The sequence below is a fragment of the Tasmannia lanceolata genome, unplaced genomic scaffold (genome assembly GCF_043159265.1).
Source record: "Tasmannia lanceolata isolate RefF3 unplaced genomic scaffold, GAP_Taslan_0.1 ptg000004l, whole genome shotgun sequence".
In the NCBI taxonomy this organism is placed as follows: Eukaryota; Viridiplantae; Streptophyta; class Magnoliopsida; order Canellales; family Winteraceae; genus Tasmannia; species Tasmannia lanceolata.
In genome coordinates, this window is record NW_027518681.1 from 9,628,521 (window position 1) to 9,700,609 (window position 72,089).

Consider the following 72,089-nt stretch of genomic DNA (forward strand, 5'->3'; position numbering starts at 1 on the left):
TGCTCGACTAGGTCCTTGGAAGGATACATACAATACCCTAAATGTAGTCACGCATTAACCCAAAGAAGACACCCAAGGCCTTCTAAAGAGAATACACCCTAAAAGGATAGATACACTACCTTCTGTTAGACTGAAAATCGGTAACAGGTACGATAATGACGTAAAAGCTGAACTGGATGACCAGAGGAGCTGAGTCCTGAGGGACCGGAGTGAAGGGGAGCGAAGTGGCAGAGTCCTGCTATGAGGGCTGAATCCTTCACAAGGCAAGCGAGGTCAGAAGACCAACCCGGGTTTTACTCCGGACAGGCCCTTCGACACTCAAGTCAGTATGAGCAGGAGTGCAGAGCTAGTCTAAGAGTTTGGGTGGAGAGGGTTTTTCGTATTACCCATTGGTTTGGGCTTTGAACCCCTATTTATATGGGAAAACATGGTGAGGTGTCCAGGACAGGTGTCCTGGACAGGTGGCGGCCTGTGAGAGGCTGGAGTTCACCTACTCCAGGACAAGTGGCGGCCTGTGAGAGGCTGGAGCTCACCTACTCCAGGACAAGTGGCGGCCTGTGAGAGGCTGGAGCTCATCTACTCTGGGACAGGTGGCGGCCTGTGAGAGGCTGAAGTTCACCTACTCCTGGACATATGGCGGCCTGTGAGAGGCTGGAGTTTTTACACCCCATCACCTTCCAAGAGTTGTCAATGTTTTCTTCTAGGGTTGTGGGTGACCAACAAAAAAATAGATACAAACATGGAAAGAGTGAACAGTCATACATTTTGCATGTTCAAAGAAAAAGTTGTCCTCATGTGCTACTAGGCCCTGTGCCACTTGGTTACGGTGTTTTTTCCCCCTTTAATAAAGAAAAAAGAAAATGCTGTCCTCCTCTTCCCCAAAGCTGTTGTCAATTCCTTGTAGCAAGTCCTTGTAGTAGACGACATTATTAGAGAGAGAGAGAGAGAGAGAGTTTTTTTTTTAAAATGGTATTTTATTCTTCTTACCCTTGAATTGGGTCTGTAGGGAGTTTCTTCAAAATCTTGGCAACTAGGGAGTTTTGCAAGAGTTGCTTAGATCCATTTGTTTTTTTTATTTTGAGAACCAATTTTGAGTACAAAAATATTTCTCAGCAAAACGAGGTGTTTGGTTCGGTGGGTAGAATCGATTTTGGATCAAATTGATTCTACATCCAAGTAATATATGTATTTTTTATGAGGAAAATTAGGAAGAATCAATAGAGATTTGAGCCAAAATTAGGTGTTTGGCTCCAACTAATATACATTATTTATGACTGTTGAAGTATAAGTGATCAGATAACACCAACTCTAACAGCTTAAGCTTCTGTAGTAACCGGTTATTTCAAATGGTATCAGAGCAAGGTTCAAAACTCACAACTACTTGATATTAAAAGTACACGTGTAAGGCCAAACCAATTATTGGACTTTAAACTACGTTTAATTTTTAGTTCAATAATTAATTTTGGGTGAATCATAGTCGGTTGTCATAATCTTAAATAAATAGGGCCTTAAAAGTACAAGTTTATTTACATTGTATTTTGGCATAATTCTTTTCAAAAATTTTAAAATTTTCTTTGAACCTCCGCTGAAAATTTCTCAATTTTTTTGAACATTTGCCATCCAATCTCAATTTTGTAACTAAGATTATAACAAAGCATCATTTTTCTTCTTATTTATTTCCAAAATAGTGACCTATATTTCCTGTACGATAACACTAATTGCATGTGCAGAACATTAACAACACATGTTTGATCCTTACGCCTCGCTTCTGCTATTATTGATTTTCATTTCAGAGGTTAGGTTTTTTATGCAAGCCAGATTTGAATCTGACCAGATTGATTCAGGGTACTACGTACGAGTTTTCATTGTTTGTTGCACAAATATTGAGGATAAGATCAAATCCCAAACAGCTTCTTAAAACGTAACAAATGTTAAATAGAGCCAAGGAGGCAATTCTCGTATTATTTTATGCTCTGTTTGTTCTTGGGATTTCTGTGGAACAAAAAACTTCATGGGAGTTTGGTGGGAAAAAAGACTCCCCGGAAGTATCCCAGTAAAATAAAAATTCCATGTTTGGTTGACCGAACTATGGTGGGAAATTTGCTTTGTTTGGTTGCTTGAATTGTTGGCAAGAATCTTCTGCAAGTTTATTTTTGGTTCCTGGGATTATTTTGGTTACCGTGAGTACTTTTTTTTTCCTTCCTGGGATTTCGTGCGGGGTTATTTTGGTTCCTGGGATTATTTTGGGCCCATCAACCAAACATGGGTTTCCTGCGGAAACTCCACAAAAGTCCCAAGAATCAAAAAAATTCCGGCAACCAAACAGATTTCGGAACTTCACTCTTTGCTTGTGCTTCTCCATGCAACTTTTAAAGCAATTAAAATTTTGAGGATACTCTCAAACAACAATCTTAATATTAGGTGTGTATAAAGTATGGAGTGTCATTATCATTCAAAAAAAAGTATAGTGTCATTATCGAAATAATGGAGTGCCGGTACCATTTCCCTTAGTTTATTATACATGTGATATTTTATTTAGGGGAGTGATATTCAACACACACCCCCCCCCCCTTCTGACGGAAAAAATCCCCCTTTAACGTTCCGTTAAGTTTTAAAGGCAAATAAAAACGTTGAAGGGGTGAATTTATCCTCAAGCTCAGAACCATTCTCACAGAAACCGTTAAAGGGGGGGGGGGGGGGGGGGATTTAAACCATTTTAACGCGGGGGGGGGGGGGGGGTTGAGAATATCATTTTTATTTATGATTGTTAGAGGCCGTCAACACTCAACTTGTGACTAGTGACTTGTGAGTTGGAAATGGCCGCCCTAGCTATGGCAATGTTCTTGTGGACATTTTGCTTATAGATATATAGAATACTGATATTTGCTCTACCATGTTTTAATAATTGCTCAAAGTCTCAAACACATCTTAAGCTTTTGATATTTAAACACCTGTAAAAACTTATTGCAGTTCCCAAAAACTATAAGCTAATTGAAAAAAGAAAAAGACAAGCTCTAGTGCAATTATCAAAATATGATAGTTCCAATATCGTTAGCCAAATACATAGGGGGATCATAAAGAAGGGCTGAAAATGATGGATAATTTGTTCATTTTCATGTCGTTTGTTGCATTTTGTGGGGATCTGTGCTCTATTTTTTGTTTTCTTGCACACTTGTCATAAGAGAGGGTAACGTGCTTTTTTACAAGGGTTTTGTTAACTTGTCACACCTTTCACTCCTTAGGCATGATAAATTGGTGTCTCCAAGTGGTGAGAGAGGCATAGGGCAATGAGAGAAAGAGGTTTGAGAAGGCAAAATTGAGATGGGTTGGGAAGTGGCAAAAAATCAGGACAAAGTGGACCTATTTTGAGTGGAGTTTTTTGTTTCCTGATTTTAGCCTCTCTCATTACTTGGAGACACTAATTTTCTGATTTTTATTCTCTATTTTTAGCCACCTCACCCGCCCTACCTCTCTCCAGACCTGGCAAAAAGTGACCCGGACCCGCGGGTCCACCTGGCCCACCCGTAAATTAGGGGTCCGGGTTACCAATTAGTGACCCATTTGAAATTGACCCGCGGGTCCACCCGGCCCGTAAAAACTGGGCCGGGCCAGGTTGACCTTCGGGTGCCCGTAGATAAGTGCAAAAGTTTTATTTGGGCCTTTTTATTCGTAATTGTCATAATTTTTGAATTTTCTTTGTAGTTTTTTCAGTAATTGTCATATTTTAGTACATTCTTTTGGTATTTTTTTCGTAATTTTTCTACTTTGCTTCCTTTTTTCCGTAATTTTTCATTTAAAACTTAGTACCCGGATGATTATTATTTATTGCTAGCCACCTTTGCACAAATCATCCTTCTGCCGATCTTTGCAGCAAAGGATGGGCGACAAGCCGACAAATAGCCTCCGCGAAGGTAGCTAGCAAATCCCTATACAAAAAAAAAATCTTAAAACATACGTCAAAAATCCGGGTGACCAGCAGGTCGATGCGGCCCATACGGGCCGGGTGCAGGTCCAAGTTCAATGACCCGTAAAATTTTCCGGTTCATTTTGACAAGTGTGGGTCCAAGTTCAATGACCCATCAAAAATCCGGGTGACCAGGATGTGTTTGACCCGGCCCGTACTGGACCGGGTCGGGTCAAACCCAGCCCGGCCCGCCCGTTTGCCAGATCTACCTCTCTCTCACCACTTCGAGATGCAGATTCATCAACAAAAAAAATTCATTGTAGCCAAACGTGCCCTTTAAGGTGCATTTGAAACATAATTTTACACATTTTTTCAATGGAAAAGTCTTAAATGTTTGTAAAAATCTCAAAAGATTCTTAAAATGGCGTAAATTTATGTTTCAAATGCACCTTTAGCAAAACCCTTTTTACAAAACGAATTTCCGTTGTGCTAGCATCGCGTTAAGGTATTTTTCGAGTATTATATATTAGACGAATGCTAAACTAAAAAGACATTCCCTAAAAACCCCACTCCAAATTGCCCATTGGATACCCAATTAAATTTAGAACTGCAATAAGTGAAAATTTCAAGGAGATAAATATGTGATTGGAGGATGTAGACCTAACGGGCTTCCCTAGCAAGTGGATTCTTACAGGTTAGCTCTTCAATCTAGCTATATAAATAAAGGGATTTGCTAGGGACCATCGTATAAGGCATTTCGCGGGTAGGTTGTTGCATGAGAGAGCAGCCACCTCAGATATAAGACAAAATCTGTTGAAAAATGAGCCCATATGGCTGGTCTCTCATTCAACAGGTGGCCTGCGAAAGGCCTTCTGCGATGGTCACTAGCAAATCCCATAAATTGATGAGATCGTGTGATGCTTCGAAATGCGAGTATAAGTACACAATTAAGTATTTAGTGGTGCGGATATCGGGTTGGGTATGGAACCCACCTTGATAGCGTAGGTGAGATGATGACATTGGGTAGTCCACTTGCATGATTCGCAATTTACCTCCAAAGTAATGAGAAATGAAGGTGTTGGGTTTCCACGAAAAAGCAAATAGTCCTACATCCGTAAAAAATGGTTGATGTAGATGGGTTATAAGGGAATGTGCACCCTCCCTCCAATGGCTAGCTTTTAGGGGTGAGTTCTACCCGATTAAATTCCCTACTGATGGTATCAGAGCTCAGGGGCATGGTAACTCTGGTTTGCCTTCAAGGGCGGAAATGCCCCTTGGGAAGATCTCAGAAACTCCGATGTAGAATCTAGGGGTGCAACATGGGCGGGCTCAACCTGAACCCCGTGGGTTCAATCCGGAAAAAAGTCTGGTTGGATTGAGTTCGGGTTCGGGTTGAGGGCTTGGGCAACCTGACCCGAGTCAACCCGACATTTTAAATAATTTTTTTATTTTTTAAGCTTAAAATCTCGGGTTGGGTCGGGTTGAACTCGGGTCGACTCAGGTCGGGTTGGCAAAAAGGGTTCCTCGGGTCGGGTTGAGCAAATGGTTGGTCAGGTCGGGTTCGGGATGGCCTCAACCCGACCCAATCCAACCCGAGTTGCACCCCTAGTAGAATCTTGTGGTTCCTATGTTACCGTCGCGTGGAGCAGCGAGATTGTCCACGTTACTTCTACGTGGAGGGGGAGATTCTTGGGGTTCCATGCAAAAGCAAATAGTCCTATATCGGTAAAAACTGGTGGATATGGATGGGTTATAAGGGAATGGACACCCTTCCTCTAACGGCTAGCTTTTAGGCGTGAGTTCTACCCGGTTAAATTCCCTACAGAAGGAAATATGTGATGGGCCGTAAATACGGCGCGACTCCCAAATTTCACCACATGTCGTCCATGCACCAATGGAGCTTAACCATCATGAAGAAATGTGCTGATAAATGGCAAGACTATACGGTTATGACATGTGTCACATTCTCGCCGTCCAAGCCTCATCATCACAAATTATGGAAGGGATTACCTAGCGAAACCACGCGCGCCATCAAAACAGGAGAACGGCCCAATCCTGCGAAGGAAGGTTTTCTTTCCGTGATGATGAAAAGGCCCGCACGCCACCCCTTAAAAGGAGGAGAAGGGAAGAAGAAGAGGGAGGGAATCTACCTCAAAGACAACCTAAAAAGAAAGAAAGAGGGAAGGCAACGACAGAGGAGGCCAGGAGCTTAGTCCCACTCTCCCTGTTAGTCCCCTCCGACCCATCCACCCACATACCAAGAAAAGAACCTATGCCTTGGCCTTGGTAAACCTGACCAAACCTCCGCCTTTTCTTGCTGTTATATTGTTGGTCAAAGAATCTGACTTGGGTGTCGAAGTGGTCGTCCGGGACCCACCCCGGACCCCCTGACCCCTTTGTTTGTGATTGCAGACCCCGCGGAGGCTCTCTACCCACCGCGCGATCGCAGACCCGGATTCTGACGCCATCATATTGGCGCCATTCGTGGGACTCGTTGAGTATTGAACGCCTTATAACGATGAGAAACCACACCCAACAGCAAGAAACAGGGGTAATGACCAGGAGCCAGGCCCAGCGCGCACAAACCCACGCCTCAAATTCTCGGGAGCCAAACTCGCCGCTCTCAGGCCAACACGAGCCTGCCTCCAACGCACCGTAAATGGTCCCCACCATGGAAATGTTTAACGAACTCCGCCAGGAGCTACTCCAACGTTTGCCTCCGCCGGAACCTCCGGCTCCAGGGAGGCCCTTGACAACACATGACCAGACGGAAGCCTGTGACGAAGGTGACGAGGAACCGCCGGGGGAGTGTCATCCCCGGCGAAGGCGAGTACCGGCCCGCGGACGCCCTCCCTTTCGACAAATAGCCCTTTGCCTCCCACAGCTAGGGGGCACCAGCGAAACGACGGAAAGCAAGCTACGCTAAGCCGCGCTCCCCCTGCCCGGACGGCTCGCTTCCAGGAACTACCCCCAGCTCGGACAGAGGAGGTAGCGACCTCAGCGCAACACCCCGGACTGAACCCGCTAGCCGACCTGCAAAGGCAAATTCGAGAAGTAAAACGGAAAATCAAAAAACCTTACGCCCAAGACATCCTCAACGAGTGGGAGAGGGAAACGGCATCCCCGTTCACCTCGGAGATCTTAAAAACCCTAGTGGAAGCAGGAGTAGACCTCTCCCATTTCGGTTTTTACGATGGGAGCACAGACCCTCTTGAGTTCCTCCAAACTTTCAAAAGGGTAATGGCGGTCCGGGGCGCTTCAGACGGATTTATGTGCAGAGCCTTTGCCTCCCTGCTAAGAAAGACCGCCAACGACTGGTACATGAGGCTGGAGCCCGACTCCATCGCATCCTTCCACGAATTCGGGAGGAAGTTCAGCGCAAGATTCGCCAACAACCGCCTCCGCAACGATTCGACGGACGCCCTCTTAGCCTTCCGGCAAGGAAGAAACGAGACCCTAAGAGACTTCATGTTAAAATTCAACGCCGAGCTAGCCCAACTTTCCAGCATCGACGTCCAAATAGCAGTCGCAACACTTAAGCATGCCACCACCGACCCTAATCTCAAACTGCACCTCACCCTCAAGCCACCACGGGACCTGCAGGAACTTGAATCCAAGGCTAACAAGTTCGTGCGAGCGGAAGAAGCATGTGCACGAGAGTAGAGCCGACCGGCCCCGAGGAAAGAAAAAGGGAAGATGGCCAAAGGGTCATGAGGCAACGGGCCGAGGAAAGACAGGCAAGCCGGAACCCTGTCCCCATCTTCGAGAGGCTGGGAGGCGCCCCCCTGAAGGTTCCTCTCTCCCATGTCCTACTCGCTATCAGAGATCAGGGTCTCCTGACCCCCTCCAAGAGAATGACCACGGACCCGAAGAATAGCTCCACCGGAAAGTTCTGGGATTTCCACGGGGACCACGGCTACGAAACCGACCATTGTTTCCACCTCAGGCTCCAGTTAGAAAAACTGGCCGAGGAGGGTCATCTAAATCAGTACCTCAGGAGCCCTGTTGAAAACTCGCACGAAGCCCATCACCCCGCCGACGGACCAAAAAGCTGGCACCGGTCACGTAACAGGCGCCAGTCCAGTAGCCGATGCCGATCCCCCAGCAGGTATCGCTCCCGGAGCAGACACTGATCCCGCAGCAGGCATGGCACACACCGCCACCAGCGCCCCAAGAAAGGAGAGCCCCTTGAACGGCCGCCGGCCCAGGAACAGCCGCCTACCATTTTCGGAAAAATCAACATCATCGCAGGTGGACCCGCGGCGAGAGGACCAACAACAGCTGGTCGACGAGCATATGCGGAGCAGGTGTTCTCCCTGGAAGTACCTTCCAAAAAGGCCCAGACGAATCCTCCCCATGAGGATCAGATCATCGCTTTCTCATCTGAAGACCTCAACGGGCTACAAGTTCCGCACGACGACGCACTGGTCGTCAGGCTAATCGTCGCCAACTTCGACATAGGAAACATTTTGGTTGACACGGGGAGATCCGTCAATGTGCTGCATCTCGGAACCCTTGAAGAGATGAAACTGGGTGAGGGGAGACTAGGACCCGTAGAGTACTCCATCTACAGGTTCTCCAAGGCATCAGTGCGGGTCAGTGGCAAAATCGACTTACCCGTAACCTTCGGAACGTAGCCCCTCCAAAAGACCATTTTGACCACCTTCATGGTCGTAGACGTACCTTTCACCTATAGCGCCATCAACATGAGACTTTCACTTTACCTCCACTACACTAACCCACGACAACACTTCACTTTCAGTTCACCTCCACTTCATTAGGATGTAACGTCACATCCACTTCCATGTTGGAGAGACAAGTGGATGAAGCCTTTACAAGGCATAATAAATGAGCCGTTGGTGGCTCATTTATGATGATAAATTACATGATAGGGAAAATATACAAGACAAGCATTTTTCACGGAGTTAGCTTTGAAGATCGTGAAATAATAATCTTTTTATCAATGTGTAGATGAAGGGTTAGGATCATCCATGATAGTCGTACCCAAGGCAAGTAGTATTAGCCTAGCAAAGCAATACATCCAACCAACAAAATAGAAAAATCTTGTTTTGTCAAGGTTATTCTACTAGATAAAATAAAAAACCTACTGGAGAATTGATAGCTACACTCCCATTTTTAGGAATGCAGAATGCTGTCTTACCCCTCTTTTCTTTATGTACACTTTTCAAATTTGTTATTAAAGGCTGTTATAATTCCCAAAAATGCTAAATACAACCAATTGAAAAGTGTTTATGCCATTTTCAGAATAATGGAGTGCGAATATCATTCCTGCAGCTACAAGTGATGGGACCCACACTTTTATATGTGACTCAGTGATCTCTAGAGTCTGGACCACTTAATCGGTCCTAACCCTCTAGTTTTTGTCATCAGACTCACCGAGTTACCTACTGAGTCACGAATTGAAGTCATTAAATGCCAACCCAACTGCCCATCCTTTACTTATTTCAGCAAATATACAACCAATCCAACCCTCCATTAAAATCCCACCCGTTTACACCAATCAAACATTTCTTATTAATTCTCTCTCTCCCTCTAAAGTACACACGCCAACCCATTTTCCCTTATAAATGGAGCAACTCATCTGAACAAAGCCCCTTGCAATTCTCTCACTTTCCTTCCCAATTCTCTCCTTTTTCCTCCAAATCTCCGATCAACCATCATGGGTTCGGCCGAAGCCGGAATTCCTATCCACAGCATAAAAATCTCCTCGGTCGTGCCCGCGACGGTCACGGGTGAGACCGCGGTCCACGAACTCACCAATATGGACTTAGCCATGAAGCTCCATTACCTCCGAACCGTTTATTTTTTCAAGAGTGAGGCCATAGAAGGCCTAAACATCACAGCCTTCAAAAAGCCCATGTTTAATTGGCTTGATACTTATTGCTCGGTCGCGGGTCGGATTCGGAGGTCCCAGTCCGGTAGGCCCTTTGTCAAGTGCAATGACAGTGGGGTCCGGATCTTTGAAGCCCAATGTACGAAGACCCTTGATGAATGGCTTGAGATGAAGGATGATTCATCTATCCACAAACACCTTGTTTCAAACAAAATCTTGGGCCCTGAATTGCATTTCTCCCCTTTGGCTCTCCTCCAGGTATGCTTATAATTACTATCTCTTTAGTTTCACGTGGTCTTCTTATCATAATTAACACTCATACTTACTCTCTCTTAAGTTTCACGTGGTCTTCTTATCATAATTAATACAACTTCACAAGTAACCAGGGGCACCCAGCGTCAGTGTATCAATGGCAAAAGTGGGGCTAATGTACTTGATGTCAAAAAATTCAGTAGGTTTGATTGCAACGTACACTAGCACTGGGTGTCCCTAGTGACCAAAAGGGGCCTAAATATCATTTCCCCAATCTTTTCGTATTCACCCCCTTTCTAATCTTTCTTGTTATAGTGCCTCAAGCAAACATAAGAAAATGTCACGCGCTATGCATGAACATTAGGGGTGCAAGTGCAACTCGGGTCGTGTTGAAGCAACCCTAACCCAACCCGAGTTAACATTACCTCATCCCGAACTCGTCCCAACCAAAGCCTCGAGTAGAGGATGTTCTAACTTAACCCAAGCTACCTCTAAATCTCTCAACCCTAATCCTAGCCATCTAACCCGATTTTTCAAATCAGGCTGGGTTGGTGCGAGAAAAAAATACAAAAAATAAATAAAAATAAAATAGAGGGCGTATGTCTGGTTCAGGACGCCTAAGGCCTCAATTTCCTAACCCAACTAAACCAACCAAATTTGAGGAAATGCCAACCAACACGAGGCAAAATCAGGTTGAACCTGTCCAGTTTGGGTTGAGCCCAGCCCAAGTTGCATCCCGAGTGAACTTGGGTGAACCTTTTAAGTTTGGGTTGAGCCCGGCCCAAATTTTATGCCCCTGACAGCTCTATTTATTTGCCATCTTTTTAGCAGGGATTTAGTGACCACCGCAAAATGTGAGGGCGGCCACCTCAAATGAATTAAATGAATAAGACAAAATCTGAGCCTATGTGGCTGCTGTCTCATACAACAGACCATCCGCAAAATGTTTTATGGTCCCTAGCTAATCCTTTCTTAGGATATTGCAGAAAAGAGATTGGATTTTGAAATCTTTGATTGCAATTGGGATTTTGATTTCTTAATGAAATCTTTCGAATTTGCAATTTGTTTCCTGATTTTGTTATGAAAAGGCGGTCAATCCCCAAGTGAACAAGCCCATCAGGCTCTGTTCCTTTCAACGTGGAATGGGCGTAAAACAAATTTTATGCCCATTTCTAAGGGAAAAAATGGGCATACAACTTGTTTCGCGCCCATTTTACTATCTTAGAAAGAAAAGGAGCATTTGCAACAATGAATAGTGAAAATTTATGGCCACCACAATAGGTCTTTATTTGCATATAAGATTCTTTTAATCTAACCTAATTTGCAAATAGGAAATTAAGGCCCTGTTTGGCAACCATGGATTTTTTTTTCATGATAAATTAGTTTCTCCAAGTGGTGAGAGAGGATAAGGCGAGTGAGAGAAGGGGAGACTTAAAGAGGGAGTGAATGAGTAAAGGGTGAGAAGTGGCTAAAAAACAAGGAAAAAATCAACCATAAATCTCGAATTGTGTGTCATCCTTGGCTAGGGGCCATGCTAATCTTCTCTGCATCTTTCCAATTTTATCGGATGTAACAAAGTCTAATCATATTTTGGGTGGGGTTTTTTGTTTCTTTGTTTTTCAAACATTTCTTACCGGTCACTCTGGTATCTATCCCTCTCTCCCACATTCCATCACCGTAGGGTAAACTAATATTCCAAGAAAAAACATTCATGGTAACCAAATGTGCCCTGAGGAACCCTTGGAAGTCATAAACTATATCATTTATAAAATATAATAGCCACTATTTGCAAATAATCATATTTAACTTATCTATATTCATTACTACCAACAACTTCAACAAATCTTCAACGCCTACCTGAGTACCTGCTATGAATATCATCTCCCTATTTATTATTATCAACAACTTTATTAAATCTCAAAGCAAACACACTTTTAAGAAAGAAAAAGGTCTTATGCACGAAAATGATTCGTGTTTAACACATTCGAAATATATCTACAGTATGAGGAATTATAAACTGAAGGGCGCCCTTGCAAATACCAGCTACAAGGGGTGCCCCCATTGATCCACCTCCACAAATTGGGCATAGAAAATTATGAAATGGGACATACAGATATAAAGTTAAAGGAGCAATAAATGAACCCAACTTTATGGCAAGTGTTACCTGCTTAGGCGTTGAACTAGGTGGGACTCAGCCTTATATGAGACCGGTTTGTAGGGCCTAGCCTAACGTGTTCCATCGGCTCAGCTTTTGGCATATTGGTTAGGTACCTAATAAAATGCTCAACCCGAATTCCCAAAAATGGACCCGAGTTGCACCTTACTGGAAAATGTATTTGATATTCACTACTCTCAATATAAAGACAAAGTGCGTGCCAATAGCAACCCTCTCTTACAAATTAACATTCTCATTTGATTTCTCTTATGTTCAGCTTACTTGGTTCAAATGTGGAGGAATGTCACTTGGGTTCAGCTGGTCTCATGTCATTGGAGATGCATTCACAGCTGTAAAGTTCATCAACATGTGGGGACAATTAATGGCTGGAAATCCACTACCCCAATCCATCCAACTCCCAAGAACCAAAGTCGAAAAACCCACAAATGTGCCTTCTGCTACTTCAAATCCACTCTCAGTGAAACAAGTCGAACCAGTGGGAGACACTTGGCTAACTGCAAATAACAGTAAAATGGAATCGTTCTCTTTCCATATCAGCAACACCCAATTGAAGCATTTACAATCAAAGATCAACAGTCAGATCGCCCCGTTTGAAGCTATTTCAGCTCTAATTTGGCAATGTCTAGCTCAATTTGGAGGAGAAAGAGAACCCAAGTTAGTAACTGTTTGTAGAAAAGGTCCTCATGCCAAATCAAATGAGATACTGAGCAATAAGCAAGTTATAATCACAATTAAAGCAGATTTCTCCATTGCCAAAGCAAAGCTATCGGAATTAGCAGCGTTGATTGCAAAAGGAGCGACCGATGAGAGCAAGGAGATTGAAGAGATGATGGAGAGAGAGGATGGGTTGTCGGATTTAATCATTTATGGAGCGAATCTGACATTTGTGAATCTGGAAGAAGTAGAATTTTATGGGTTGGAGTTGAAGGGGCAAAAGCCCATTTTTGTGAATTTTAGCATGGAAGGGGTTGGTGATGAGGGGGTGGTTTTGGTGCTTCCTGCTCCAGAAAGTGGCAAAGGGGATAATGGTGGAAGAATAGTGACTGTGATTCTACCAGAAAATCAGGTTCTGCAGCTGAAAAATGAGCTCAAAAGAGAATTGCTTAGCAGTTGAATTGGTACTAGAGATTTCTTAGAGTTACAATAAATGTCTAAAATATCAATATTGGAGACTGTAATGTGGCAATCAGAGATAGATCTTAAGAATACAATTGCATTGGTATTTTAAGCAAAGCTAGAAAAATTTGTTGTTGAATGAAGTTACTGTATGAAGAACATGTAACTGCGCATATCCTGCTTGGTCACATGTGTAGGTTTTGTCGTGGGGTAGTTAATTAATGTATGAACTTTTGCAATAGTTGATGAGCATGGTTGAATATGTAGGGCAGGTTATGATCAATAATATTGAAATTTCGAAGTTTTATTTTGTGGTAAATAAATTTCAAAGCTATTCTAACAAACTTCTGAAACATCCATGAAGGAAAGAAAAAGGTTGAAGGCTTCTGATGCCTTTTGTTGTAAGATATCTAATGAAACCGTACTAAAATTGAGATCTCATTCAAATAGTAAGATATAAAATATCTAGAGTTTCTTTTTGTATCCCGTATGGATGATCAGGGGTGGAACTAATGCAGAGTTTTGGGAATTTGTGTTGAGATTTTACCATTAAATTGGGTTGGGTTCGGGTGATTCCACTTCATTTTTTAGCAAATGCTCAACCCGTCTCAACCCAAGTTGCACCCCTATGGATGATATTCTTTAAACATCCTTCTCCGATGATGAAGCAAAACATAATCAACATGATTGGTTGGTATTCAAAATTTTAGTGTAACACTTGATTTGTTATCTCATGTCTTCTTTTTGTGAAAACAAAATATCAATTGAAGTGGAGGGTTTCTTCAAACGAGGAGCCGAGGCAACTCTTCAATCAAATATTATCGTTTCAACTGCCCTAGAATGGCCGCATTTGGCTGTAAGTTTTCTTCTTAGTAGATAATATAGTTTCACTCTCCTTCCATGGTTTGGCATTACCAAACAAAGAAATCCCTCTGAGCATTATGATAAACTTGATTTGATGTGGATTTTGAAATTTATACGCATCTTGATCTAGTTTGAATCAAGTAAAATACAAATAGTATGTCACTTAATATGTTCGCCATCAATATGTATAATGGGTTTTTTGCAAAAGAAGTCCTCTACTTTGCTTTATTTGCCAAAAGAGTCTTCTAGTTTCACAATTTGCTAGTAGAGTAACAAGGTTTGGGTGAATTTTGCAAATCAGGCCATTCCATCAATTTGTCACCAAAATACCTACGGCAGATTTTTTTTGATTTTTTTCTCACAAAAGACCAAAATGCCCTCATATGTGAAAATGTGAAAATTACGTCAGTGATATGTTTTGATAGGATGGGTCCCACCAGCTCAATTCAAACCCATCCATCGGGTGGGGCCTGCCATTTTGCCTCGCATTTTGACGGGTTTCTCACACGAAAATTACCTTGTGAAGGACCAAAATACTCGTGATGGCCAGTGATAAGTTTTGATAGGATGGGTCCCACCAGCTCAATTCAAACCCGTGCATCGGGGGGTGGGGCTTGCCATTTTGCCTCATATTTTGATGCGTAGGTCTCACAATTTCCAACCAAGCCCATGTACATGGTGGGTCCACAATTTTACATGTCACGTTTTGATGGAGTGGGCCCATCTTTTTACACCCATGCATAAGAAAGCTAGTATATATAGAAATGATATTCCCACACCCTTGATTGAAAACTTATTATTGATTGCCATGGAGAGATTTTATATGATGGGTGGCTCTATAAACCCGTATTTTTCAAAAAGTACTGTATTGCCCACTCCATAGGATGATCCAATCCGTCCAATTGTTGGGCCACAACGTAATGAAGTTGTGGCCAAAAATTCATTTTAATATGATGACCCTAAACCTCTGACCTATACAGGGACCACACATTATGGAAGCTTTTATAGGATCATCCTATGAAAATGATTTTTTGCTCACAACCTAATTACCTGGTGGCCCAATAGTTGGGCCAATTGGATCATCCTATGGAATGGGCCGTACCGTACATTTAGAAAAACACGGGTTTATATGGCCACCAATCATATAAGATCTGTGTCATGGATATTTCCATCTTTTTACATAGTTAATTTTTGCCTTTCCACATATCAAGACATTTTGGTCTTTCTTCAGGGAGTTTAAAAAATTCTGCCGTGGGTATTTTGGTCACAAACCGATGGCTTGACCTGATTTGCAGAAGTCACTCAAACCTAGTGTCTCTATTTGCAAAATGTGAAACTAGAAGACTCTTTTGGCAAATAAAGCATAGTTGAAATTTTTTTTTGCAAAAACCCCAATGTATAATTAGTCAACTAAGCTAATGTCATTTAGGAGGAGTTAATATCTGTGATCTTAAATAAATCAGTGTGAACAAAGATATGGATCAAACCACAAAAACAGTAAATAAAATAAACCAGAAACACATAAGACAATAAGATTTACATGATTCGTCTGTGTGCCTGCATTCGAGGACAAGATTAGAAGATCTCTACTTTCTCTTGAGAAGAGGGTTACAAACTTTTATACCCCTCACCTGTCTCAGAGTCGGTACTGGAAACTAATGGGCCGTTCGGATACGCGGATTTTAGAACCTGTGATTTCTTCAAAATTGTAGGTAAGAGACAAGAGAACCAGCCGTCATTTTTGACTTGTTTTTAACTTCTCGCCCTTCTTTCCATCAGCAAGAGAGTAGCATATCCTCCCATATTTTCAGGTTTTAGAAATCTCAAGATGCGGGAGAGATTTTTAGAACTTGAATTTCTCACTTAAAATCCAAAAAATGCTGTCAGGACAGCATACTTGCTTGATCATGAACCCTCTTTTACACTGTTTTCAAACTAAAAGCCTGGATTCTAAAATCTGTGTATCCAAACGGCCCCTAAATCTATTTCCAAGATTTCTACTACCTTTGAGATTAGGGTTAAGAGCTTTAATCACTCTCAGACCAGAAATTAAATCTATTTCGCGTTACCCTAAAAAAAGTCCCTTAAATTGAATCTATTTCTCTACTGGAATGTGTCTTTCCCCATAAGCCCCACCATCCGAAATAAGCGCCCTCTTGCTACATACAATGCAACTCGGGTTGGGTTCAACCCCCAAAAAAAAAAAAAAGAAGCCGGGTTGGGTCAGGACCAGGTTAAGTTTTCCCAACTTGGGTTGAGTTTGGGTAGGGTTCGGGTTGAGTTTCTAAGCAACCTGACCCAAGTTCCACATGACATTTTTTTATGAAAGTATTATTTTGTAAGCTTAAAAAGGTTGGGTCGGGTTGAACTCGGGTTTGGGTTGGAAAAATGGGTTCCTCATGTCGGGTTAGGTTGAACCTCGTTGGGTTGGAAATCGGGTCAAGTCACGTTAGGGTTGAAAAAAAGGGTTCCTCGGGTCGGAATTGCCTCAACCCGACACGAGTTGCACCCCTTGTCACATATGCGAGGTGCCTTTTCAGCCTGGATAGCTCCAACACACGTATCCCGATTGGGATCTGCCTCCAAAGTCCATTATAATTCCTTAGGAAAGTGATGCAACCAAACTTATTTAATGTCAAACTTCATAAGTATAATATATCTCCTCTGATCCTACCTTCCTTGTATGACCATAGATGAGAGATCCTCAATCAAGGGTGACGAATTGATGTCCGTTCCCTGCAAAACCTAAACCCATTGGTTCGCCCGTGCTGACCCATCAGATCAACGGCTCAGATCACTGAAAAGCACGTGTCTAGGCCTTTTTTTTTTTTCTGTTAATTAAGATGAGATAATCAATCTTTATATATAGATGGGTAGGAAGTGGATGACCAACCAACTCTAGAAGTAGAGAAACCATTTAACCTCTTTCATTCCACTTCCTTCACCCAACTAACATTTAAAAAAAAAAAAAAAAAAGAGCATGCTTTTCACCTTTCCAGTTTCATAGTTTTGATTTCTTAAGAAATAACAATATTTTCTTTGGGGGCCCACAATGCATAGGGAATGTGGGTCTGGAACCGTTGATCTTGTAGGACATTAGATCATTCGGATTATCATATTCTTCCAGTTAAGAGGGGTTTTGTAAGAAAGAACTCAATCGTGGGTACTTACTAACAGTAGATAAGCAATTAGAACCATTAATCTGGGATTGTCTAAGGGTGGCTACATGATGAACGGTCATAATCACAAGGTTTAAAAATCGGTTATTTCGGTGTCGACTGAGTCCAGTGTCTCGAACTCTGGTTTTCTTTTCGAAATTACGATATTAGCCCTTCATTTTCTACTTATAAAAGTTATAACTTATTAGACAAGAATGCCTTGAATAATTTTATTAATTTCCAAGAATAAAATGCAACAAGTCAACTAAGAAGGAGAATTTAATATCCTTGGCCAGCCGTGCATGCGCACGTGCAAGCCCAAAAAATGAAGAGAAAAGTACGGAATGTGGTAGTAGTTTCCAGAAATTACGGATTGAAGGGACATGTTAAAACAAGCATCAAACATAGGTGATTCTTCAAAAATGGGTGGTAAAAATACCCTAATACCCTTATGACATCAACAAAAACATCCTTCAACTTTCTTTTTCATTATTACCCATTAAATTGGAGTATTTCACAGGGCTTCTTTTGGTTCATCTGAATGCGTATTTGAACCGACATAACATTGGGTTCGTTTCTATCTTAGCCGTCGGAAATAACCAGAGACGGATGGATACTTTACACGTGTTAATTTTTTTTTTTTTTGAACGTTGGCACCTCTGTACACAGCTGGTTTGGTTTGGATTTGAAATTTTCCTTTGAACCCAGAGTCCCTTGGGTTCGTTTAAATCTTGGCCGTCGCCAATATGCATAGACGGTCGGATCCACGACATGTGAACATCAATATGGAACGGTGGCGTCTTCTAACAATACCGTCGCCTCTCTGTATGAGATTCCGCCGGTGTACCCATTATTTCTGTCAGCGTACCCCTGAATTCTGCCGGCGTATTCTAAAATCTGGCGGTGTACTCGATATGTTTGGAACACATGTTAAACCCAGAAAATCCGGCGGCGTACTCGATATTCCGGCAGCATCTCTAGAATCCGGCGTCGTACTTAAATATCTTTGAATGATGGGTGTTCCTTGAATCCGGCTGCGTACTTGATATCTTTGAACGGTGGGTGTTTCTTGAAACCAGCGGCTTACTTGATATTCTGGCAGCGTACAGTAGAATCTGACAACGTTCTTAGCCAAAAGAGACGTGAGAAATAATAAAATATTAATAACGTCTCCATTCTAAGGCAAAAGAGACGTGAGAAATAATAAAATATTTAATAACATCGCCGTTCTCAACTAAAAGAGATGTGTAAAACAGAATCTTGGAGGATGTGGGTGCGCCACGTGGCACTCCTCCTCAAAAAACGTAAAATTCTTTATAAGGTGATATATTTGGATTGTAGAAAAAATCTCACCATATCCCATGTTTTGTAGCAAAATTGTTTCTATTTATTGGAGAAAAAATCTCCACTATGTCCCATGATTTTAGCAAAATTGTTTATATCTCTCAATATCCTACGTATATTAGCAAAATTTTAGCGAATTAGTTATATTTTGCCCTATCTCACGAGTTGTCCACTAGTATTCAATAACGTAGCCGTTTTCATCCAAAAGATAAGTGAAAAATAATAAAATATTACTTTAAAGATAATGATAGACGTTGGGTTGTGAATTTGTCAGGAATGGCAACATACGAAAACTCTATTGACGTCAGAAGGGCACTGGGGTCTTTTTCCTACCCTATTTTGAAGAATCTCTGGTGTTTGCTGGTTGCTTTAAAAGTACACGAAATATGTGATTTCTCAAAACTTTTACACACATTTCGTACTTTTCTAAAAAATAAAACAGTGGGGCCACATTCATTTATTGGGCCTTGTCGTAGATAGGGAGTGCCCGAGAAATCTTCTCCATAGGGTGATCCTAACCTTCCGATCTGTAACTATCTTAGATAGGGTGTGCCCTAGAACTCCTCTCCATAGGATGATCCTAACCGTCGGATATGTCGAGGTTTAAAGGTTTCTATCTATACCGTCAATTTTAAACTCCAAAGATCGGAAGGTTAGGATCATCCTTTGGAGAAGATTTTTTGGGCACACCCTATCTTGGTCAGGGCCCAATAAATGAATGGTTTGGATCACCCAAGAAAAGTGTGCCCCACTGTTTTTTTGTGCTACACGTGCATGCACGGCCGGCCACCATATGGTCCACACATATAGTAAGGGTATATCCGTTCATCAAGGATCTAGGGCAAAATAGTCATTTCAACACCACCGTCTTCCCCGTATATTTCTGGTAACAGTGGAAAAATCTCTCTCTCTCTCTCTCTCTCTCTCTCAGGGTTTTGGAAGCTCAGAGAAGAAGCCCGAATCTCAGACAATCTCCATCATATCTAGGGCTTCAATCTCTGCAGCTTTTCGGATCTCAAATTTCTCGTACCATGTCTTCGATTTCGAGCTCTCTCGAATCCTTCTTTGGGATTTCTCTCGGATCAGATCCGATTATCCTGATGTTAACGACCTCCGTTGCAATTTTTATCGCGTTCTTTCTATGGGTGAGATTTTCTGTTGGTGATAAGCCTTCGAAGCTCGTCGATTCTCCTAAACCCTTGAAGATAACGGAAGATTTGGAGCTTGAAGAAGATCCTGGCAAAACCAAGGTCACGATTTTTTACGGTACTCAGACAGGAACTGCTGAGGGATTTGCCAAGGTATGTTTTTAGGTTTTCGTTTGATTGAAGATGCGATTTATTTTGCCTTGATAACCCTAGAAATTGAATTGAATGCACTGATTAATTACTAGCAAAAGAAAATTTAAGGAAATTTAGTGGAATTTTTGGTTTAGGTCTTAATGTCCCATTCGTAAATAGGATTAACATATTTCTCTGTCTTGAGAAGCTTAGAAATTGTATTGAATCCACTGATCAATCAACAGTGAAAGAAAATTTAGCGGAATTTTTTGTTGATCTTATCTTTAGAAAGGCTTGAAACAGATATGAAAGATCCAGATAGGTCTTCGAGTTCCATTAGTAAATAGGGTTAACATAAATTCATCCTATTTTCAATATGGGACGATTTTGTTGTCATCTGAAGATACTTTTAGTTTTGGGTTCTTTGGCTTGAAATGAATAGAGGAATTTTGGAGGTAGGATCGTCAGTGAGGTTAGAATCATCTATTGGTCCATCAGAAGAAAGGAATTCATGGGGTACGACATTAATGATCTTCACCACAAGTGGAGAGAAATCATTGGAGATAGAATACAACTCAACTCAACTAAGCCTTTGTCCCAAACTAATTGGGGTCGGCTAATGAATCCTTTAGAAAATTTGTGTGGTGGAGAGCCCCTTCACCAAATATCACCAAGATGAACTTGGAGGGGTCTTTTTTTAGGGGCAGGTAAGTTGGGATCATAGTTGTAAATTCCGTTTCGGTCGCCATTTCGTTTTGGCCACCGAAACGGAATTTCGATGGGATTTCGGTCATTTCGGTGCATTTCGGTCGAAACTTTTCGTTCACACAAAAATTATATTAAAAAATATGAGAAAAATCCAAAAAAAAAAAATCAATAGAAAAAGATGAAAAACTAATAAATAGTCCAAAATATGTGTCCCAAAAGACATATTCATTACTTAAACACATAAAGTCTTGCACAAGTCCAACTGATAGTATGATACATAGAAAAACATAAAAAAAAAGATACATGAAAGTGAAACATAGACAATAGCTAGTAGCAACAACTCTCAGTCATCATAACCCGGATGATTATACTCAATGTCTTCTTCGTCGTCGTCGTGATCACCACCTGGACCACCAGTAGGGACATCTTCTTCAAGAGGCATGAGAAAGTCGTCGTCGTCGTCCCTGGACCCAACCACAGCAGTAGGTGCTTCAAGATTTTCCCACCCAATGTCTTCCGGCGTGAATATGACATCTTCTTCTTCTGCAACCCAATCCATCATGACATCCAGATGGTCTATGCCCAAAGGGTCACTAGTGGTAGATGATTTCCTCAACAAGTCTCTGAAAAGGAAAACATTAAGTTTAATGTCAAAGGTTAAACTTAAAGCTTAAAGTGATGAGGTGAGAGTTGAAAACATTATATTACGTTGTATACCTTTCTCGAAACTTAAGATTGTAATTGACATACACCAAGTCATCTAATCTCTAGTGCTCCAACCTATTTCTCTTTGCAGAGTGAATGTGTTCGAAGGTGCTCCAATTCCTTTTACACCCAGTCGCACTGCAGGTCTGACTGAGGATTCTGATCGCAAAGGTCTGTAATTCTTCCACGTCACCTCCGAATTGATTCCACCATGCAACTGTAAAGTAACAAATAGTAAAGCATTATTTGTTGAGAAACTGAAAGTTAAAATGAATTATACTTAATTAAACAAAAAAATTCAAATATACCTGGTCCCAACTTCGTTCGGTTGCGGATTGCAAACTTCATTCCAAACATACCCTTAGCCTCTCGATAATTCTCAATCTGATTGGTGATGAGGTCTTCTGTACCTTCATCAGGTACCAGTCGAGTGATGCATGCCAACAAGCCTCTGGTTACTTCACTGTGCCTAGAGAAGGTAGGAGTGAAAAAGAGAGCAGGGTTAAGAAAATATCCTGCTGCATGGAGGGGACTGTGGAGTTGCCTATCCCATCTTTGGTCGATGATCCTCCTGATGGGATTGTAATCTGATTTTCTCTTCAACCTCTCCTTGATGTTCTCTTTGGCCTTATCCATGGCCTCATATAGGTAACCCATCGCCGGTTTGTCCTGCCGATCTACCAAGCGCAGCACTCTCACTAAAGGCTCGCTGATGTTTAGAATGTACTTGCATTGGTCCCAAAAAGATTTATCCAACACAGTACTAACTACCCCTTCACTCAGTGGGTGTTGGACAAACCTACTAGTACTATACTCATCAGACACAAACATCTGCTGAAGTGCTTTCCGATTCAACACCAGACTTTGTATGCTAATGAAATTTGTAGCAAATCTGGTTGCAGCAGGGCGGCACAGCTCCTTCCCACATGTGAACTTCTTCCTCATCAAATTCAAGAGGCTTCCATGGTTGTAGATGAACTTTATAATCGTTCGAGCCCTCTCAATTGTGGTTGCTATGTGAGGGAATACAGTCGGTTTGCACATATGCTCCAAGATGAGATCTAAGCAATGAGCTGCGCACGGAGTCCAGAAGAATGTACCAAACGCGGCTTCTAGTCTTTTCCCAGCAGCTTTGTAACTTGGCTCACTGTCAGTTACAAATTGCACCACATATTCCGGATTCACCTCTCCGACAATCTTTGCAAAGATATTGTATAATTCATCGGCATTCTTCACTATGCCAGATGCATCAGCGGATTTGAGGAATATGACTCCTTTAGGGCAGTACACCAAAAAGTTGATTAGGGAACGTTGTTCGGTGTCTGTCCATTCATCTGCCATAATGCTACAGCTAGTGTATCTCCATGACATCTTAATCTCTTCAAAGTAGTTGTTTACTCATCCACTGTATTCTTCAAAATGGGACCCCTTAAAGCATGATAAGTAGGTGTCTTATAACCCGAACCCACGGCATTCACAGCATCAAACATAGGTTGCCAGAAAGGTGAATTGGCAACGTTGAAAGGGAGATTAGCATCGTAGCAAAGCATGCCAACCGCCATGTCTGCTCTATCCATTGTTTCTTTAGTAGCCAAAGCACTTTTAATGCTTGGCTGGGCTCCAGGGGTTGTTCGTGGTGCAAAGAAATTCCTGAACCCTCCTGTGATTCTCTTCTTCTTCCTTTTTGTACCACTCGGTTCTACAAGAACTTCCTTACCTATTCGTTGAGGGACTTGAGGCAATTGTGTCCCAATGTCTTCTTCATCCTGCTCTTCTTCTTCGTCTGGTGTGCCATAAAAACCTCCAACCTTTGCTCTGGATACGCTCATCCTAGCCATTTCTTTTCTCTTTACATCTAAAAGTTGCTTCATTCGATATTTTACATCTTCAGTCACTTTTTTACATGATGCTACTTCACCAGGAACAACCGCTAAATGTTCTTTCAAGCGGGTTATACCTCCACCCGATATGACTTTGCCACAGAATATGCAAGTTATTTTATTTCTTTGACCCGAAACCAATGTACCGTAAAGCCCGACCCACTCATTCTGAAATGAAGTAGAAGAAGGGGAAAAATGAATTAGAAGAAAGAAAATTGAAACAAATTACAAAAAAATGAAGTAGAAGGGGACAACAAACAAATGAAGTAAGAAATAAAAGAAAGGAAATGGAAAGAAATAAAGAGAACCTTGAGGTTGAACTTGAGTTGAAGAGAAGAAGAAAAAATTAGCCTTCACTCACTTGAAATAAGCCTTTGGAAATAGTTCTTGACTTCTTGACCTTGTAGTGGTAAGTTGAATGTATGCCTTCCCTTTGCTCCAAAATAGACTTGGATTGAGTTGAAGAAGAGGGTAAACTTGTAGGAAATTTAGTAGAATAGATAATGTAAGTGAAAGTAGAGAAAGAATGAGAATCACTTATGTGAAGGTGGAGGATAAGAAGGTAGAGAAAAGGCTATTTATAGAGTTTTTAATTGATTGTGCATTTAAAAATCCAGTCACATAAGTGATCTTCTTCAGCCGCATTTTGACCTACATCTGCATTTTGAAACACTGCTCTAATTTACTATAATTAGGAAAAAGTGGAATTCTAAAATTGGGTCGTCTGCTGTGAGGCTTTGCCAATAATTGGACTACACGATATAATATTATACGCGTATAATATACCAAAAATCAAAACACTGTGATTGACGATACAACTATTTTGCATCAGTGTGGATACTAATGTTAGAGTCCGACATGGGTAAAGTTTGTTGGATTCGGCAAACCTCAAAAAGAATGATTCATGGATTTGCCAAAATATTTTAATTAATTGTAATTTTAAGTATAATAAGTAATATATATATATATATATATATATATATATATATATACTTAAGTAATATATAATATATATATATTAATTAATTATCATTTTAAATATATATATATATATATATATATATATATATATATATATATATATATGAGGAAACTGTTGGTGAGCTTAACCAAACTTATGGTGAGCTAGCTTGCCCAATCACATGGGGGCCCACTTTGTTAGGATGATCCAAAGCATTCATTTGAAAGTCCCTTACATAGATGGGGGGGTGTACCAAAAATCAGCTCCATAGGATCATCCTAACCCCTCCATTTGTGGAGGACAAAAATGGACAGACACAACCCCTATCTATGATAAGGCCTTGCAAATGAATGGTTTGGATCACTCCCCAAAATGTGGGACCCATGTGATTGGGCAAGCTAGCTCACCATAAGTTTGGTGAGCTTAAGCTCACCAACAGTTTCCTCATATATATATATTTGAATGGTATAATAAGTAATATATTAATTTGTTAAGTAAATATAATGTTTTATTTTCATTTACAAAACTTACTATTAGGATGAATAAAACTCAAAACATGCAATGATTGTAAAGTTGTGGAACTTGTGGTAGTATTTAGGTTAAACAAATAAAAGAGACTTAGAAGTGTCGCCGCAAATGCTGAAATATTGGAATCGGAGACGTGTCTAACACGGGTACTTCGCCCATTCAGAAGAGTATATGTTAACTAACTATTGAATTTATAATTTCTTTGAGTTTCCAGAAAAGAAATTAAACATAAACATGTTTAGTAATACTAAATGAAAATAAAAGCACCTCTTTGAGCATATAACTAGGCAGAGGAATGCTTCGGTTGGGTGCAACCCTATCATAAATCGACGAGGCATGCCCACCAAGGATTGAAACTTTGGTTTTGGTTGTGGCCTAATTTTTCAGTTGAAATTCGGTAAAAGAAATCAAATTTAGGTTGTGGCCGAATTTTTTTCCGAAATTGCCAAAATTTTGGAATTTTCAGCTGAAATTTTGGCAAAAAGTGGAAACTTTTGAAAAACAAAATTAAAAATGAAAATTTCGGCCGGGGCCGACACTGAAAGTACATGAATTCAGTGTCTGCCCAAATATCACGCCTATCACGCAATTCTAGCACCCATTAATGTTTATTTTTGTCAATGAATGCGAACCGTTGCCTATATTTTTGTCAATGAATGCGGCCTAGTCTGTCTGCTAGATCATTTGTGCTTCTTGGGATATGTCTAAGAGATATGTCGAAGGTTTTAAATTTTGGTTTCGGTTACCACGGAAATGAAAATGCTTTGGTTTCGGATGGAAAATTCAGTGGAGAAGTCCTAGATAATAGAGTAATTGAAGGGCGAAAAGAAAGGTGAAAAAAGGCGATTTACAGCGCCTCCCTCCCTAGGTCGACGGATGCCCTAGAGAGGGAGGCGGTCTCTCTCTCTCTCTCTCTCTCTCTCTCTCTCTCTCTCGCTCGTCTATCTCGTCTCCCTCTCTCGTCCCCCCTCCCTCTCCCTCTCTCTTTCTCTCCCGTCTCCCCCTCTCTCTTGTCTCTCTCTTTCTCTGTATTTTTTGAGTTTCGCCCTCTCTTTCTCGTCTCTCCCCATTACTGGCTCTCCCCCGTCCCCCCTCTCTTCCTTTGTATTATTTGATTCTCGCCCCCTCTTTCTCGTCTCTCCGCATTGCTGGCAAAAGATGAGCCGTGGAGGCCGAATCTGGAACTGTGGAGGCCAGATTTGGAGCATGGCTCTTCCGTGGTGGCTAGATCTGGAGCATGGCTCTTCCGTGGTGGCTAGATCTGGGGCCGTGGAGGCCGGATCTAGAGCCGTGGAGGCTGTGAAGCTGGATCTGGAGCCAATGAAAACAACGGAGGTTGTCGGAGGCCGTGAAAGGCCGTGGGTTGCTGGATCCGGAGCCGTGGAAGGGCGGCTATAGGTGGAGTGAGGCCGTGGAGGCCTTGGATTATCGGATCTGGAGGCCGTGGAGGATCTGGAAGGCTGTGGATTGCCGGATTAGCAATGGGGTAGCTAGGCTTGGTTGTAGGAGGCCGTGGTCTTCGGAATCAAGATCGTGGCTAAAGGCCTGAGGGCGGGCGTGGTGGCTAGTGGCAAAGAAGATTGCCAGATTCTTGATGACGGTGGCGATGACTGAGAGTTTGAGACACCCCCGGCTAAGATGGCTTTTGTGGAGATGTAGGAGGGGCTGGAGGTGGTAACTGTGGAAAAGGAGGTGGTCGTCGGCGGGGAGGATGACCCACTGGTGATTGGTAGTGGGACGAGGTGGAGGCCGCCGGAGATCCGACGAGGCTGTTGAGTGGTTGGCTATCGTGCACGGTAAGGGGCACACGATAGCTCTTGGCTTTTTTGCGGGATTTTTGAAAATCGAATTCGGAATGTGGTGGAGAAGTCTGTGTGACTTGGCAGGTCATGATCTTGACTTGGTGGGCCCCACAATATGGCACTTTTTGGTTGGATTCGATACAATTGAGGTTATTGGGTAATGTAAGGGGTAAGGGTTTTTCCTTTGGGCCAAGAAGAATGCTCCTGGGCAATTCATACTATGTAAATCTAGTGGGACTACCGGTCCCATTGTAAATTTTGCTAGCATGAATATATTTGTCAATTTAAAAAAAATTAAAAAATTCAGTGGAAATCCTGTAAAATCATAGAAACGTATGGAAACATATCAAATGATAGAATTTAAAGATGAAACTACAGGAAATGCTACTTTAAGAAACATTCACATAAACAATACAGCCATAATGGCCTAAAAATATTGAATACTTAGTGACATGCACTGTCGCTCAAATCTAATAATTTAGTTCATATATTTCGCATGTAATTCATATAAATATTTATACATAATACATGCACCACCAATGTTTTTAAAATCAGAATCAAATCGTAAATCGTAATAGGGGTTTAATCATTTCGTATAGTAAATCGTAAGATTCATTCATATATATATATATATCAAAAAATATTAAAAAATGAAAACAAATCAGAGAATAAGAAAATAGTCAATTATTCATTTTAATTCAAATCCATTAATTTAATTAGGGATTTGCTAGGGACCATCTCAGAAGGCATTTTGCGGGCCAGCTGTTTCATGAGAGCGGCCCCTTCAGATGAATTAAATGAATAAGACAAACTCTATTGAAAAGTGAGCCTATCTGGCTGCTCTCTCATGCAACAGCTGGCCCGCAAAATGCCTTCTGCGATGGTCCCTATCAAATCTCATTTAATTAAACTATCATGATTAGTTATTCAATATCATAATACGAATTGTTTCCTAACAAAATTGTCACATACTAATCATCTCTTACCCATCCAAACCCATGTATATTGGATAATAATCTTAAAAATAATAAGACACAAGATCATATTAATTCTCAAAAACTCACATCTGACAAATATCAATTATAAAAAATTGGTAAGTCATCGGTGTTGTCTTTATTATAGTTGCCTCCCTCCTCAAGTAATATCCCCGGGCACATGCATTGTGCTTGACTTGGTTCAAAGTAAATAGATCGATTCTTTGGAACTCCTCTTTCTTTGTCTTCTTCATTCTCATGAGATGGTTTTTGAAGTCTTTCTTTAATGCAAAAGGATAAGCGTACGTCTTTCAAAAGAAAATCCTATTTTCATTTATACAAAATTTAATTGGGATAAATTGCATGAATTCATACAATCATATGATTTACGATCGAATCATAAGATTCATTAGAAAATCATGAGATTCATCCAAATTAAGATTCAATCGTGGGAATCAAATCGTTATCCATAAGATTTGATTTGAATCGTAAATCGTAAGATTTTCAAAACAATGCACACCACATTGCACATGCAATTCACATAAATATAATTATATAATAAAGATTGGTATTGTCTACCATTATTATAATTATATAATAAAGATTGGTTCATGCATTTCGGTCGTTTTAGTTTCAGTTTCAGTTTCAACTTTTGGTAGAGATGAAAACGGAAACATTTTGGTTGTTTCGTGTCGTCTTTGGTGGAAATTTAAAACCATGGATATGTCCTATCCCTTACTTCAGCCAACAATTTCCCCATTTACAGAAGCAAATATTTATTGGCAATGGCTGTCCAACTTAGCCATGCAATAACATTGGAAAAGTCCTCTTAATTTCGAGTCTACCATTGAATGACTCGTGAAAAAAAAAATGCAGTCCAACAAGGAAATCTTGGACTTCGGATTCATTTGTATGAGTAAATGCTTTAATTTCTTCGTTCAAAGAAGACACAGTCCAGCGAGTTGACAAATATGGTAGCATTTTAATTTCATTTCACTAATGTAGGTCATTTTGAGATAATGTTTTTATTAACTCAATGAAATTATGAAATGCATGTTGGCCTTACTCAATGTTTTGATTTCAAAAGCTATTCATGTTTCATATAGTCTCAAAAAGTGATTTACGGATGGATAATTAGTCTTTGTCATTATGCTCTGGGTGTGAGATTTCATCTATGGTTGACTATACAACCTACACACACATTAAACAAGTGAATATACATAATACAACTAACTAGAGTTCTTATCGTTTTGCTTTTATTAACTCAATGAAATTGTGAAACTACATATATCGGCCTAACTCAACAAAATTTCTCTTATGACAGGCTTTGGTGGAAGAAGCTAAGGCAAGATATGACAAAGCTGTTTTCAAAGTCGTTGACCTGGTATATGGCATGGAAATTGCTGACTGTTTTGCATGAGATCTACCTCAGTTATCTTCTAACCATATAATTGTACTTTTAATGTAGGATGATTATGCAGTTGACGATGATCAATATGAGGAGAAATTGAAGAAAGAGAGTTTAGCACTTTTCATGTTAGCCACGTAAGAAAAGAACTTTAACCTAATAACTATTTATTATATATTTTGAATGTTTTGTTCCTTCTCTTGGAAGTTATTGCTCATTTGTATTATTCAAGCCTGATATTGCAGTTATGGTGACGGTGAACCAACTGACAATGCTGCAAGATTTTATAAATGGTTTACGGAGGTGATTTTTGGTGACAGCTTATTACACTTATTCTCTTATTACATACAGGGGTAGATGGCCTCTTCTTTCAAGTTTATCATTGAAAATGACAGAATATTGTCCTTTTTTCTCAGGGAAATGAAAGGGGTGTCTGGCTTCAGCACCTCACTTATGGTGTTTTTGGGCTGGGCAATCGCCAGTATGAGCATTTTAATAAGGTGCTATATCTTTTACCTAGAGAAAGTACATTTCTGTCATCATTTTGGTGTCATTAGTTGATAACCCCCCTGATGAAACAGATTGCAAATGTTGTGGATGAAGGACTTAAAGAACAGGGTATACTTTGTCTCTAATTTATTTTCTGTACTTGTATTCCCTTGGTAAATACTGTTATCTATTATGATGCCTTGTTTTTCTAGTTTCTAAAGCTTCCCTCGTACATCTTATACTTCTGGCTATAAAATAGTTGTATTTCTGTTCTTGTATTCAAGATTATCATACCTAGATGCATTTTTTTTCAAGCAAGTGCTTTATAATAAACAAAAGAAACTTCAAACAAAATGTCCGAGGGGGACAAGACAAGAGACACCTAATCGGGAAAAATTACAAAACCGGCACTTCATGTCCACAGTTTTAAATTTCCACTGCAACTGACACAAAATGGTCGAAATGTTTCCGTTTCCATCCCCACCGAAATGCATATTGAAACCAAAATGTATACCGAAACCAAAATTGCAACTGTATTAGTGGTATGTAGACCTGGCAAACGAGTGGGCCAGGCTGGGTTTCACCCAACCCGTACAGGGCCAGGTCTTACAGGCCGGGTTCATAAATGACCCGGAATTTTACGGGTCACAATTTGGTGAACCCAGACCCCACCCGTACGGGCCGGGTGGAACTGCAAGTCACCCTGTTTTTTTTTTTTTTTTTGCTGTTTTTATTCCCACACTATAATAGGATGATCCAAGCCGTCCATGTGATGGGCAATAACGTAAATAGGTTGAGCCCAAAAAATCATTTCCATAGGATGATCCTAGCCCTCTGATCTATGTAGGAATCACATATTATTATTTATGTAAACCTCTAAAGATCAAAGGGCTAGGATCGTCCTAAGGAAATGATTTTTGGGGCACAACCAATTTAAGTTGTGTTCCATCACATGGATTGTTTAAATCATCCTAAGACGTAGTCCGTACAGTACAATCTGAAAAATACGGGATTATAAGGGCTTACACCATATAAAATCTAAATCATTTGGGTTTTTACGGGCAACCACGGGCACCGTGGGTCCACCTGGCCCGGCCCAGTTTTGACGTGACCCGTACGGGCCGGGTCAAATTTCAAACGGGTAACTAACTAGTGACCCAGACCCCGTAAATTACGAGCGGGCCGGGTGGACCCGCGGGTCCGGGTCACTTTTTGCCAGGTCTAGTGGTATGCTATGTCAATATGTGTTACATAATTATATTTATATACATTGCATGTGAAATATGGTGCATGTATTATGTATAAATATTTATATGAATTATGTGTGAAGTCTAGGGTTGAGCCTCTAGCTCACTGGTTACGGCTTTGTTCTTTAACTCCAAGGTCGAAGGTTCAATCCGTGCTTACCTAACAAAAATAAATGTGTGAAATCTAGTATGTAGACAACGCATATCCATAGGTTTTTTATGTTGTTAAACCATTATGGGTTCTTTTTTGCTTAATGAAGGTTTTTGAGTGTTTATTTGTGCTTGTTCTAGCACTTCCTAAAGTTCCATCTTAGATGCTTATCATTTCCATATGTTTTCATTCATTTTCATGATTTTACATAAATTCTACCAAAATTTCCACCCGAAACCTACATTTCATTTAGCTATACCAGACGTATATTAGATGATGCATGTGATCTTATATTCTTTGAGTTTGACATGTTTTCTTATGTTGCTAAACATTGTGGTTATTCGTAAAATATTTGCTTTAGGTGCAAAGCGTCTCATCTCAGTGGGTCTGGGTGATGATGATCAATGCATTGAGGATGACTTTACTGCTTGGTACACAATGTTTTCATCATCTCACATTTTCCCTTTTTTCCTGCCAGTAAGATTTTAGCTATTCATGAATTTAACCGGAGAAAATGTAGGTCCTAGATGAAACAAGTTTTGTTTAGTAATGCAATCATTTCATTTCTTAACCTAAATCTCACGATTCTTTTGTTTTAGGCGGGAGTTATTGTGGCCTGAATTGGATCATTTACTTCGAGATGATCATGATGCTAATACAGTTGCTACTCCTTATACTGCTGTCATTCCTGAATATCGGCTAGTAATTCATGATAACACTGTTTCAGCTTGGGAGGACAAATACTTAAATATGGCCAATGGGCATGCCACATTTGATATTCACCATCCATGCAGGTATTGTGTTAAACACACATTATGCATTTTTTGATGTCTTCCCTCAATACTAAAGTCTCTGCCCTTCACATTGTTGTTGGTTCTTTGTCTTGAAGAGCTAATGTCGCTGTTCAAAGGGAGCTTCATAAACCTGATTCTGGCCGCTCTTGCATACATTTGGAGTTTGACATATCAGGAACTGGTCTTACGTAAGTCGTGCCGAATTATTGTCTTTAGGCATAGATTCATTTAACTATCACGGTCATACCTTTATATTTGTAAGGATGTGAAAACCTATGATTTTTTGTTGACACATTTATCTTTAATTTGACTCATCATCTTGAAAGTACAATTCAAGCAGGTTGGCTAATTGACTTTGGTGAGTGTTGTCGGTGTCCTTATCAACATGTTTCTTTAGTATTTATGACCCTGGTGTGATGCATTGATAGGATTCCCTAGTGCCATGATGAACAGGAACTGGCCATTTTGAATGTAACCTTCATTTTTCACATGTAGATCTGGACAAGCTGATAATTGGTCCAAATCTTCCAAAAAGAGTCATAGGAAACAATCCCCCTCCCTCCTCCCTCTCTCTCTCTCAGAAAAGAAAAAAGGCAAAGAAACGGAAATAAAGAAAGAATCTTCCCATGTGTGTTGACTGTAGAGAGCATGGAAACACTCCACAATGCGTGTATGCTCCTTTTGTTAATTTGGAAAAAGGTTAATTTGAGGTCGGTAATCTCTCAGAGGTAATTGGGTTTCTTGTTGGAATCATATTTATGAAGTTTGGATTTGGAAATATAAATCCGTATTATGCATGGATGGTCTGACTATAGACCCTACGGTTGAGGCAAGGATGGCATCACTGACCATGGGTTTGTAAAGATAAATATATTAAAGGAAAAATGCCAGAGGCCTGGGACTGAGATGGTCAGTACTCAGTACAAAACTAGAAACTCAACAAAAGCAAACAAACTGTCACAATTAAGGAGGGAGATAATCGAAAGTTACAACACATTTCTATTAACACCAGACCGCGCTGATCGATCGGCCTTGATGTTTGCGGATCTCCAAATACGCTGAAATTTGAATGTACGACCTGATCATGGAAATGATTCATGAAAGGTTCCATTTCCTCTTCAGAATCGTCAATCTATGATTGATTCTCCAACTGGGCTATCCGGTTTGTCATGATCTCCCTCCTCAAGTATGTTATTTCTTCTTGTTATCCAGCCTCCTTGGGAACTGCAGCATGACGGTCATGTCTTCTTCTCGGAGGCATGTTGAAGGACAATCTTTGCTCTGATACTAATTTGGCACAGGCATAGGTTCAAGAAACACAAACACAATGAAAAAACAACAAAAAGTCTTGATCACAATACCGGTAAAGAGACACTAAAAATAACCTTTTTTGAAGAAGATAGGGGAGAAAGGGGGTCTCCTTTTCGTTGATTCGATTATCTCTCAAGAACTACTCAAAACACCCTCCTTTTGGTTGAAAGGGGCATAGAACATCCGAAGAATAAACACAAAAAATGGGGCCCACCACTAATAGTTCATCAGATGCATCACATTAAAGAGGAAGAAAATAAAGAAAAATGCAACTAGGCCCACTCAAAACACCCTGCAGTCACAGTAATGTAGTTTTACATGTCCCTTTCTTGTAATTGCTCAAACAAGTTTTGCTGTCTTGTTGCTAGACTATGCACCGCCATCGATTCGTTTCTATTATATTGCTATGTTTTCGTTCACATGATTTTTTTTTTTTGGAAGGTATGAAATCCCCAATTTTGTAGACTAGGGTCTTTGTTACCTGAACATAAATTCCAGTTGCTTATGAATATTTGTCAGATATGAAACTGGAGACCATGTCGGTGTTTATGCTGAGAATGGTAACGACACTGTAGAAGAAGCAGGAAAGTTGTTGGGACAATCTCTTGATTTGCTATTTTCTATTCATGCCGACAAAGAGGATGGCACACCCCTTGGAAGTTCATTACCACCTCCCTTCCCTGGCCCCTGCACTCTACAGACTGCGCTTGCACATTATGCAGATCTCTTGAATCCTCCTAGAAAGGTGATATATTTTCTGATTAAATGTTGTAATTGTTTATTTGTTGATTTAATTTCGTTGTGTAGTATATTTGGAATGTATGGTTCTAAAGATTGCCAAATTACAGGCTGCTCTAGTTGCTTTAGCTGCCCATGCTTCCGAACCTAGTGAAGCAGAGAGACTGAAATTTTTATCATCGCCTGCAGGAAAGGTTCGTAAAATTAATCCAAAACTTGGTCACCGAATTTCCATATTTTTACTAATTTGTTTCCTGCTGTGGTAAAGCAACTTGTCAGGTTTCTTCATGTTGTTTTGTTTGCATAACGACACTGCATTTTTCTTTGTTTCTATCTTCTTATTTCTTTTCTTTTATGTTCTGCTTATAAAGGATGAGTATTCACAATGGGTTGTCGGAAGTCAGAGAAGCCTTCTAGAAGTAATGGCAGAATTTCCATCAGCAAAACCTCCTCTTGGTGTATTTTTTGCGGCAGTAGCCCCACGTTTACAGCCCCGATATTATTCAATATCGTCCTCTTCCAGGTGGAATTTTAGTTTTGCACAATTGCGGACACTTTTATTTATTAGTGAAACTCCATTAGTTATGTGCATCTTTTTGCAGTTTTGCCCCTTCTCGAATTCATGTGACCTGTGCTTTAGTTTATGGACCAAGTCCAACTGGGAGGATTCATAAAGGGGTGTGTTCAACTTGGATGAAGGTAGAGACTGTTATGTCTTGTTCATGATACTGATGCATTGATTTATCTTTTCTTTTCTATAATGTTGTAATGGTCAGTAGTCACTGGAGGTGTGACCTATGCCGCTATTTACCTTAAAAGCTTGCACGTGGGTCTCTCTTGGATCTTATTTAACACGAGATGTATTCATTATGAATAGCATGCAGTTCCTCTTCAGAAAAGCCATGATTGTAGCTGGGCTCCGATCTTTGTTAGACAGTCAAATTTTAAGTTACCTGCAGATTCTTCAATTCCAATTGTCATGGTGGGTCCGGGTACTGGGTTGGCCCCTTTCAGAGGATTCTTGCAGGTTTGGGGACAATGTGTTTTTTTTATTCCTTGATTATATAGAAACGAATATAAAATATATTAAAAAATCAAAGAAAAGAATATATGCAAATCCTAGATTTATCTTTTACAGGAAAGAATGGCATTGAAAGAAGCCGGTGTTCATCTTGGCCCTGCTCTCCTCTTTTTTGGATGCAGAAATCGTAAAATGGTAATGTGTCATCACTCATCAGTATCTATATGTTGTTCGTGGGGAATTTTTTTGTGCATGGCGTGGTTTGCTTGACTGTTTACTGTTATGTGCATTCATCATCTTTACAGAAACAAAAAATTACCCACATTTCAAAGACGTGGTTTCCTACATCTTAGTGATCTCCATGTCATAAAAGCAATGCTGCTATTTTGTTTCTATTAGTCACTAGGAAAGTAGTTTTTTTTTTTTGAGTGAATTTCTTGGATTTTGAAAATGCACATTTCTGAGTCAATTTTGAGGTCCCAGCTCATCGCATGTCAGAGCAGCCACGGAGGCTCACTTTTCAGCAGGTTTTGTCATCATTCAACCTCCAGTGCGAGAAGCAAACATATATCAACCTCCAGTACGAGAAGCAAAATTATAAGTTCCCTAAAAAAAATAACAATAAAATCCCTGAACTTGTTGCAATCAGATTATGTTTGAGCCCTCTATTGATTTTTCTTTTAGAAATCTATCATTCTCTCTTCACTGAGCTTTGACTCACAGTTCTGGGTGCAATACAACGAACTCTTGCAAAACACATCAAATATTTGTAGTTGTTGAGAATAGCTTCAAAACAAGCTATATGTTTCTTAGAAATCGTTTCGTCAGACAAAAGTAGTTTCTGCAAACACTTCAGCAGTATCTCACTTGTCAGATTCTGTTGTGAAAGAATCTCCCACCAATGTTCTAGTGAAATGTTATGCTCTTCAAAAGTTTCTGCATCAATTTTATAGAAACTTTTCTTTCTTCCGAATGCATCAGTTCTCGTTTGGTTGAGGAGAACTCCTTGAGTTCTTCTGAGAATGCGTGCATTCATCAGCTTCTGTTTCCAACTTCAGTGAAATCGTTGAAAGGTATTGGTGAATCCTTTCTGACGAATGAGATACTTGGAATAGAGTCCCATACCTACTTACAAAAGCCGTCCATCGATAATCTTCAAAAGATAACGTTAAATTGCTTAAGGCGGTTGGGCCTGTAGCTCAATGGTTGAGACTTTGTTTTTCAACGTTGAGGCCGCAGGTTCGATTCCAGATTACCTAAAAAAAATACTTCAAAAGCTTCTATCTCACGATTTTCCTAGAAGAATGTATCTTAAGTTGAATATCTTACTTATCATTGAAGTTAATCTGTTCAAAAGCTTAATCTTTTCCTTTAATCACTAGAATTTTGACACTAGTGACTTAGATCGTAGAAACTTTTTCATTTTTTTTCATCATTGTTGGATGATTGAAGTTTTTCAACATGTCCTTCTCATCATTATATCTGTTGTAATTCTGACAAACCGGGCATGTCAACACATCTGTACTGTTTGATAATAGTGCAGGATATTTTTAAATGAGAATGTGGTGCTGTGCTACTTTTTTTTCCTTCAAAGTTCTGGATTTTGATCAGGGTACACAAAGCACGTGTGTATGCGGTTTGCACCGAATCATGGATAAGCCATACGCCTAATCAAACCAATTGGACAACCGTAACTGCCAAGTAGGACTTGTACCTGTTGACTTTTGGTCTTGGTCCTTTTTTGTCCAATTGCAGTCCTCAGAAGTCCTTGATTGGATGGTTAGGATCGTTTGATCAGTTTGATTTTTTGGCTTTGATGGGGCCCACTAGATGAACAATGAAGATCACATGCGTGGGTCCCATATGTACCGGAATAGGGGCACCTGTACCCAGGAAAAGGACATTTCAAACACCATGTACTTTCCATTTTATCACATGAATCTAGTTTGTACAAGTTCAAGAATAGAAGTTCTATCCAGATGATAGAAATACTATATGACCGATTTCGTCTTTCAAAAAAAAAAAATTCTTTCAAAAAAATATGACTGATTCATGTACATGTGATACATACAGCAAGAGGGAAAAATAATATTACGGGCCTCTTCCAGTTGCCACCGAAATGAGTTCTTTATGTAAAATTGTAAATAAGACTATTTTAAGCTAATCATATCTGCAATGGGATATTAAGACATTTTTGGTACTTTAGAAGCCGTTTAATATATCAATAAGAAAGGCTATCGATATCCGCACGACCATCTTTTGCTAATGGGGTGAACTCACCTTGCTTTAAACTTTTTAATTGGCTGCTGAGAACTTTTTGGGAATTGTATTAGTCATTAACAGCTGGGTAAACAATGTAAAACTAGGTGAGTTGAGCTCATTATCAAAACATGGTCATGCGAATATCAGTGGCCTTAATAAAACCTTTGGACATGATTTGCAATTAATCATATTTAACATCAAAACCATCTGCATGTAAGATTCTATGCAAATAATTATCAATGTACTTGTTACATAGCTTTTCCATCTTTTTATCTCTGTTTGCAGGATTTTATTTGTGAAGATGAGCTAAATAATTATCAGTGTTTTTGTTAGATAGCTTTTCAGTCTTTTTTATTTCTGTTTGCAGGATTTTATTTATGAAGACGAGCTAAATTACTTTGTGGAACAAGGTGTTTTATCGGAATTGATTGTTGCATTCTCTCGTGAGGGACAGAAGAAGGAATATGTGCAACATAAGATGATAGAGAAAGTAAGTTGCAGTAAGCACATGTGCTCTTTTTTATAAGATCAGTCTTACAAGATTTTTTTCTCCGCAGGCATCATACATCTGGAAGCTAATATCTAGCTACGGGTATCTCTATGTATGTGGTGATGCCAAGGGAATGGCTAGAGACGTCCACCGGACTTTGCACACTATTATCCTGGAGCAGGTACACATCATTATTTGATAAATCTCATCTTATATTTTTGTCTTTTGAATGTTAGCATATTCAAGCCATCTATCTTTCAATTCATCAGAGTACCATTTTCACCATGGGGTTCCTCAAGTAAAAATACTAGGGGTTCAACTTGGGTCACGTTGGGGTTGAGCTTTTGATAAAAAATAAATTGAAATCAACCTGAAACTGGCCATTTTATGGTAAAATCTCAACCTGAATTCCAAAAAATCGACCCGAGTTGCACCCTTAGAAAATACGTGTAATAGTGACTCTGAGACCTTAAAATTTTTTTCCATCCACTTGTTATATTCTGATTTCTACTTACATAGCAGCAACAGTAACAACCTTTTTTAGAAAGCATATGTGCATTTTTTTTTTGACATAAGTAAATTCTGATTTTTACAACTCTGTTCTTTAGAAAGCATATGTGCAGGATTTTTGATCGCTCAAGGCCCCCAGGATTTTTGATCGTTCAAGTCCCCTTTTCCCCAAAACGTCTCCTCTCTTTCACAATCCGAAATTAAGTAATTAATTCTATCTCTATTCCTAACCGTCCAATAAAGTCCAAGATTACCAACTCTCTTAAAATCCTATCAACCCCAAAACTAACTCCTAAAACCTCTCCCCCTCCCTCCCTCCCTCCCTCTCTCTCTCATCCATCTTTTGGCCAAACCGTCCAACCATAATGAATTTTCTACCAATGAGATTTCTCTCTCTCGCATCTCATACGTTTAACGCAAACCAAGCCTCCTAATTAATTTCCTAGACTTTCTCATTCAATACTTCCTAAAATCTCTTTTCTTCTTTTACCAAACGATTCTAATAGATTCTTCCTTTTAATTAACTTTCATTTAAAAATTGATTCCAAGTACCTCAAATTTTATCTAATCAGAACCTTTCTTTCCAATCAACACTTCCTAAAGTTTTTTTTACCTTTTTTTCCCCCAAAACAAAACACCTCCACATGAGTACTATGATACTTTCTAAGTTTTCTCTAATTCCACTTCCAAAACCTCCTAAAGTTTCTAAAAATTCTCTCTTTCATGTCCAACTACAAATTCTGTCATGTCCAACTACAAATTCTTAAAAGTTCTCAAATTTCCCAACTCTAGGTCACTCATAACAACATCCTACTTTTGGCCACACCACTTCCTATTTATCTGGCCTAAACTTCTTAAAAATTTCTAACTCTTCACATCATAAACCAGTCCCATCTCCTAATCTACCATTGACAAAAAATTCCCAAAATATGCCACCGAATCTTAGAATCTTATACTAAAAATTTTCAATATACGTCTCAAGTCTTTTTTGATAACAGTCCATCCAGGTTTAAAAAGATTTTGGCCCAATTTTGATAAAGACACCCATCACAAAGAAATAATTATAATGTGTGTGTGCATGGTGCTGGGTATTACATGAAGGGTGCTGCTAATGCGCACTATTTTAGATCACTGAGACAAAAAAAGAGTAAGTAGCACATAATGTGTATAAGAAATATTCCACAAAAATATAGAAGTTGAATTTCTTCTGGTATGCTCAGCTATTTCATGTAAAGACAGTAGGATCCCTTGCCTGGTTCTTTACTCTTTGTTGTACACTTTACCTGATGAAACTTGGAAAAAAAAAACCAGAACCAATAATTCACATTTCATTCTTGGAATTTGTTTTTAGGAGTGTACTGATTCATCCAAGGCCGAGGCTACTGTGAAGAACCTCCAGATGGAAGGACGATACCTCAGAGATGTTTGGTGATTCTTTGTTTCCAACACTATTTTAATTGTGGCTCTCTGCAAAGCCTTCTTGCCAGAGCTTGGCCCTATTTATTATCTTGTTCGACCTCAACCCTGTTAGTAGGCATGCCCAAAATTCATTATAAGCGGTTGATGGTGGAAAAAGAAAGGGATGAGTTTGCGCTGAAGAGTGGCTAATGAAGATGGGCAAATGTTGCTGTGCTGTAGACATAGTGCACACTTTCAAAGACTAACAAAGTTCGGTTCAAATTTCAGATGGATAAATTTCAAAAGTACGAGATTTTTAAATGAAAACTGTTGGATTCAAAAGTTCGGTATTAGTATGTAAATGTACATTTTATTCCAATACTCAGTTTTGGACCTAAGGATGTCAAAGAATCATCAATGTGGGTGGAACCAAGGGTGATAAGCCAGTCATGATCCTGATAGCCGTACTCCTTGAACAAATGATCCAAGACCTTTGATCTACCGAGACTTATTTAGGTTTTTCTTCGAGAAAAGAAAAACCACTGGGCTTGTAGGCTTTTACTAGGCATGGGATGTTTTCTTGGTATGATACCAAGAGCACCTAGGTAGGGGTAGTAACGGATCCACTTCGGATCTGGTCCAGGTCCACTTGTGTCTTAGTCATGATCAGTTCAGATCCCTTAGCACCTTAGGCATGCGTTCTACTTTTGGTGTATACATCAGGATCACAATCCAATAGAACTTTGGAACTCAGGATATGGGTACACTGACCATGGGTTGGCCGGATCCAGATGTTTAACCAAATTCTATCTATAAACGGTTTGATCAATGGTCTTGATTTCACATAAAACAGGGAACGGGCCTGGGTTCTATCACACTTAAACATTTTTCCCAGGGAGTTTTTAATCTAAACAGTGAAGTCATCGGGATTTGCTAGGTTTTTTTTTTCCTACAATTCTAAAATTCCCGCCAAAATTTAAGGGTGTCATTACCAAATATTGGAAGAGAGGAGAGAGAGAAAGAGAGAGGACATCATTTCCTAGAAAAGAAAAAGAGGGGACAAGGAGTCCATGTCACCACATAAGCAATCATTACAAGTGTGGGATTAAAAAAATTCTAGTGCTAAAAGGCAACCAAACATGGGATGGGACGAAAATTTTACTAGATTATTCCTAGGACAAAATTTTTACTGGCAACCAAACGGAGCAGGGGAACTCTTATCTTACTCTTCCTTTTGATATTTCCACCCCTATTATAACATGTAGGCCGCACCCCCATTGGTATCTCCACTCACTCTCTTTCCTTTTGAAGCTGAACTCTCTCCCATTCTGCGAATTTGAGTCTCAGCCTTTCCTTGCGAGCTTTTTTAGTTTCAGGCAGAGGAGGGGTTGATTCTGCTTGCGCCCAAGCCCTATCCCTTTCGTGGCGAATTGTCTCTCTTTGGGAGAGACTTCTGGTCCATTGGAGCAGAGAGAGTTCCATTTGGCGCAGCGCAGTGTCCCTTCGGAACATAGCATTGTCACGTTCAATAAGAGCAAATCGCCCTTGTTGAAGATTACGGTTTTCACCCGGCAATGGGGATTGACGCCACAAGAGGTTCATGTGAGCCATGTCCCTTTCCAACTGAGCCATTTCTAGTTGGTGAGTCGACACCACCCTTTGGTACTGGGCCCTCTCCCTTTCCAGCCTAGCCCTCTCCCTTTCCAGCCTAGCCCTCTCCACCAAAGGATCCATTTGAGCCCCTGCGTGTAGTTACAAACAAATTACACTTGTGAGAGATGAAAGGAGAGAGAGAGAGAGAGAGAGAGAGAGAGAGTTCAGTTTGATTTTACTACTATAGGCCGCACTTCAAAGGATGATCTAAACCATTCATTTTTTGGCCAGAAACTCGCAAATAAAATACATGTTGTATCATGACGTGAATTTAAAATCTAAGGAAGTGATATATATTCACCCCTTTTTTTAACCTGGGACAGCCTCGTATAGAGTATTTATGACTACTATTTTATACTAGAAGGGGCTGTCCCAAGTAAAAGAACAAGGGGGTCAATATATCATTTCCCCAAAATATGTTACGGGCCTACTCATGGCATTTCGTTTTGGTCCGTGGAACGAAACGTTTTTGTCATTTCGTTAATTGGAGAAACTTTTTTAATTGTTAAAATTTTTAAAAAATACAGATACCTCTTGAGTATTCATCAATCTTCACCAATCTCTCCCGAATGGTATTCCTTCTATTTGCCATCTCCTGCGTCCACTTGCTGGTTTGATTTCCTCCTTTCTTACCCGACTGCTTTGTGATGATGTAAGCCCCCATTTTCAATAGGGACACCCCTCCTTTGGTATATGTATGAGGAAGAAGATTTTCTGTAATCTTGTATGATTTTCGTTAACAATAAGGAGTACTTATATAGAGCAATCAAGAGATAAATATGGTAAGTGATGAGGATAAGAGCAATGGATAGGTATTCCTAATAAGCTAAGTTGCCTTATATAAACAGGAGATAAATATGGTAAGTGATAAGGATAAGAAAAAAGGATAGGTATTCCTAATCAGCTAAGTTGCCTAATATAAATAATTACCTAATCTAGTGCCTAATAATCCAATGGTCAGCTGTTAATCCCTATGATATATTCTAACATATATTTTGATTAGTATAATTTTCAAGTCGATAGAGCTACTGAAAATGTAAGCCCCGACATCTGATCGATATAAATCACAGATGATGAAGTAGTGATTTAACGGTTAGGATCATCATTTCACCATGAGTACTATCCAATGGACAGTGGAGATCAATAATCATAACACAGATGGATCATTCCTCAATTTTGTTTTAATCATTCAGTTAAAACAAAATGGCGCCATTGCAACGATAACCATTGACTGGATCTCTATACCTTGCCATCTCTATAATGGATTCTTTTAAGAGTCGAACTAGGAGCGGTCCTTGTTTTGATGTGTACTTAAAATATAAGGAAGTGATACATTCACCCCTTTTTTATCCGGGCAGTCGCCTCTATTGTATTTATGACTATTCTTTTACACTCGAAGGGGCTGTCCCAAAACATGGGGCAAATATATCATTTCCCAAAAATATGTTACAGGCTCATTCGTGGTGTGCTTCACTTGTTATTCAAGATGCATGATTAGCCCACCTTTGATATATTGTACCCATAGTTATCATTCCATTTCGTTTTGGCGAGTGGAACAGAATGTTTTGGCTATTTTGGTATTTCGTTTCGGAATGGACGCTACAAGTGGAGAATTTTTTTCAATTGTTAGAAATAGTTTAAAAAATTTAAGAATATAAAAAAAACTGCTAGAAAAATATAAGAATATGTGATATGAACCAAATTTACTAAACGACACATTTATTACTTAAACATTAAATTTATTACAATACATCAATAAAATAAAGAAAATTAATAGGGTTTAGATGGGTTTATATTGAGTCTAGGAGGGTTTATATAGGGTTTTTCAATTTTTTTTTGGGGTGAGGGATGATGGAAATACCCATCATACGGCTATGAAATGCTTAAAAAGCTAAAAATTAGGGTAAAGCCAAAAATAATAATTAAGGGGAAATATTATAATTTTATTTGTCAAAAATGAGTGTTTTGGCCGAAACAAGGACGAAACGAATGAATCAGAATGAAATTCTGGACGAAACGGAGTAGAGGATGTTTCTGTATTGTTTTCCGAACCGAAATGAAACATTTTGGCCAAAACGAAATCAAATCGATCACTTCGTCCCAATATACATGTTTTATTGATGGTGGATGATTGGTTTATATTTTAACATAAGAAATTGATATTTATGACATTGATTTCACCATCGATTGGTGAAATGAGTAAAAGAGAAAAATTACCTGAACAAGGTGGAAGAGATTCCCTAATACGAATAAAAGATTCAACCCCTAGTTGTTCTTCCCTGTGCATAAAATCACACAAAAACCATTATCGAATGAGAACACATAGACTAAGATTGATACAGAAGGTTTAAGTATAAATCCAAACCTCTGTTATCTCTCTCCATCTCTTACCTTCTGCAGAGAAGGTTGAGGGAGATTCGTTAAGATATGGTGCCCGAGCTTGGTATGTTTGCGGTGTGCATGTGGTGATGTTGGTGGGGTACGACGAAGGAACGTGGTCCATGAGTGATGAATAGGTGGGGGTGAGAGAAGGGCGAATAAATAGAGGATGCAAACAACTTTTCCACACACAGTAAATTTAAAAGCAGTAAGTAGATTTTCCTTCTCAAATATTACATTTACTATGGAGATAATGTTTAAATTAAAAACAGGACAGCATAGGATTCAAGAGAAGAGAGAGAGACAATATTAGTCTCAACATGTTTGAGTAGAGTTATGAGATAAAAATGTAAGAGAAATTGTCGTAACGGGTAGAGAAGAGGAGAGTGAAAGAAATAGAGAAAAACGGTAACGATAGATGGGAAGGGGGAGATAGAGATGTGGCTATTGATAGCAAGAAAATCTTAGAAAATCTTGCATAGCTGTAACGAATAATAAAAGATAGCGGATGATAAAGGCGTTTGTTCACTACAAGAAAAACACTAATTCGCGGTGAAAATTTAACGTCGCTAATATACTATCGCTGTAAATGTTATATAGCGACAATTTTTTTAATTGGTGGTGTTTTGAATATTTAGCGACAGATTAATTATAACCACCACTAGTTATATCTATTTAGCGACGGTGATTGAAGGGCACAGAATTCCTGAAAGATGACAGAGAGCTCAAGTCCAGTACAATCAAGAGGATTCAAGGAGATTAGAGGCCTTGATAAACCTAAATATTTATATATCTAATATAATAAACCCTCCACTAGGGCTATAAAAGTCTCAATTGTGACTTGAGATTTCTTGCATGAGTTACATGTTTAGGATAGACCAGACCAGTGGGGTCACCTCATAATGTTCTACAAAGAACAGGGATCTTGATTTCACATCCTTCTTAGTCATGCAAAAATATCACAAGATTGACTAGCACATGCGCTTGGTGATCAAGACCGTTATACCCACATGGTGACAAGATCTTAATAGTAGAGCGTTTGGAGAACATCTTTTTAATCATTCTTGATCAAAGGTCTAGGATAGTCCGATGAAATTAGGACCAAGTGCAATAGGCCCGACCGCAATGGCAAACAACATTTGTCAACCCGATCTATGATCTATCATTGTAAATTTTGCAATGGGCCCATCCGTACTTTGATTCGGATAAAAAATGTTTTTTCTCATATATCAATAGAACAAAATAACAATGATGGAACTGTTATTCTAAACATTACTTGAAAAATTCCATCGGATCTTGGGCATTGAAAACAAAGAAAAACTTGATTTTAACGAGATGGGTTTGATGTACCTTTCACCATGGCTTATGCTTGAAGGTGTGTAATCCGACGATGCTCGTAGCTTTTTCGAGCACAGCGAAGAGCCCATAAACGACCCTTTGATCTTCTCTTTCTTTGCACACCATTCGGTCTATGGGAAACCTTTCTTTGAGCAAACTCTCAATCTCTCAATTTCTCTCAAGTTCGTAGTAGTATAAAGTGGGACCAAGGGTCTCTTTTACAGGCAAAAGCTCCCATAGAGCTTTCCTAGTGTACCCAAATTCGTTTGGCAATTACACCCAAGATAGAAAGAGTAATTTGGGGTAACTCTCCTTATCCAAACGTTACTAAAGTTGATGATTTCTAATATGAAATGAAAGGTTGGTTGAATGCAAAGTCACAAGCCTATTTAGCAGCTCTAGATCATTCAACAATGTTTTGGAATTCCATTCCAAAAAGAAACTTTAATTTTGGAGACCCACATAAAGAGGGAAAACGTCCAACAGTCTCCCACTTGGCTTGCAAGAGCTTTGCACCTTTCTCATCAACCAACTTTACATATTCCATTCAATAAGTTATACCAATAACAGATCATGTGATCACGAAGTTAGGAAATTTACCAACAAGAATATGGTCTACTTTATTTCATTACCGACATTTTGCTTTCAAAATATCCATTCTATGTGCACAATACAAAGAATGGAAAAGCAGATAACTTTATTTCTCATGATCATGCTCAAAAGTGATCACATTACAATGTTTGTAACCTTAATGCAAACTCCCACCAATCAACGTAATCGGCCTTACCCACCAACCTTGTGTGCGCTTTATGCTCATTGATGTCCTCAAATGGTAAGCCCTTCGTTATTAGATTTGCTAACATAAGTGCGGTACTTATGTACTCAATAGATATTAACTAGTCCTAAATTATCTACCTCACAACAATATGTCAATACATCGACTCCTTACTTTATTTATCGTTCTTGGAAAAGTAAAATCGCAATAGAATTATCACAAGATATTCTCAGTAACTTGTTGATTATCAACATGGTAACACCCCGAGTCAGAATTTCGTAACTACAAGGCATAGCTTAAGGCCTTGTAATACAACACGAATTCCAAACCCAAGGTGAAAACAACTACTGAATTGACTGGTTGAGATTTACAGCTTACACAATGGATAACAATTGGAAAGAAATATCCCAACTGTAGGTCACTCATAACAAACTGTTTGGCCACACCACTTCCTATTTATCTGTCCCAACCTTCTTAAAACTTATAACTCCCCACATCGTAAACCAATCCCATCTCCTAATCAACCATTGACAAAAAATTCCCAAAATATGCTACCGATTCTTAGAAACTTATACTAAAAATTTTCAATATACGTCTCAAGTCTTTTTTTATAACAGCCCATCCAAGTTTAAACAGATTTTGGCCCAATTTTGAAAAAGACACCCATTACAAAGAAATAACTATAATTTGTGTGCGCATGGTGCTGGGTATTACATGAAGGGAGTTGCTAATGCGTTATTTTAGATCACTGAGATAAAAAAGAGTAACTAGCACATAATGTATATAAGAAATATTCCACAAAAATATAGAAGCAGAATTTCTTCTGGTATGCTCGGCTATTTCATGTAAAGACACTTGGATCCCTTGCCTGGTTCTTTACTCTTTGTTGTACACTTTACCTGATGAAACTTGAAAAAAAAAACAGAACCAATAATTCACATTGCATTCTTGGAATTTGTTTTTCAGGACTGTACTGATTCATCCAAGGCCGAGGATAATGTGAAAAAACTCCAGATGGAAGGACGATACCTCAGAGATGTCTGGTGATTCTTTGTTTCGAACACTATTTTTAGTGTGGTTCTCTGCAAAGCCTTCTTGCCAGAGCTTTGCCTCTATTTATTATCCTGTTCGACCTCTACCCTGTTAGTAGGCGTGACCAAAATTCATTATAAGGGGTTGATGGTGGCAAAAGAAAGGGATGAGTTTGCTCAAGAGTGGCTAATGAAGATGGGCAAATGTGGTGCGCACTTTCAAAGACAACGAAGTTCTAGTTTTGTAGTTTGTGCATTTCCTTGGGGTTCCAATATCAGATGGATAAATTTCAATAGTAGGACATTGTTAAATGAAAACTTTGGAATACATATGGTTGAAGTGCGAAGTTCCGTATTCGTATGTCAATATACATTGTATTCCAATAATCAGTTTTGCACCCACAATAGGTTCTCAAAAACAAATTGGGCCTATGGATGTCAAAAATCATCCATGTGGGTGGGACCAAGGGTGATAAGACAGTCATTGTCCTGAGAGTCATACACCTTGAAGAAATGATCCAAGACCTTTGATCTACCAGGACTTATTTAGGGTTTTTCTTCAAGAAAAGAAAAACCACCGGGCTTGTAGGCTTTTACTAGGCATGGGGATGTTTGGTTGGTATGATACCAAGAGCACCTAGGTAGGGGAATTTGTTGGGGGTTCCATGCAAAAGCATATCATCCCACATCTGAAAAATCAAATGGATGTGGATGGGTTATAAGGGAATGGGTATCCTCTTGCTCCCCTTAACGTCTAGCTTTTAGGGGTGAGTTCTTCCAAGTTAAATTCCCTAACAAATTAATGGTATCAGAGCCGCGGCATGGTGAACCCGGTGTGCCTTGGAGGACGGAAAAGTCCCTTGAGGAAGATCTCGGTAACACCGTTGTGCCTCCGAGGGCGGGAAAGTACCTCGGAGAAGATCTCGATAACCCATGTGCTTCCACGTGGAGGGGAAGATTGTTGGGGGTTCCATGCAAAAGCATATCATCCCACATCGAAAAAATCAAATTGATGTGGATGGGCACCCTTCCCTTAATTGCTAGCTTTTAAGGGTGAGTTCTACCCGGGTCCTAAATTCTATCGATAAACAGTTTGATCAATGGTCTTGATTTCACATAAAACAGGGAACGGGCCCAGGCATTGTAGCCTAGCTTTCTATCACACCTGCACATTTTAATTGAATGATTAGGGCCCAACATCTAATCGATAGAAACCACACGTGAAGAAGTGGGGTGGGATCAACGGTTAGGATCACCCTTCTACAATGAGGACCACCCGTTGCACAATGGAGATCGATGATCGTAACACGGATGGATCATTCATCATATTTGTTTTAACCATCAATTTATATGCTAGTGATGATTTAATTCGTTGGTTCAATCTAATCCTTAATCCATTCAAAACTAAAGGTAGGCCCCATTGCAATGATCACCGTCGATTGGGTATCTGTACCTTTTCATCCATTACGGATGATCCAGCTCTTCGAACGAGCATGATTAAAATTAACATCAACAAAATAAAGGTAAATGTTATCAGCACTACTGTATTTTGATGAGGGCACTCCTCACTTTTATTAAAAGTACGGAATGGCCCGCACCATAGGATGATCCAAACCGTCCATTAGATGGGCCACAACCTAAATAGGTTGCGCCCCAAAAATCATTTCCATAGGTTGATCCTAACCCTCCGATCTGAATGTTAGAAGGTTGATCCTAAACCTCCATAGATCGGAGGGTTAGGATCAACCTATGGAAATGTTTTTTGGGGCCCAACTTATTTAGGCTGTGGCCCATCTAATGGACGGTTTGGATCATCCTATGGTGCTAGCCATAGCGTACTTTTAATAAAGTGAGGAGTGCCCTCTTCAAAATACAGTAGTGCTGATAACATTTCCCAAAATAAAAATAGAAGAAAAAGCTTCATCATAAAGTTTAATAAATTCAACAGCTAAATAAAACCAGAATTAAAATACATTTGTAAAGTCTTAATACGAAAAGGAAAGATGGGTCTTCTAGATTCCAACAAGGAGAAGCCCATCAAGAGGAAGGAAGCTACTACTGAATCTTTTAGAGTCCAACAGGTGGAGGCCCAGTAATAGAGTGGGGAACTCTTATCCTACTCATTCTTTTGATATTTCCACGCGTATTATAACATGTGGGCCCCACCCCATTGGTATCTCCACTCACTCTCTTTCCTTTTGAAGCTGAAGTCTCTCCCATTCCGCGAATTCGAGTCTCAGCCTTTCCTTGCGAGCTTTTTTAGTTTCAGGTAGAGGAGGGGTTGATTCTGCTTGCGCCCGAGCCATATCCCTTTCGTGGCGAATTGTCTCTCTTTTGGAGAGACTGCTGGTCCATTGGAGAAAAGAGAGTTCCATTTCGCGCAGCGCAGTGTCCCTTCTGAACAGAGCATTCTCACGTTCCATAAGAGCAAATCGCTCTTGTTGTAGATTAAAGTTTTCACCCGGCAATGGGGATTGATCCCACAAGAGGTTCATGCGAGCCATGTCTCTTTCCAACTGAGCCATTTCTAGTTGGTGAGTCGACACCACCCTTTGGTACCGAACCCTATATCCCTTTGGGAGAGATATCGGGTCGATCGGAGTAGAGAGAGTTCCCCTTCGCGCAGAGCAGTATTCCTTCGAAACATAGCAGTCTCGCGTTCCATAAGAGGTTGAAGAGCGGGAATTTCTCGAATTGAGAAATTCCCACACTATCTTCTTATCGTTGTAAACAAGTTGAGCAAATGTAATCTTTCTGTAGACCCCTATGGCCACTACGAGAAAAATACAGATACCTCTTGAGTATTCATCAATCGTCACCAATCTCTCCCGAATGGTATTCCTTCTATTTGCCATCTCCTGCGTCCACTTGCTGGTTTGATTTCCTCCTTTTTTACCCGACTGCTTTGTGATGATGTAAACCCCCATTTCCAATAGGGACACGCCTCCTTTGGTATATGTATGAGGAAGAAGATTTTCTGTAATCTTGTATGATTTTCGTTAACAATAAGGAGTACTTATATAAAGCAATCAAGAGATAAATATGGTAAGTGATGAGGATAAGAGCAATGGATAGGTATTCCTAATAAGCTAAGTTGCCTCATATAAACAGGAGATAAATATGGTAAGTGATAAGGATAAGAAAAAAGGATAGGTATTCCTAATCAGCTAAGTTGCCTAATATAAATAATTACCTAATCTAGTACCTAATAATCCAATGGTCAGCTGTTATTGGATATGATATATTCTAACATCTTTTGATTAGTATAATTTTCAAGTCGATAGAGCTACTGAAAATGTAGCCCCGACATCTAATCGATATAAACCACAGATGAAGAAGTAGTGATTTAACGGTTAGGATCATCATTTCACAATGAGTACTATCCAATGGACAGTGGAGATCAATAATCATTACACAGACGGATCATTCCTCAATTTTGTTTTAATCTTTCATTTATAGGATGCCGATGATTAGATTCAGTCGTTCAATCCAATCCTTAACCCAATGGAAACTAAATGGCGCCATTGCAACGATAACCATTGACTGGATCTCTATACCTTGCCATCTCTATAATGGATTCTTTTAAGAGTCGAACTAGGAGCGGTCCTCGTTTTGATGTGTACTTAAAATATAAGGAAGTGATACATTCACCCCTTTTTTATTCGGGGCAGTCGCCTCTATTGTATTTATGACTATTCTTTTACACTCGAAGGGGCTGTCCCAAAACATGGGGCAAATATATCATTTCCCAAAAATATGTTACAGGCTCATTCATGGTGTGCTTCACTTGTTATTCCATATGCATGATTAGCCCACCTTTGATATATTGTACCCATAGTTATCATTCCATTTCGTTTTGGCGAGTGGAACAGAATGTTTTGGCTATTTTGGTATTTCGTTTCGGAATGGACGCTACAAGTGGAGAATTTTTTTCAATTGTTAGAAATAGTTTAAAAAATTTAAGAATATAAAAACAACTGCTAGAAAAATATAAGAATCTGTGATATGAACCAAATTTACTAAACGACACATTTATTACTTAAACATTAAATTTATCACAATACATCAATAAAATAAAGAAAATTAATAGGGTTTAGATTGAGTCTAGGAGGGTTTATATAGGGTTTTTCAATTTTTTTTTTTGGGGTGGGGGATGATGGAAATACCCATCATACGGCTATGAAATGGTTAAAAAGCTAAAAATTAGGGTAAAGCCAAAAATAATAATTAAAGGGAAATATTATAATTTTATTTGTCAAAAAATGAGTGTTTTGGCCGAAACAAGGAGGAATCAAATGAATCAGAATGAAATTCTGGACGAAACGGAGTAGACGATGTTTCTATATTGTTTTCCGAACCGAAATGAAACATTTTGGCCAAAATGAAATCAAATCGATCACTTCGTCCCAATATACATGTTTTATTGATGGTGGATGATTGGTTTATATTTTAACATAAGAAATTGATATTTATGACATTGATTTCACCATCGATTGGTGAAATGAGTAAAAGAGAAAAATTACCTGAACAAGGTGAAGAGATTCCCTAATATGAATAAAAGATTCAACCCCTAGTTGTTCTTTCCTGTGCATGAAATCACACATAAACCATTATCGAATGAGAACACATAGACTAAGATTGATACAGAAGGTTTAAGTATAAATCCAAACCTCTGATATCTCTCTCCATCTCTTACCTTCTGCAGAGAAGGTTGAGGGAGACTCGTTAAGATATGGTGTCCGAGCTTGGTATGTTTGCGGTGTGCATGTGGTGATGGTTGGTGGGGTATGACGAAGGAACGTGGTCCATGAATGATGAATAGGTGGGGGTGAGAGAAGGGCGAATAAATAGAGGATGTAAACAACTTTTCCACACACAGTAAATTTAAAAGCAGTAAGTAGATTTTCCTTGTCAAATATTACATTTACTATGGAGATACTGTTTAAATTAAAAACAGGACCGCATAGGATTCAAGAGAACAGAGAGAGACAATATTAGTCTCAACATGTTTGAGAAGAGTTATGAGATAAAAATGTACGAGAAATTGTCGTAACGGGGAGAGAAAAGGGGAGTGAAAGAAATAGAGAAAAACGGTAACAATAGATGGGAAGGGGGAGATACAGATGCGGCTACTGATAGCAAGAAAATCTTAGAAAATCTTGCATAGCTGTAACGAATAATAAAAGATAGCGGATGATAAAGGCGTTTGTTCACTACAAGAAAAACACTAATTCGTGGTGAAAATTTAACGTCGCTAATATAGTATCGCTGTAAATGTTATATAGCGACAATTTTTTTAATTGGTGGTGTTTTGAATATTTAGCGACCGATTATTTATAACCACCACTAGTTATATCTATTTAGCGACGCTGATTGAAGGGCACAAAATTCCTGAAAGATGACAGAGAGCTCAAGTCCAGTACAATCAAGAGGATTCAAGGAGATTAGAGGCCTTGATAAACCTACATATTTATATATCTAATATAATAAACCCTCCACTAGGGCTATAAAAGTCTCAATTGTGACTTGAGATTTCTTGCATGAGTTACATGTTTAGGATAGACCAGACCGGTGGGGTCACCTCATAATGTTCTACAAAGAACAGGGATCTTGATTTCACATCCTCCTTAGTCATGCAAAAATATCACAAGATTGACTAGCACATGCGCTTGGTGATCAAGACCGTTATACCCACATGGTGACAAGATCTTAATAGTAGAGCCTTTGGAGAACATCTTTTTAATCATTCTTGATCAAAGGCCTAGCATAGTCCGATGAAATTACGACCAAGTGCAATAGGCCCGACCGCAATGGCAAACAACATTTGTCAACCCGATCTATGATCTATCATTGTAAATTTTGCAATGGGCCCATCCGTACTTTAATTCGGATGCAAAACGTTTTTTCTCATATATCAATAGAACAAAATAACAATGATGGAACTGTTATTCTAAACATTACTTGAAAAATTCCATCGGATCTTGGGCATTGAAAACAGAGAAAAACTTGATTTTAACGAGATGGGTTTGATGTACCTTTCACCATGGCTTATGCTTGAAGGTGTGTAATCCGACGATGCTCATAGCTTTTTCGAGCACAGCGAAGAGCCCATAAACGACCCTTTGATCTTCTCTTTCTTTGCACACCACTCTGTCTATGTGAAGCCTTTCTTTGAGCAAACTCTCAATCTCTCGATTTCTCTCAAGTTCGTAGTAGTATAAAGTGGGACCAAGGGTCTCTTTTATAGGCAAAAGCTCCCATAGAGCTTTCCTAGCGTACCCAAATTCGTTTGGCAATTACACCCAAGATAGAAAGAGTAATTTTGGGTAACTCTCCTTATCCAAACGTTACTAAAGTTGATGGTTTCTAATATGAAATGAAAGGTTGGTTGAATGGAAAGCCACAAGCCTATTTAGCAGCTCTAGATCATTCAACAATGTTCTGGAATTCCATTCCAAAAAGAAACTTTAATTTTGGAGACCCACATAAAGAGGGAAAACGTCCAACAGTCTCCCACTTGGCTTGCAAGAGCTTTGCACCTTTCTCATCAACCAACTTTACATATTCCATTCAATAAGTTATACCAATAACAGATCATGTGATCGTTGGATTATATTATCCAATAACCTTCCTATGGTCACGAATTTAGGAAATTTACCAACAAGAATATGGTCCACTTTATTTCATTACCGACATTTTGCTTTCAAAATATCCATTCTATGTGCACAAGGAAAGCTCTATGATAATCAACAAGTTACTGAGAATATTCTCAGTAACTTGTTGATTATCATAGAACTCCCACCAATCAACGTAATAGGCCTTACCCACCAACCTTGTGCGCGCTTTCTGGTCATTGATGTCCTCAAATGGTAAGCCCTTCGTTATTAGATCTGCTAACATAAGTGCGGTACTTATGTACTCAATAGACATTAACTGGTCATAAATTATCTACCTCACAACAATATGTCAACACATCGACTCCTTACTTTATTTGTCGTTCTTAGAAAAGTAAAATCGCAATAGAATTATCACAAGATATTCTCAGTAACTTGTTGATTATCAACAAGGTAACACCCAAGATATTCTCACAAGATATTCTTAGTAACTTGTTGATTATCATAGAGCTTTCCTAGTGTACCCTAATTCGCTTGGCAATTACACCCAAGATAGAAAGAGTAATTTGGGGTAACTCTCCTTATTTAAACGTTACTAAAGTTGATGGTTTCTAATATGAAATGAAAGGTTGGTTGAATGCAAAGCCACAAGCCTATTTAGCAGCTCTAGATCATTCAACAATGTTCTGGAATTCCATTCCAAAAAGAAACTTTAATTCTGGGGACCCACATAAAGACGGAAAACGTCCAACAGTCTCCCACTTGGCTTGCAAGAGCTTTGCACCTTTCTCATCAACCAACTTTACATTCCATTCAATAAGTTATACGAATAACAGATCATGTGATCGTTGGATTATATTATCCAATAACCTTCCTATGGTCACGAAGTTAGGAAATTTACCAACAAGAATATGGTCCACTTTATTTCATTACCGATATTTTGCTTTCAAAATACCCATTCTATGTGTACAATACAGATAATGGAAAAGCAGATAACTTTATTTCTCATGATCAAGCTCAAAAGTGATCACATTACAATGTCTCTAACCTTTATGCAAACTCCCACCAATCAACGTAATAGGCCTTACCCACCAACCTTGTGCGCGCTTTCTGGTCATTGATGTCCTCAAATGGTAAGCCCTTCGTTATTAGATCTGCTAACATAAGTGCTGTACTTATGTACTCAATAGACATTAACTGGTCATAAATTATCTATCTCACAACAATATGTCAACACATCGACTCCTTACTCCTAACATAAAATATATATGTTAGGATCACCCTTCTACACTGAGGACCACCCGTTGCACAATGGAGATCGATGATCGTAACACGGATGGATCATTCATCGTATTTGTTTTAACCATCAATTTATATACTAGTGATGATTTAATTCGTTGGTTCAATCCAATCCTTAATCCATTGAAAACTAAAGGTAGGCCCCATTGCAATGATCACCGTCGATTGGGTATCTGTACCTTTTCATCCATTACGGATGATCCAGCTCTTCGAACGAGCATGATTAAAATTAACATCAACAAAATAAAGGTAAATGTTATCAGCACTGCTGTATTTTGATGAGGGCACTCCTCACTTTTATTAAAAGTACGGTATGGCCCGCACCATAGGATGATCCAAACCGTCCATTAGATGGGCCACAACCTAAATAGGTTGCGCCCCAAAAATCATTTCCATAGGTTGATCCTAACCCTCCGATCTGAATGTTAGAGGGTTGATCGTAAACCTCCATAGATCGGAGGGTTAGGATCAACCTATGGAAATGATTTTTGGGGCCCAACTTATTTAGGCTGTGGCCCATCTAATGGACGGTTTGGATCATCCTATGGTGCTAGCCATAACGTACTTTTAATAAAGTGAGGAGTGCCCTCTTCAAAATACAGTAGTGCGGATAACATTTCCCAAAATAAAAATAGAAGAAAAAGCTTCATCATAAAGTTTAATAAATTCAACCTCTAAATAAAACCAGAATTAAAATACATTTGTAAAGTCTTAATAGGAAAAGGAAAGATGGGTCTTCTAGATTCCAACAAGGAGAAGCCCATCAAGAGGAAGGAAGCTACTACTGAATCCTTTAGAGTCCAACAGGTGGAGGCCCACTAATAGAGTGGGGAACTCTTATCTTACTCATTCTTTTGATATTTCCACGCCTATTATAACATGTGGGCCCCACCCCATTGGTATCTCCACTCACTCTCTTTCCTTTTGAAGCTGAAGTCTCTCCCATTCCGCGAATTCGAGTCTCAGCCTTTCCTTGCGGGCTTTTTTAGTTTCAGGTAGAGGAGGGGTTGATTCTGCTTGCGCCCGAGCCATATCCCTTTCGTGGCGAATTGTCTCTCTTTGGGAGAGACTGCTAGTCCATTGGAGAAAAGAGAGTTCCATTTGGCGCAGCGCAGTGTCCCTTCTGAACAGAGCATTCTCACGTTCCATAAGAGCAAATCGCTCTTGTTGTAGATTAGAGTTTTCACCCAGCAATGGGGATTGATCCCACAAGAGGTTCATGCGAGCCATGTCCCTTTCCAAATGAGCCATTTCTACTTGGTGAGTCGACACCACCCTTTGGTATTGAGCCCTCTCCCTTTCCAGCCGAGCCCTCTCCCTTTCCAGCATAGTCCTTTCCACCAAAGGATCCATTTGAGCCCGTGCGAGTAGTTGCAAACAAATTACACTCAGTAAAGGAGTTGAAAGATGAGACAGAGAGAGAGAGAGAGAGTTCAGTTTGATTTTACTACTATAGGCCGCACTTCAAAGGATGATCTAAACCATTCATTTTTGGGCCACAACTTAATAGGCTATTTGCTTATGGGGGCCAGCGATGACCCTGTGCTCGAATGGCTTAGAACAAACCAGGGTGTGATTAACCCGACCCGTCCCGTCCTGCTAGGGTGTTACTCAGTAAAGAAAATGGTTATGCCTTTTCCATCACCAATTGATTTTGGGAAACTTAGTAGCGCTATGATCCTACGTAGGCTATACCCCATAAATTATCTCCATGTTCTAACCCTTATCTAATGAGGCCATCTATAGATCGGAGGCTTAAGGTCATCCTAGGGAAATGATTTTCATACAGTTTGGATCATCCTGAAGTGGTCCCACAGTATTTTTTAAAAATATTGGACTTCACATGCAAACATGTACGGCAAGGTATACATCCTACAGTTGGTTTGAGTCACTTGATAAATCAAGTATAGACTCTCCCAATATGACATACTTGTGAAATGAAATGCATTGTAGGCCTGTCCTTGGTGGATCTTGACGTGAACTTAAAATCTAAGGAAGTGATATATATTCACCCCTTTTTCTTTTTTTCCCGGGACAGCCGCGTCTAGCGTATTTATGGCTTATTTATGACTATTATTTTATACTAGAAGGGGCTGTCCCAAGTAAAAAAACAAGGGATTTAATATATCATTTCCCCAAAATATATCACGGGCCCACTCATGGCTCATCTTTGGTTTGCATCTCGTTTTGGTCAGACATTTCGTTTTGGAAAAGCTGTTGTAATTGGAGAAATATTTTTAATTGTTAAAAATTTCAAAAATTCTAAAAAAATGAAAAATTGCGAAAGATATAAGAAGTATCGTATGAACCAAATTTAGCTAAAAAAAATAAAAATGCATTCTAGTACTTTAGTATTAAATTTTGGGAAATGATATCAACACCCCAAAGTTTTTATAAGATGAGCGAAACATCTTCTCGTTTAGTATTTAAAGGGCTGTCAGAAAAATATTACAGTTCACAAAAAGCACTTACAACTTACAAGCCCTTTAAATGCTAAACGGCAAGATGCTTCGTGCATATTATAAAAACGTTGGGGTGTTAATATCATTTCCCTAGATTTAGGGGAGTGATAAATCGACCCCCTATGTGTCTTTCTCTCTCTAACCCAGAGGCGAGATAAAGAGACATAGGGGGTCGATTTAAGATATTTGAGGGTCGATTGCTTATGATACATAAATAAAAGAAAGAAAATTAATAGGGTTTAGAGGAGTTTATATAGAGTTTATGTGAGTTTATATAGGGTTTTCATGTTTTGGGAGGAAAAATGATGTAAAATACACATCAAAAGGCTATAAAACGGTTAAAAGCCTAAAAAAAGTGTAAAACAAAAAAAAAAGAAATGTTACAGGGGCAAAACTATAATGGTTTTTTTTTTTTTTTTTTTTTAAATGTGTGTTTATGGCCGAAACAGGGACAAAACGGAACGAAACAGAATGAATTTCTAGTGAAATGATTAATAAAGAAACATCATTTAAGCTCGGTAGGAGATTCTATAATACATATAAAAGATTCAATGCCTAGTTGTTCTTTTATATGTTCCAAATCACACAAAAACTATAATCGAAAGAGAACATGCAGACCAAGAATAATGCAAAAGCTTAAGTATATATTCAAACCTCTGTTATCTCTCTCTAACGCTTAACTTTTGCAGAGAAGGCCGTGGCGTGGGTATGTGGTGAGGGGGGGGGGGGGGGGGGGGTGGGGGGAGAGAGAGAGAGAGAGAGAGAGAGAGAGAGAGAGAGAATGAATAGGTGGGGGCGAGAGAAGGGCGAATAAATAGACGATGCAAACAACTTTTCCGCACACAGTAAATTTAAAAGTGGTAAGTAGTTTTTCACTAAGGAATATTACATTTGTTATGGAGACAATGTGTAAATTAAAAAGTGACCGTGTGGGATTCAAGAAAAGCGAGAGGCAACAATAGTTTCAACATGTTTAAGAAGAATTTGAGAGAGAAAAGTACAAGAAATTACCATAATGAGTAGAGAGGAGCGGAGTAAGAAATAGAAAAAACGGTAAATGAGAGAGAGAGAGAGAGAGGCGGCTATTGATAGCAAGAAAATCTTAAAAAATCTTGTATATCTACAAAGAATAATAAAAGATAACAGGTGATAAATGCGTTCGTTGAATACAAGAAATACATTAATTCGCGATGAAAAATTATCCGTCGCTAATATTCCGTCGCTATAAATATTATATAGCGATGGTTTTTTCAAACATTAGTGTTTTAGAGTATTTAGTGACGGAATAATTATGTCCGTCACTAGTTATTGTTGGAAATGTAGGGATATAGATTCTATTATCTTTCTCAGGCAACAAAGATATTTAGGGCTAGGAATGCCAAATTTCTTAAGGACAATGACGTTAGTGGAGCGAGCAGCCTCAAAGCTTTGAACTTAATTAAGGAGATGCAGGTTCGGGATTTTATACTTGCACAGTAGATGGTTGTGCCTCTTGACTTGTCTCAAGTCCATCATTAGTTGGCAAAGAGGTAACATTACTGATACCCTCAAGGGTAAGGAGACCGGCTATTCCACCTAACTAACAGGTGTACATACAAGAAATTGACTATGAAGCTAACACTAATGATGACCCGATCTCATTTTCACGAGCCATGAGTAAAATTGCTACGACTTGGTATGATTCCATGGAAGATGAGATGGATTATATGGTCAATAATCAAGTTTGGGATCTCATTGAATTACCAGAGGTAATCAAAACCATTGGATGCAAATGGGTTTACAAGGTTAAAAGAAACTCATCTGGTAATATCAAGTGGTATAAGCAAGACTTGTGGCCAAGGGATTTTCTCAATGTAAAGACACAGATTACCATGAGACCTTCTCTCCAGTTTCTAAGAAGGACTCATTCAGGATAATCAAGAGGATCTTGATGAGGAAGTTTATATAGATCAAGCCGAAGGGTTCACATCGGATAAAGGAAAGCACTTGGTAAGCAAATTAAGGAAAACTATGTATGGGCTAAAACAACATCCTGCCAATGGGATATTAAATTTCATGATGTGATATCCTCATTCGGATTTACAGAGAACATCATGGATCAATGTATAATACCTTAAGGTTAGTGGGAAGAAATTTATATTTTTTGTCCTATTTATAGATGGCATTTTGCTAGCTAGTAATGATTTAGGATTACTACAGGAGATAAAAACAGTTTCTTACTAAGAATTTTGATATGATGAATGTGAGTTGAGCATATTATGTTATAGGCATAGAGATTCACAGAAATAAGTCTCAAGGACTTTTAGACCATCTCAGAAGGCCTGCATTAACAAAATTCCCGAGAAATTTTAGGTGTAAGACTTCTCGCCTAGTGTAGCCCCTATACCGAAGGGTGATAAATTTCAAGTAAAACAATGTCCGAGGAACGTATTAGTAAGGAATGAGATGAGGAAAATTCCATACGCATCTGCGGTTGGTAGTCTGATGTATGCCCGAGTCTGCACAAGCCCAGCTATCGAATTTATAGTCGGGATGTTACTCAAATACTAGAGTGATCTAGGGATAGAGTCTAGAAGGCTGCAAAGAAGGTTCTACAATACCTTCAAGGGTCGAAGGATTATATTCTTACCGACAGGCGGTTTGATCATTTGGGGGTAATTGGATATTCGAGTTCAAACTTTACCGGGTGAAGTGCACTTTGGGATTTGTCTTCCTACTTGTGGGTGGTGCCATTTCATGGAAGAGCGTGAATCAGAGTCTGATTACTTCTTCCACAGTGGAGGATGAGTTCGTGCATGTTATGAGTCTACTTCACAGGCATTATGGAACGTTATCACAGGCCGTAGAGTTGTTGACTCCATTAATTACTAAGCCAATGGTGGTTTACTGTGATAATTCCGCTGCAGTTTTCTTCTCAAAGAATAATAAGAGTGGCATTGGTAACAAGCATATTAACACCAAGTATCTTACCGTTCGAGAGAGGATTAAGGACCGTCTAGTGGTGATTGAAGAAATTTTGCAAAAGCTCAACCCAAGCGGACCCAAGTTGCACCCCTAGAAACTAGAGAGGAGAATTGTCATCGAAACACTTTGAAAACGGGATTCCGTTTGGAAAATAAAAACCGGATAGACATAACCGTTGATTTGACCTTTTTAAAGATGTATTTATTGCTTTTATGGCGATTTGAACTCCTTCATTTGTCTTTTAGTGGACGTGGCTCCATTGATTGATGCCCGTTTTTTTTCCCAAAACGGATCCCCGTGGATAGACAAAAATGAACGGAAATATGAAGGGTATTTTAATACATTGGTGCCTTCCATTTGAATCTAAGACAGTCCATCGGATTCTGTGGCTACATCAAGATCACAATCCAAAACAACTTTGGATCTCAGGAAATGGATACACTGACAATGGGTTTTTGCCCCAATTCTATCTATAAACGATTTGATCAATGGTCTTGATTTCTCATAAAACAGGGAATGGGCCTGGGCACCGTAGCCTAACTTTCTATCACACTAGTAAACATTTTAATTGAATGGTTACTTGAAATGTGGGCGCAACATCTAATCGATACATACCACATGTGAAGAAGTGGAGTGGGATCTACAGTTAGGATCACCCTTTCAAAATGGAGATCAATGATCGTAACAAGGATGGGTCCACAACGGATGATCCAGCTCTTACGAACGAGGTGCTTAAAATCAACATCAACAAAATAAAAATAGAAGAAAAAGTTTCATCATAAAGTTTAATAAATTCAACAGCTAAATAAAACCAGAATTAAAATACATGTGTAAAGCCTTAATATGAAAAAGAAAGATGGGTCATTCAGATTCCAACAAGGAGAGGCCCATAAAGAGGAAGGAAGCTTTTAGAGTCCAACAGGTGGAGGCCCACTAATAGAGTGGGGAACTATGATCTTACTCCTCCTTTTGATATTTCCACGCCTATTATAACATGTGGGCCCCACCCCATTGGTATCTCCACTCACTCTCTTTCCTTTTGAAGCTGTACTCTCTCCCATTCCGCGAATTCGAGTCTCAGCCTTTCCTTGCGAGCTTTTGTAGTTTCAGGCAGAGGAGGGGTTGATTCTGCTTGCGCCCGAGCCATGTCCCTTTCGTGGCGAATTGTCTCTCTTTGGGAGAGACTGCTGGTCCATTGGAGTACCTAATATAAATAATTACCTAATCTAGTACCTAATAATCCAATGGTCAGCTGTTATTGGATATGATATATTCTAACAGATCTTTTGATTAGTATAATTTTCAAGTCGATAGAGCTACTGAAACTGTAGCCCCGACATCTAATCGATACAAACCACAGATGAAGAAGTAGTGATTTAACGGTTAGGATCATCATTTCACAATGAGTACTGTCCAATGGACAGTGGAGATCAATAATCATTATACAGACGGATCATTCCACAAATCTGTTTTAATCTTTCATTTATAGGATGCCGATGATTAGATTCAGTCGTTCAATCCAATCCTTAATCCAATGGAAACTAAATGGCGCCATTGCAACGATAACCATTGACTGGATCTCTATACCTTGCCATCTATATCGGATGATCCAAGCCCTTCGATCAAGGGTCATTAATTAAAAATCATCACCAACAAAATAAAAATAGCAGATTTGTCTAATAAAAAAGATTCATCTTAAAGTTTAATAAACCCAACAGCTAAATAAAACCCGATACTAAAATACGTTCGGAAAATCTTAATAAGAAGAGGAAAGGATCTATAATGGATTCTTTTAAGAGTCCTCGTTTGATGTGTACTTAAAATATAAGGAAGTGATACATTCACCCCTTTTTTATTCAGGGCAGCTGCCTCTATTGTATTTATGACTATTCTTTTACACTCGAAGGGGATGTCCCAAAACACGGGGCAAATATGTCATTTCCCAAAAATATGTTACAGGCTCACTCATGGTGTGCTTGACTTGTTATTTCAGATGCATGATTAGTGCACCTTTGATATATTGTACCCATAGTTATCATTCCATTTCGTTTTGCTGAGTGGAACAGAATGTTTTGGCTATTTTGGTATTTCGTTTTGGAATGGAAGCTACTAGTGGAGAATTTTTTTTTCGTAGTTAGAAATATTTTAAAAAATTTGAGAATATAAAAGAATGCTAGAAAATATAAGAATCTGTTATATGAACTAAATTTACTAAACGACACATTTATTACTTAAACATTAAATTTATTACAATACATCAATAAAATAAAGAAAATTAGTAGGGTTTAGATGGGTTTATATTGGGTTTTTCATGTTTTTTTTGGGGTGGGGGGATGATTGAAAATACCCATCATACAGTTATGAAATGGTTAAAAAGCTAGAAATTAGGGTAAAGCCAAAAATAATAATTAAGGGGAAAAATTATAATTTTTTTTTTTTAAAATGAGTGTTTTGGCCGAAACAAGGACGAAATGAATGAATCAGAATGAAATTCTGGACGAAACGGAATAGGCGATGTTTCTGTATTGTTTTCCGAACTGGAATGAAACATTTTGGCCAAAACGAAATCAAATTGATAACTTAGACTGTACCTACTTCGTCCTAATATACATGTTTTTATTGATGGTGGATGATTGGTTTATATTTTAACATAAGAAATTGATATTTATGGCATTGATTTCACCATCGACTGGTGAAATGAGTAAAAGAGAAAAATTACCTAAACAAGGTGAAGAGATTCCCTAATACGAATAAAAGATTCAACACCTAGTTGTTCTTTCCTGTGCATCAAATCACACAGAAACCATAATCGAATTAGAACACATAGACTAAGATTGATACAAAAGGTCTAAGTATAAATTCAAACTTCTGTTATCTCTCTCCATCGCTTACCTTTTGCAGAGAGGGTTGAGGGAGGATCGTTAAGATATGGTGCTTGAGCTTGGTATGTTTGCGGTGTGCATGTGGTGATGCTTGGTGGGGTACGAGGAAGGAACGCGGTCCATGAGTGATGAATAGGTGGGGGTGAGAGAAGGGCGAATAAATAGAGGGTGCAAACAACTTTTCCACACACAGTAAATTTAAAAGCAGTAAGTAGATTTTCCTTCTCAAATATTACATTCACGATGGGGATAATGTTTAAATTAAAAACAGATCGCATAGGATTCAAGAGAAGAGAGAGACAATAATAGTCTCAACATGTTTTTGAAGAGTTATGAGATAAAAATGTACGAGAAATTGTTGTAACAGGTAGAGAAGAGTGGAGTAAAAGAAATAGAGAAAAACGGTAAAGATAGATGGGAAGGGGAATAGAGATGCGGCTATTGATAGCAAGAAAATCTTAGAAAATCGTACATATCTGTAACGAATAATAAAAGATTTCAGATGATAAATGCATTCGTTCACTACAAGAAAAACACTAATTCACGATGAAAAATTAACGTCGCTAATAAACTGTCGTTGTAAATGTTATATAGCGACAATTTTTGTTTTGAATATTTAGTGACAGATTAATGATAACCACCACTAGTTATTTCTATTTAGCGATAGTGATTGAAGGGCACAAAACTTCTGAAAGATGCCAGAGAGCTCTAGTCCAGTACAATCAAGAGGATTCAAGGAGATTAGAGGCCTTGATAAACCTCAATATTTATATATCTAATATAGTACACCCTCCACTAGGGCTATAAAAGTCTCAATTGAGACTTGAGATTTCTTGCATGAGTTACATGTTTAGGATAGACCAGACTAGTGGGGTCACCTCATAAGGTTCTACAAAGAATAGGGATCTTGATTCCATATACTCCTTAGTCATGCAAAAATATCACAAGATTAACTAGCACATGCGCTTGGTGATCAAGACCGTTAATCTGATGTACCCACATGGTGACAAGATATTAATAGTAGTGCAATATTGTAAGCCCAAGGGTTCCCATGGGTTCAATTATTCACCTTTACCTTGTTATTTTGATGCTAGCAAACTCAAATTGATTAGCATTTATGGGCTAATGTGTTGCTTTGAAGTGTTGTGCCTTTTACAGGAATTTCACATGTCATATCGCCATTACACAACTCATCACAACACATGGCTTGAGGATCAACATGCACAAAGGAACGAAAGAGCTTGCATATACATTGGAGACCTCATCCTTCGAAGATATTTAAGTTCAAGAGCTCAAGTTGAAGATCCCACAAGCATGCCTAGCAAGTGCCAGTAGAAGCTTCGAGTTGAAAAAGAATTGGTGACACCTCATGTGCCCCCAACATGATTTGAAGAATTGAGATGTCACAAGAGCCAAATCAAGTCGAAGAGTTCACTCGCAAGTTCAAGATGTCCAAAAAAGTGCGTAGGACCCAAGCAATCCATGAAGACTCAAGGTTTTATCTTTTTATATTGTATTTGGAGTCCTATTATTTTAAATGTATTTGCACTTTCAAAGATTTTCAAAATGGTTTCTTAAAACAAATTTGATATCTTTAGAAACCATCCACACTCCCCAAAATATCTTTGAAAACCTTGGACAATAGCCCAAAGACCATGGCCCGAGTCCCTGAAATTTTTTATATTTAAATTTGAATTTTCAAAGAGGGCCGGTCGACCGGGGTACCCCGGACGACTGCGGAAGGGTTGCTGGAATCCCAACAATTACCTTTCAAAAGCGGGTCGGTCGACTGGTACCTCTTGGGCGACGGCGGATGTGTTTCTGAAAATCCAGAAACAATCCAGTATGTTTGGGCTGGTCAACCGCCATAGGGCCGGCCGACTGCGGATGGGGATCTGGACAAAAATAAAAATGTTCAGGTTGCTCTCGGCGGGCGACCGCGATAAACTCGGTCGACCGCTGCGATAGAAATTTCAAAATAAAAAAGAGAGCGCTTGATAGGGCGGGCAACTGTGACACCTCGGTCGACCGCGCCGGTATCAAAATGTAGTCGTTGTGGCTCAAACGGCTAGTTTTTCTTTAGCAAGTTATTTAGTGTTTTGCCCCCAAATAGTGATATTTTCAAATGGGCTATTTATACCTTATCCAAAATCAACTAAGCAACCTTTTGGCTAATCATTTTCAAATCTATTGAGCCTAAACTTTCAAATCTAAAGTTTTTTAGTTTTTCTTCTTTTACTTTTAATTTGTGCATTTTCATTTATCAAGAGGATCTCCATAGGGCTTTTCTTTTGCTTACTCTTTTGGAGAGATTGAGAGCTATAATCTTTGGAATCCGCCTATCAAGAGGCATTAAGAGTGGTTTCCTTTTATATTTTCTTCTTTGTATTGAGGGTCTCCGATTCTGCCCCTTTAAGAAAGGTGAATCAACATTGTGAAGAGGGGGCTTTCGCTTCGGCCTTTGAAATGAGAAGCTTGATGTAAGAGGGTCTACGATTAGGCCCGGTAACAAAGGTGAATCCGGACCGAAGAGGGTTTGTCCCCTCGGAGGTGGAGAAGGCGTTTATAAAGCTTTCATCATTAGTGGAGTACCCAAGGAGTCAAACTTGAAAGAGTGGAGTACGTCTTGTTGATAGACCCAACCACTATAAATATTGGTGTATTCATTGTGGTGTGCCTATTCTTCTTCCCTTCTCTTTTAATTTGGTGAATGGTAACATCTAAACCTATTTTTATTATCTTGACTAATTGAACAAAGGTTAGATATAAATTGCTTAATTTGTAAATTGATTTTAACATCACATTTAATTAAGACAAAATTTTTAATTAGCCAATTCACCCCCCCTCTTGGGTTGCCTACTTGTATTTCAAATTTGGTAGCGCGTTTGGAGAACATCTTTTTTATCATTCATGATCAAAGGTCTAGGATCATTCGATGAAATTAGGACCAAGTGCAATAGGCCCGACTGCAATGGCAAACAACATTTGTCAACCCGATCTATGATCTATCATTGTAAATTTTGCAATGGGCCCATCCGTACTTTTATTCGAATGAAAAATGTTTTTTCTCATATATCAATAGAACAAAATAACAATGATGGAACTGTTACTCTAAACATTACATGAATGAGTCCATCGGATCTTTGGCATTGAAAACAAAGAAAAACTTGATTTTAACTAGATGGGTTTAATATACCTCTCACCATGGCTTGTGCTTGAAGGTGTGTAATCCGACGATCCTCGTTGCTTTTCCAAGCACAGCGAAGGGCCCAGAAACGCCCCTTTGATAATCTCTTTCTTTGCACACCACTCGGTCTATGGGAAACCTTTCTTTGAGCAAACTCTCAATCTCTCGATTGCTCTCAAGTTCGTAGTAGTAGAAAGAGGGACCAATGATCTCTTTCATCTGCAAAAGCTCCCATAGAGCTTTCCTAGAGTACCCAAATTCGTTTGGAAATTACACCCAAGATAGAAAGAGTAGTTTGGGGTAACTTTCCTTATCCAAACGTTACTAAAGTTAATGGTTTCTAATATGTAATGAAAGGTTGTTTGAATGCAAAGCCACAAGCCTATTTAGCAACTCTAGATCATTCAACAATGTTCTAGAATTCCATTTGAAATAGAAACTTTAATTTTGGAAACCCAAATAAAGAGGGAAAACGTCCAACAGTCTCCCACTTGGCTTGCATGAGCTTTACACCTCTCTCATCAACCAACTTTACATTCCATTCAATAAGTTATACCAACAACGGATCATGCAATCATTGGATTATATTATCCAATAACCTCCCCATGGTCACGAAGTTATCAAACTTACCAACAAGAATATGGTCCACTTTATATCATTACCGACATTATGCTTTCAAAATATCCATTCTATGTGCACAATACAAATAATGGAAAAGCAGATAACTTTATTTATCAGGATCAAGCTCAAAAGTGATCACATTACAATGTCTATAACCTTTACTCAGACTCTCACCAATCAACCTAATCGGCCTTACGCACCAACCTTGTGCGCGCTGTTGGTCATTGATGTCCTCAAATGGTAAGCCCTTCGTTATTGGATCTGCTAACATAAGTGTGGTACTTATATACTCAATAGACATTAACCGATCCTGAATTATCTTCCTCACGATAATATGTCAACACATTGACTCCTTACTTTATTTGTCGTTCTTGGAAAAGTAAAACCGCAATAGAATTATCACAAGATATTCTCAGTAACTTGTTGATTATCAACAAGGTAACACCCTGAGTCAAAATTTAGTAACTACAAGGCACAACTTAAGGCCTTGTAATACACCATGAATTCCAAACCCAAGGTGAAAACAACTACTGAATTGATTGGTTGAGATTTACAGCTTACACAATGGATCTCAATTAGAAAGAAATTTCCCAACTCTAGGTCACTCATAACAACTTCCTATTCTTGGCCACACCCCTTTCTATTTATCTGTCCTAAACTTCTTAAAATTTCTAACTCGATCCCCACATTGTAAACCAATCCCATCTCCTAATCTACCATTCACAAAAAATTCCCAAAAATATGCTGCCGAATCTTAGAAACTTATTCTAAAAGTTTTCAATATACGTCTGAAGTCTTTTTTGATAACAGCCCATCCAAGTTTTAAAAGATTTTGGCCCTATTTTGATAAAGAAACCCATTACAAAGAAATAATTATAATGTGTGCGCGCATGGTGCTGGGTATTACATGAAAGGTGTTGCAAATGCACTATTTTTTATCATTTAGACAAAAAAGAGTCAGTAGCACATAGTGTGTACAAGAAATATTGCACAAAAAAAATAGAAGTTGAATTTCTTCTGGTATGCTCAGCTATTTCATCTAAAGACACTAGGATCCCTTGCGTGGTTCTTCACTCTTGGTTGTACACTTTACCTGATGAAACTTGGAAAAAAGAAAACAGAACCAAGAATTCACTTTTCATTCTTGGAATTTATTTTCAGGAGTGTACTGATTCATCCAAGGCCGAGGATACTGTGAAGAACCTCCAGATGCAAGGACGAATCCTCAGAGATGTCTGGTGATACTTTGTTTCCTACACTATTTTTGATGTGGCTCTCTTCAAAGCCTTCTTGCCAGAGCTAGGCTCTATTTATTATCTTGTTCGACCTCAACACTGTTAGTAGGCATGCCCAAAATTCATTATAAGGGTTTGATAGTGGAAAAAGAAAGGAATGAGTTTGCTCAAGAGTGGCTAATGAAGATGGGCAAATGTTGCTGTGCTGTAGATATATTGCACACTTTCAAAGACTAACAGAGTTCGGTACGTTCATATATCAGAGGGATAAATTTCAAAAGTAGGAGATTTTTAAATGAAAACCGTTGGATTCATATGGTTGAAGCGCGAAGTTCAGAATTAGTATGTCAATATACATTGTATTCCAATAATCAGTTTTGCACCCACAATAAGTTCTCAAAAACAAATTGGGCCTAAGGATGTCAAGAATCATCCATGTGGGTTGGACCAAGGGTGATAAGACAGTCAATGTCCTGATAGCAATACACCTTGAACAAATGATCCAAGATCTTTGATCTACCAGGACTAATTTAGGGTTTTTCTTCAAGAAAAGAAAAACCACCGGGCTTGTTGGCTTTTACCAGGCATGGGGATGTTTGCTTGGTATGATACCGAGAGCACCTAGGTAGGGGTATTTGTTGGGGGTTCCATGCAAAAGCATATCATCCCACATCGGAAAAATCAAATGGATGTGGATGGGTTATAAGGGAATGGGCATCCTCCTCTTAACGGCTAGCTTTTAGGGGTGAGTTCTACCCGGTTAAATTTCCTAACAAATGGTATCAAAGCCGCGTCGTGGTAACCCCGGTGTGCCTCCGAGGACGGAAAGTCCCTCGGGGAAGATCTTTGTAACACCGTTATCCACGTTGCTTCTGCGTGGAGGGGAAGATTGTTGGGGGTCCCACGCAAAAGCATATCATCCCACATCAGAAAAGTCAAATGGATGTGGGTGGGTTAATAGGGAATGGGCACCCTCCCCTTAACAGCTAGCTTTTAAGGGTGAGTTCTACCCGGGTCCCTACAGTATTAAAGGAATCCACTTCGGATCTGGTCCAGGTCCACTTGTGTCTTAGTCATGATACGTTTAGATCCCTTAGCACCTCAGGCATGTGTTCTACTTTTGGTTTCTAGTTAAGGATCCATTTTCAATCACACCGTCCATCAAAGTGTTGCAAGTCTCACTTACATTCGAGACAATATGGGGTATTGTTATGAGAGGGAAGAAACTAGTAGGCGTGTCACTTGGGTCGACTTTTGGGATTTCTGGTTGATTCCTACTCTTTTTTTCTTTTTTTTGCAAAAGCTCTACCCAAACGGACCCAAGTTGCACTCTTAGAAACTAGAGAGGAGAATTGTCATCGAACACTTTGAAAATGGGATTCCGTTTGGAAAATAAAAACGGGATAGACATAACCGTTGATTTGACCTTCTTAAAGATGCATTTATTGCTTTTATGGTGATTTGAACTCCTTCATTTTTCTTTTAGTGGATGTGGCTCCATTGATTGAGGTCCCTTTTTTTTCAGTGGACGTGGCTCCATTGATTGATGCCCGTTTTTTTTCCCAAAACAGATCCATTCGAATATGAAGGGTATTTTAATACATTGGTGCCTTCCATTCGAATCTGGGACGGTCCATCGAATTCTGTGGCTACATCAGGATCACAATCCAAAACAACTTTGGATCTCAGGATATGTATACATTGACCATGGGTTGGTCGGATCCAGATGTTTGCCCCAATTCTATCTATAAACGATTTGATCAATGGTCTTGATTTCACATAAATTTATAGGTTACTGATGATTTAATTTATCGGTTCAATCCAATCTTTAATCCAATGGAAACTAAAGGTGGGCCCCATTGCAACGATCACCATCGATTAGGTATCTGTACATTTTCATCCACAACTGATGATCCAGCTCTTCGAACGAGCGTGATTAAAATCAACATCAACAAAATAAAAATAGAAGAAAAAGCTTCATCATAAAGTTTAATAAATTCAACAGCTAAATAAAACCAGAATTAAAATACATTTGTAAAGCCTTAATACGAAAAGGAAAGATGGGTCTTTTAGATTCCAACAAGGAGAGGCCCATAAAGAGGAAAAGGAAGCTACTATTGAATCTTTTAGAGTCCAACAAGTGGAGGCCCACTAACAGTGTGGGGAACTCATATCTAACTCCTCCTTTTGATACTTCCACGGCTATTATAAGATGTGGGCCGCACCCCATTGGTATCTCCACTCACTCTCTTTCCTTTTGAAGCTGAACTCTCTCCCATTCTGCGAATTCGAGTCTCAGCCTTTCCTTGCGAGCTTTTTTAGTTTCAGGGAGAGGAGGGGTTGATTCTGCTTGCGCCCGAGCCATATCCCTTTCGTGGCGAATTGTCTCTCTTTGGGAGAGACTGCTGGTCCATTGGAGAAAAGAGAGTTCCATTTGGCGCAGCACAGTGTCCCTTCTGAACAGAGCATTCTCACGTTCCATAAGAGCAAAGCGCTCTTGTTGTAGATTAAAGTTTTCACCCGGCAATGGCGATTGATCCCACAAGAGGTTCATGCGAGCCATGTCCCTTTCCAACTGAGCCATTTCTAGTTGGTGAGTCGACACCACCCTTTGGTACTGAGCCCTCTCCGTTTCCAGCCTAGCCCTCTCCCTTTCCAGCATAGTCCTTTCCACCAAAGGATCCATTTGAGCCCCTGCGAGTAGTTGCAAACAAATTACACTTGTGAGAGATGAAAGATGAGAGAGAGAGAGAGAGAGAGAGAGAGAGAGAGAGAGAGAGAGAGAGTTTGATTTGTCCAACTATAGGTCCCACTTCAAAGGATGATCTAAACCATTCATCTTTGGGCTACAACTTAATATGCTATTTGCTTATGGGGGCCAGCAATGGCCCTGTGCTCGAATGGTTTAGAACCAACCAGGGTGTGATTAACCCAACCCATCCCGTCCTGCTAGGGTGTTACTCAGTAAAGATAATGGTTGTGCCTTTTCCATAACCAATTGATTTTGGAAAACTTAGCGCTACGATCCTACATAAGATCCCCCATAAATTATCTCCATATCCTAACCTTATCTAATGAGGCCACCTATAGATCAGAGGCTTAAGGTCATCTTATGGAAATGATTTTCATAGGGTCATCCTCAGGAAATGATTTTCATACAATTCGGATCATCCACCTGAAGTGGTCCCACAGTATTTTAAAAAAAATATGACATAGTTGTGAAATGAAATGTACGTCAAGGTATACATCCTACAATTGGTTTGACTCACTTAATAAATCAAGTATAGACTCTCCCAATATGACATACTTGTGAAATGAAATGCATTGTAGGCCTGTACTTGGTGAGCCAAACTCGCAAAATAAAATACGTGATGGATCCTGACGTGAACTTAAAATCTAAGGAATGTTATATATTCAGCCCTTTTTTTTTTCCTTGGGACAGCCGCGTCTAGCGTATTTATGGCTTATTTATTACTACTATTTTATACTAGAAGGGGTTGTCCCAAGTAAAAAAACAAAGGATTCAATATATCATTTCCCCAAAATATATTACGGGCCCGCTCATGGCTCATCTTTGGTGTGCATTTCATTTTGGTCAGTGGGACGAAACATTTCTGTCATTTCGTTTCGGAAAAGCCATTGTAACCGGAGAAATTTTTTTAATTGTTAAAAATTTCAAAAATTCTAGAAAATGAAAAATTGCTAAAAAAAAGAAATGCATTCTAGTCCTTAAGTATTAAATTTAGGTAAATGATATCAACACCCCAATGTTTTTATAAGATGAGCGAAACATCTTGTCGTTTAGCATTTAAAGGGCTGTCCGAAAAATATTACAGTTCTCAAAAAGCATTTACAAGCCCTTTAAGTGCTAAACGGCAAGATGCTTCGTGCATATTATAAAAACATTTGGGTGTTGATATCATTTCCCTAAATTTAGGGGACTGATAAATCGACCCCCTATGTGTCTTTCTCTCTCCTCTCTCTCTCTCTAACCCAGAGGAGAGAGAAAGAGACATAGGGGTCGATTTAAGATATTTTGGGGTCGATTTGTCAGTGCTTATGATACATAAGTAAAAGAAAGAAAATTAATAGGGTTTAGATGAGTTTATATGGAGTTTATGTGAGTTTATATAGGAGTTTTCATGTTTGGGGAGGAAAATGATGTAAAATACACATCAAAAGGCTATAAAACGGTCAAAAGCCTAAAAAAAAGTGTAAAACCAAAAAAAAAAAAAAAGAGTTGTTACTGGGACAAAACTATAATTGTTTTTTTTTTTTTAAATGATTGTTTCGGCCGAAACAGGGACGAAACAGAATGAATTTC

The 72,089-nt window shown here is 39.2% G+C and overlaps 2 protein-coding genes, 3 long non-coding RNA genes and 1 other non-coding gene across 7 annotated transcripts in view; 2 read left to right on the forward strand and 4 right to left on the reverse strand.

The window, feature by feature from the left end:
• The first annotated feature begins 9,449 nt into the window (after window positions 1-9,449).
• On the forward strand, window positions 9,450-13,613 carry CER2 (HXXXD-type acyl-transferase family protein). The gene is made up of 2 exons (XM_077378004.1): window positions 9,450-10,016; window positions 12,443-13,613. Exons 1-2 carry the CDS (start codon window positions 9,585-9,587, stop codon window positions 13,298-13,300), a joined length of 1,290 nt encoding a protein of 429 aa, XP_077234119.1. The 5' UTR covers window positions 9,450-9,584; the 3' UTR covers window positions 13,301-13,613.
• LOC143876309 (U6 spliceosomal RNA) lies at window positions 11,493-11,593 on the reverse strand. The gene has a single exon (XR_013250366.1). It is a non-coding gene; the product is annotated as a U6 spliceosomal RNA (small nuclear RNA).
• A 5,962-nt stretch (window positions 13,614-19,575) lies between the features above and the next one.
• On the forward strand, window positions 19,576-39,667 carry ATR1 (P450 reductase 1). Its single transcript, XM_077378003.1, has 18 exons — window positions 19,576-19,969; window positions 28,831-28,890; window positions 28,975-29,051; window positions 29,160-29,217; window positions 29,331-29,414; window positions 29,496-29,532; window positions 31,163-31,232; window positions 31,401-31,595; window positions 31,691-31,783; window positions 33,426-33,651; window positions 33,755-33,838; window positions 34,016-34,167; window positions 34,247-34,343; window positions 34,522-34,671; window positions 34,783-34,860; window positions 37,295-37,417; window positions 37,485-37,598; window positions 39,279-39,667. The coding sequence occupies exons 1-18, from the start codon at window positions 19,700-19,702 to the stop codon at window positions 39,357-39,359; spliced, it is 2,049 nt and encodes a 682-aa protein (XP_077234118.1). The 5' UTR covers window positions 19,576-19,699; the 3' UTR covers window positions 39,360-39,667.
• A 668-nt stretch (window positions 39,668-40,335) lies between these two features.
• LOC143875827 (uncharacterized) lies at window positions 40,336-41,766 on the reverse strand. The gene is made up of 2 exons (XR_013250204.1): window positions 41,510-41,766; window positions 40,336-41,067 (listed from the first exon to the last, which is right to left on the reverse strand). It is a non-coding gene; the product is annotated as an uncharacterized LOC143875827 (long non-coding RNA).
• Window positions 41,767-46,112: 4,346 nt separating this feature from the next.
• Window positions 46,113-57,546, reverse strand: LOC143876270 (uncharacterized). Of its 2 annotated transcripts, none has more exons than XR_013250342.1 (3): window positions 57,531-57,546; window positions 51,025-51,085; window positions 46,113-46,610 (listed from the first exon to the last, which is right to left on the reverse strand). It is a non-coding gene; the product is annotated as an uncharacterized LOC143876270 (long non-coding RNA). The 2 variants fall into 2 exon arrangements; XR_013250341.1 differs by lacking the exon at window positions 57,531-57,546 and adding an exon at window positions 51,172-51,304.
• Window positions 57,547-69,728: 12,182 nt separating this feature from the next.
• Window positions 69,729-72,089, reverse strand: part of LOC143875828 (uncharacterized) — a 2,602-nt gene continuing 241 nt past the window's right edge. The window contains exon 2 of the long non-coding RNA XR_013250205.1: window positions 69,729-70,459. This is a non-coding gene — a long non-coding RNA (uncharacterized LOC143875828). The remainder of the gene's footprint in view (window positions 70,460-72,089) is intronic.

Bases quoted from the DNA above. Each gene is read 5' to 3' on its own strand.
- ATR1 (XM_077378003.1), top strand. From the start codon at position 19,700: ATGTCTTCGATTTCGAGCTCTCTCGAATCCTTCTTTGGGATTTCTCTC. The intron at 29,218-29,330 runs GTGATTTTTGGT...CTTTTTTCTCAG, and splicing joins TTTATAAATGGTTTACGGAG to GGAAATGAAAGGGGTGTCTG. The intron at 34,344-34,521 runs GTAGAGACTGTT...CATTATGAATAG, and splicing joins TGTGTTCAACTTGGATGAAG to CATGCAGTTCCTCTTCAGAA.
- CER2 (XM_077378004.1), top strand. From the start codon at position 9,585: ATGGGTTCGGCCGAAGCCGGAATTCCTATCCACAGCATAAAAATCTCC. The intron at 10,017-12,442 runs GTATGCTTATAA...TCTTATGTTCAG, and splicing joins CCCCTTTGGCTCTCCTCCAG to CTTACTTGGTTCAAATGTGG.